The sequence below is a fragment of the Cupressus sempervirens genome, chromosome 7 (genome assembly GCF_028749045.1).
Source record: "Cupressus sempervirens isolate cs-2001-9-10 chromosome 7, ASM2874904v1, whole genome shotgun sequence".
NCBI lineage: Eukaryota > Viridiplantae > Streptophyta > Pinopsida > Cupressales > Cupressaceae > Cupressus > Cupressus sempervirens.
Genome location: NC_143124.1, coordinates 362,850,042 through 362,922,130, shown reverse-complemented (window position 1 = coordinate 362,922,130; position 72,089 = coordinate 362,850,042). Strand labels below are relative to the sequence as shown.

Sequence of the window (72,089 nt, the reverse complement as noted above, 5' to 3'; positions counted from 1 at the left end):
TACTGTTTCTTTTGATTCATCATTCTATTCGGCATTCAGGACGTACTTTCTTCTCATATCTTTGATTCGGCTATTGTGGGAGGTTATGCGCTCATACATGTATTTGTACCTGTCAAAGATGGGAAGAGTTGGGTGCGTAGGAGCTTCTCGCCTTAGTCTTTTTCTCCATACTCTGAGGGTTCGTCCAATCTTCTTAGTCACATATTCGTGGCTATGTAGCTTCGCTGAAATTGGGAGTCTACTTTATAGAGTTTATTTCTGGTTCAGAAATCGTAGCCCATGACATTCTGGATGTCCTCTATTGGACACTATATTGTGAAGGTTCAATTTGTATATGTGCTTATGCAATTGAGTGCTGTGAAAATATTGAAATCAATTATCTTCAATGCAATATCTGAGTAAATTTGGACTTCATACAAAGGAGCAGCTTGGACTTAATTGCATCCACATCTTTTGATAATCTGAAGAATTTTATAAAGGTAACATTTTTGTAACAACTGACATACATAATCTCTTCTCCTATATATAATTAAGATGTGCATCTTCTGTTATATTTTTCACACATTTTTGAAAAACATGAGGCAAAGTATTTGAGTTGATTGCAATACGATCCTTCAGATGGCATTAACTAATAAAATGGTAAATCTATGCTTATATGAGTAATTGTTACAAGTTTTCATGTTGAGTGATTGCATGAATATGAGTAATTGTTACAGGTTTTCATGAATCTTATACGATCTATGTGATGAGATTTAATCATTGACATTTTAGTTGCAATGTTGTGTGATTGTTCGACTAAAGATCTCTCTCTGGCTAAGAGGGAGTGTTGAAGATGGTAGCTACAATAGAGATCTTTATATTTGGAAATATGAACATTATTACCGTTATTATCACCTTCAACTAAAAAGGACACTTATGTTAAATTTGTAATATTAATTTAATGACTTGTCATTCAACATGCGTTGAGGCATTGAAATTTGAAGAGTTGTAATTGTATTGTAATAAAGAGTCACATTTTGGGAAATTGGAGAGACCTTCAGTTGGAATGTGAAGAGTCTCTCCTTAAGTTATATATTGCATCTAGCAATAGGCATTGTACACTTGAACTTTTATGATTAATAAATGATATTTTTGTTGTGTGGCTAGGTTTTTCCCTTCATTCTAGAAGGGTTTTCCTAGGATATTTTTGGTGTTTATTGTTTCAGTTTTGACTCTTTCTTATTGTTTTTTATCTTCATTGATTTTTGGGCTCAAAATGTAACGTTATGAACCAAACAAGGCAAATCAAGTGCCACCAAAAACAAAACAGGAACTGATCCAAAAAAAAAAAACTCTCAAACTTAGTTCTATACAAAACAACTACTCCCCTTGAGGAGTAGTACCAAGCATCAAGTCCAGCAGCAACTAATCCTTGCTAGCGAGGCCATCACCCCAAGCATACCTCTAAGATACTCAAAGGTGTCCTTAGGCAAAGGCTTGGTAAATATATTTGCTATTTACTCCTTAGTGCTTACATATTCCAATCTTACTTCCTTCTCTATCACTTTCTCTCTCAAAAAATGATACTTATAGATATATGCTTCGTCCTAGAATGTAACACTAGATTCTTAGACATATTGATAGTGCTTGTATTATCACAATGAATAACAATAGGGTCATTAATACGTACACCAATATCCTTCAACATTCGCTTCATCCACACCAATTGAGTACAATTATTTATAGCAGCAACATATTTTGCTTTGGCAATAGACTATGATAAACATTTTTGCTTCTCACTTAACCAAGAAACCAATCTCCCACCTAGGAAGAAGGCTCCTCTACTAGTGCTTTTCCTATCATCAAGATTACCTCCCCAATCCACATCAATATGAGTATATAAGGTAAAATCCTTAGATTTGTCATACCATAAACCATAATCCAATGTTCCATTTGAATATCTGAAAAAAAAATATTCAAGTTGCTAAGTGTGTTTCCTTAGGTTTTGCTTGAAATCTTGCAACAATTCCAATTGCATTAGATATGTCTGGCCTAGAAGAGTTAGATACTATAATTCTCCTATCATAGATCTATACCTAGTCTGAAATGTATCAGGTGAAGTCGGCTTACAACCTATCACCATAGGAGTCCCAATTGGTTTACAATTTTCCATTCCAAACTTAACTAAATAAGTCTTTAAGATACTTAGAATGAGGAAGTCTTTAAGTCTTTAAGATACTTAACTAAATAAGTCTTTAAGTCTTTAAGAGTTAGATACTGTAATTCTCCTATCATAGATCTATATGTAGTCTGAAATGTATCAGGTGAAGTCGGCTTACAACCTATCACCATAGGAGTCCCAATTGGTTTACAATTTTCCATTCCAAACTTAACTAAATAAGTCTTTAAGATACTTAGTTTGTGATATGTAAATTCCATCCTCATTCTGAGTTATTTGCAAACCAAGAAAGTATTGCATCTCTCCTATTATAGACATCTCAAATTCACTCTTCATTTATTTAGAAAACTTATTACTCATTTTGTCATTCCCACTAAAGATAATGTCATCAACAAAGACTTCAATAATCAAAACACTTTCAAGTTCAATTCTCAAATACAAGTTACTATCGCCACTACCTTTCCTGAAACCCAAATGTAAAAGATATTGTCTAACCTTGAATACCAAGCTCTTGGAGCTTGCTTCAAGCCATACAATGCTTTCTTCAATCTGCAAACTATGTCTTCTTGATCTGTCAAAGAAAATACATCAAGTTGCTCACTGTACACTTCCTCCTCAAGCTTTTCAAGAAAGCAAATTTGGCATCCATCTAATAAACCTTGAAATTCTTGGTAGCTGCATATGCCATAAATAATTTTACTGCTTCAATTCTTGCCACAAGAGAAAAAGTTTCCTTAAAAACAATACCTTCCTATTATAAATATCCTTTTCATACTAACCTTATTTTGTTCCTCACTACTTCACCTTTTTTTTTTTTTGCATACCCACTTATTTCCTATAAAATTCTTATCTTTAGACCTAGGTACTAGTTCCCATTTATTGATCCTTTCACTCTGTTCTAATGCTTCTTTCATAGCTTTAACCCATGTTTCATCTTTGAATGCTTCATCACTACTTTTAGGCTAAATTTAAGATATCAAACCTAATTGTTTTCTCATTCTAGCTTTAATAATCACACCATTACTAACATTGCCAATAATCTAGGTGCTTCTTGTTGATGTGAGTTTTGTTCCACTACAACATGCAGAATCAAATACTTAATGTTTCAAGGAGAAACACTAAACACTCAATCCTCTCTTAATATAAGGTCATCTCTCATGCTAAGCTTGCAAAGTAAGATCACGAAATGATTTTAAGGTTCCTTCTTAATCGCGGACTTCACTCAATTTTATGATGTGATATTTGGTTATCACAAATGGACTTAGACTATTCATTCAATGGATATCAACCCTTGCACTTCTCAAGATTTGGCTTTACAACATGCAATTAAAATATGATTTTGATCTGCCAATCTTTCAACTTAAACTTCTATTACCACACCTACATCTACTTCTAACTGCAAATGCCCTTCATGGATGACTTGGACTCTACTGTGTGTAATCTCACCAGCAACTCTACCCACCTAGTGCAAGCTTTTAAGGAATACACAAATGATTTTCACATTAATATCCTCTCTCCAATGCCATCATTTGGATGCAAACTAAAGATTGAACATTAATTGAAGTTAAGTGTTTTCATCGGCTTACCATGCAAGGCACCCTTATCATTGGTAAGAGGCTAGTGGCCCAAATTTGTTCTAGTCAAACAAAAAAACATCCACAATAACTTTCATTCAACTAAACTACTCCAACGTGAAAACAAATCTACTCCAAGTGAAAGATTGAGGAAACCATGCAATACTCCAAAACAATCACAAGTAATACACCATGAAGAAGCAACAATGAATTATCAGTTACTTTGACAAGTATTATAGCAACTACTTCATCGAGTCTCTCACTTAGCTATCCCACTCTAATCTCCGACCTCTCTACTACCTCCAATCTATAAGCTAATCTCCTCTCATCTAATGAATTACAAATGAGAAGGCCTTGACCTTTTATAGGTGTCTAATTACAATGAAGGGCCAAGATTGATTCAAGATCAATGGCCGTTGTTTCTTCCCACAAACCCTAATTAGGGTTGCCAAATTTGCAACCAATCACATGAAGGCAATAATTCATGGGCTAATAAGAAAATTACAATAATTTTGATAGCCAATGAGAAAACAGGACAGATGGCATGATTTGATTGATTGTGCTTGAAACTGAAATTTTCTAATTGGAGGAGACACAATTGCCACCTCATCATCTTTTGGAATTTCCCCATGGAATTGACTTGAACCACTTGCATCTTCGTGAATCTACAAACTTGATCTCTCTTGATTTGTAGTTGGATCTTCTATGCATTTCTGAATTTTGCCTTGATATCAGTATGATTTTGTGGTTTGATGGCTTGAACATGAACCTTTCCTTCTCACTTGAGTACTCGGGATTGAGTCATCTCCTTGTAGTATCTCTTTGAAGTCTTGAGGCTTTTGATCATCACCTTGCCCTCTAGCTTCTCCTTCTCGAATTTACCTTGCAAAACAAAGGAGAAAAGCATTAAGCTCGTGGAAAAAATTTGAAAATAAAATCACATCAACAATAAACAAAACTCATCCCACTTTACAACCAACCATTTTGCAAAGTTGAGGTAAATTATAATCTCATCTTAATCCAAAACCATTTTTTATTATTATTATTATTTTTTAATTCTAACTTTCGTCATTGTCTCTCTCCTCAGTTTTATTTTTATTTTTAAGGAGAGGTGGAATGGTTTTGGCAATTACTGAAATTTTTCCAAGAGGGAGATTTCAAAAGATGGGAAATTTTCCCAAGAGAGAGATTTCAAAACATGCAAAATTTCCCCAGGAGAGGGTATCCTTAAAATTTCCTCATTTGAATGTTCCTTGGTGATTCCTTGCTCTATTCTTATTCATGGTGTTACCCTCATGCCATAAATCAATCTTCTAATGCCTTAGAGGGTGGAAAAACTTGGGAGACTCAATGTGGGAAAACTTTAGAAGATGTGAAATTTCCCCAAGAGGAGATTTCAAAAGATGTGAAATTGCCATGAGAGGAAAATCCCTTGGAAAATTATCAATTTTTTCCCCTCATTGTTATTAAATTGCAATGCGTAAGTTACTATCAATTAAAGGCCTAAGTTTTGAGATTTTTTTGAGATTTTTGGGAGAAATGAGGAGGTACGAAAATTTTGGAAGACGTGAAATTTCCCCAAGAGGGAAAATCCCAAAGTTGCAAAATTTCCCCAAGAGGAAAAATTTGTAAGTTGCGAAATTTCTAGCAAAGGGAAAATTCCGAAGCTATGAAATTTCCATCAAAGGGAAAATTCCAAAGTTGCGAAATTTCTACCAAAGGGAAAATTTTGAAGTGGCGAAATTTCCTCCTGATATGGCTTCCTCACAAACTTTGCTCCAACTCTCTCGGTCTAAAAATTCCACTCTACACTTGAACTTAGGCTACGCAAATTTCTCTAAGTGGCATCAAAATGCCCACACAAACTTGAGACCAAATTTCTCTCAAACTCACCCTAGACTTGGACTTGAAAAATGTTTCCAACCAAAATTGCCTAAAAGACTTCTACTTGCTAAAACGAAGAGGGTCCCCATTTTTGCAATGGGGCGATGGTGTGAAAACCACACAACACATCTCCAAGTTCTTCAATTTTTACCTGTATCCCATTATCAATCTCAAAGAATTGCCTTCGCTCATGGTTTTGATTCTGATTTTGACTTGTAGATGCCTGATTTACTTCATTATCCAAGTCATACTCAAATGTTCTTTCCTGAATTTGAAATCTTTCATCAATCTTCACATTAGCACTTTCAATTATTTTTCTCAACCTTAGATTATAACACCTATATGCTTTTCTCTTAGCAGAATATCCAAGAAATATTCCTCCATCACTTCTAGGATCAAACTTTGAATTTGAAATCTTTCACCAATCTTTACATTAGCACTTTCAATTATTTTTCTCAACCTTAGATTATAACACCTGTATGCTTTTCTCTTAGCCGAATATCCAAGAAATATTCCTCCATCACTTCTAGGATCAAACTTTCCTTTTTCATCATCTCTTTTGATATAGCAGTTACTACCAAAATTTTTGAAGTACATAACTAAAGGTACATGACCAAACCAAAGCTCATATGAAGTTTTACCTATACAATGTATGATTTGAGCTCTATTCAATGTGTAAATTGTTGTAGCGACTACTTCTCTCTAATGAACGTGAGATACCTTGCCCTCAAGCATCATAGTCTTCGCTATATCAAGTATGGTTTGATTCTTTCTTTCAGCTACTCCATTTTGCTATGGAGTTTTAGGAGGTGATGTTTGTCTAAATATACCATGCTCTTTGCAATAAGCATTGAATTTGTCTTATGTAAATTCTCCTCTTTTGTCTAACCTTAAGCATTTGATCTTCAAACCTGATTTGTTCTCTACCTTCGCTTTGTAAATCTTGAATTTATAAAGGTTTCTGATATCTTCCCGAGAAATGCAACCCACATCATCCTAGAATAATCATCAACAAAAAAAAGCATCTTTCAAATATGATCTAGTTTTTGTAGGATCACACAAATCTGTATGTACTAGATCCAACTTTCCCTTTGTAGAATGAGTCTTGCTCTAAAAGTTATTCTTTATTTGTTTACCCATCATGCATTCCTTGCACAACATGTTAGTAGGCTTTATAATCTTAGGCAAATCCTTGACTGGGCCTTACCATATTATCAAAGTTCACATGACAAAATCTTTTATGCCATAACCAACTGTCATCAATCGTAGCAACAAAACAATTTACTCTAGAAGGATTTAGGTGAAATACATTACCTTTGGTCTCTGTACCGGATGCATTCAAATTCTTTGACTGATCTAAAATTGTGCAACTTTCATCCTTGAACTGCAAATTATAACCCTTATCCTCAAGCTAACCAACACTCAACAAGTTATGCTCCAATCCATCAACAAAAAGACATCATCAGTGTTATTTTTCCCATCAAGAGTAATATATCCTTTTCCTTTAATCAAACAAGGGGTATTATCACTAATCTAACAACTCCATTATATTTCTTCAATTCCACAAACTTATCTTTATGACTTGTCATATGATGTGAACATCCACTGTTTATGATCCATTCAAACCTCTTTTTAATATGTGACTCTAATGCTTTTTCTTCATTTACAAGACATTATTCTTTTATAGGAACAAAACGAATTTCATCATCTTCACTATAATCAAAATCTATATCTAATTCTCCCTCACCAACAAAATAACATTCTTTAAAGTATTTAGACTTGTAAGGCTTAGGCTTATACTTAGGCACTCTAGTAGGACATCTAGATGCAAAGTGGCCAATCTTATTACATGAAAGATATATCAAAGGTAACTTGCCTCCATATTTCCCTTTACCTCTGTGTTCTCTCATAGCGACCATTGCTTCAAGTTCATCAAGCTTCCTTTCCTCTTCCTCTATCTCTGCCCATTCCTAAGCATATTCACCAAGATTTCTATAAGCTCTACTTGTGCTTGGACTCTTTGTTAGCATCCTCTTATCTTTATGAACAATAGCCTGAAAAGTTGTTTCTACTTTAGGTAAAGCATCCTTTAATTTAGAAGTTTAAAAAACTTGTAACCTACCAATCAATGTCTCCCTGTTGAATCTTGGAATGAGAGGTATCACTTTCTCAATGGCCACAATCTTCGTATCATAAGCTAGTGTTAAAGAACTCAGAATCTTTTGCACGATTTCATCTTTTGTTATAGATACACCAATATTCCTTATCCCTATAACAATCTCTGTTATTTTTTGAACATAAGCTCTGATAGGTTCGTCCTCTTGCATTCTTGCAATTTCTAGCTTTGCTTTCAAATGCAACTTCGCTTGCTTTGTATACATGTCTCCTTCATACAGTGTCTCTAACTTTGTCCAAATCACATATGCTGAATCCAATTCCTTGACCTCTGTAATTCTGCTTGAAATAGGGCGCTAATCAAGGCTTCACTTGCAATCATTACTCTGATTTTTTTTCTTTCCTCATATGTATATGAAGGCAAATCATTTTTTGACTTTATAGCTACTTGTTTCTTTGTAATCATCCAAAAATCAATACCGATGTAGATCAGATGTGTTCTAATCTTGTTCTTTTGGCTATCATAGTTATCACCGTCAAATTTCAGACTTTCCTTCCAAGCCATCTTGGATCTCCTCCAACTGTTAAGCTTCCTTCTCAAAGAGGACCGCAAGCTCTGATACCAATTTTTAATAACCAAAGTCCATACCTCACAAGTAGGGGTTGTGAATAATAACTACGAATTTCAAACTTATTAAATTGATCACCAATCGACAATTTAACAATGCACAACAAGAATAAAGCCAACACCATAAACACAAGGATTTTTATTCTTGAGGAAAATTGTTACATCCCAAAATTTTGACCTATTTAAAATTATTATAGCCATTGAGTTGATTAGATAACAACTATTATTTTTTCCCTGATCATGTGAAAAGGGTAGTTATATGTAACCGTTGTTTCATATGAAATTGGTTGTTATCAATTATTATGTATAACCATTTAATGATGATGGTAGTTAACCATTACTTGTCATATGTTGATGATGGTAGTTAACAATTGCTTGGTTTTAGAATGATGGTTATTAACTAATTTCTTTACTATTATCTATGTTATATGTTGATTTGGATTTATCATGGGAACTTGTTATTATTGTGGAAAATGTTACACGGGTGGTTGCAGGAGTAGACGAAGGCGAGAAACATTGCTTAACGGGATCTACGAAATGGGGCACTACCTTAGTCCGTTTGTCCAATCGACAGGTATGACCTTTAGCTATCATGGTAAGGACCCAGGGACTGCATAACAAGGTACATTCATTGGACACGCATGAGCTATTGGACAATAATAAAATATTTTAACATAATCAAAATACGTACCTTTAATGGTTTATGCTGACATTCTCATCACTTCAAAATAATACATATATATGTATGTGCACATAAGTATAAAAGTATGTTGCCACCATAATATAAAATTATACAAGCTCATCTCTATTAATATACATATGCATAAATATGTGTATACCTTGAGAGGATATGAAGATAAAATAATCTCCCAAGTATACACGTATTTAGATATGTGTATCCTAATAGTTATAACCTTGGACAAAATAATAATATGATGTCACCATTTGAAATAACATACATATATATATATAAAGTTATAAATTATCCTTTTGATTGAGAGACCTTCGAATTCTTTCCTCATAATTACAAGTCTCTATAAGAGACGAGGAACACACTTGGCATCTTCTTTTAAAACCGGTGAACCAAGAAGCCGATTATCTTTCTTATAACTACTACCAAGAGCCGTGGCTCCCTTTAAGCCTTCTATATCATTTCCATATGTTTTTTTGTTCGAGTACATGTTGGAGAGCAAACACCCGACTTTGGATTTTTACCTTTGTTCCCTCTTTATTTCTTTTCCTTTTTCTTGCGGTAGATATTGATTAAATTTTGAGCTTTTGTTCTTGTTATTTGTATGGTTTTCGAACCTAAATCTGCATTTGAGAAGCCGACTTCGAGAGCTGGCCATTCAGAGGTAAGCAGAGATCCATTTCTTTCATTGATTAGGTTATGTGATCAGTTCTTCTAATCTTATTTTGGTATATGTATTGCATTCGAAGAGTATAGATGCAAGAATTGTTTCAAGGCTTTCCAAATAATGATGCTCGACCTTGATGTAATTTAAGTCTATCGAATAGTATATTTGATCAAGCTCACCAAATTATTTCATCATGTTAAGTCTGAACCAAATACACGTGTTATGGTTTCCTCTTTGCTTCAGTTGGTCTTTTCAGATTTGAGTTATATCCTCTGAAGTTTCTTTAGTCTTAAGGACTCTATTGTACCAATACCAAAATATATATCATTTTCCATCAGTGGAGTTTCAACAAATGAATTGATATCCTCTATGATTAGACACCCAAGACTCACCCAACTAGTTGACCTAGAAAGAGGGTGAAGAGGTGGAAGAATGTTCTGTAAGAAGAAGCAAACAAAATTAGATTTGATATAATAATTTTATTACTTTTAACGAACCATTTAATAGCTCATGCATGTCCATTTAATTTACCTTGTTGTCAAGTCGAGCAATGGTGATTGGGTATCAGAACCCATCCAAAAACCTTGGCCAAGGTTGTTGAAGGCATGCTTGCCTTCTATAGATCACATGATGTCGATGGCGTCAGTTAATTAGACATGTTCGTCTTTAACTGAGCAGACATTCTAAACACCGGTATTGCTCAGATGGCTAGAGTAATAGTGCTAGGGAGGGCCTTTCTTATCAAAAGATTGTGTGGGGATTGATATGGTCCGTGGTTGGGAGGTTAAGGCTAAGCTAATACTTCTCCTCTTATCCGAAAGTTGAGGCTTGCACAACCATTTCGAGACTCTCTAGTTAGATTTGTATGTTCTTTCTCCATCCTTTGCTATGCATTTACTTTCTCTTGTGAATATCAAATATCATAGAATTAGAGATAATGATGTAAGTTCTTTCTGTAAATATGATAGAAAACAGTTATTCTAGTTGGTAGTTATTTTAGTTGAATGTTAATTTAGTTAACTTCCCATGAAATGGAATTAAAGATGTTTATTTCGGTAATTTAGTTAAAGTATTGTTTTCATACCTACTTTAATTCAGATTATAGCTCTATTATTTTTAGTTAAGAAAATTCGTTTGTTACAAAGACCTTGGTGGGGATGATATTCACTAGATCATTTACTAATAAATAAATATCCTTTTTAAAGGATCTAACCCTATTAGGAGTTTGTACTATGTATTTAGTACATTTGTCCCTATTAAAGAACTGAACCCTTGTTAAAAGGTTCACAACCCTATAAGAAGTTGATGAGAACAAAAGATTTATTGCTCAAGCATACTACCCAAAGCATGAAGGTTAAGCCCACCTTCAAGAAACTCAATGTTTGATAGATTAAAGGTCAAATCCACATTTGTTGAACTGACTGATTGACAACTCAATCACCTTTATAGTTCCTTGAAGTCCACTAGGAATGATAATAGATTCCACACATACCTCTTCTCAAAGAATTTGACAGTCCTTGAACTTTGCTCTAATATCCAACATCAAGGCTCGTACAAATAACAATCATTCCATCACAATCTTGCACCATACAAAAATTGAGTCTGTCTTGCAACCATAGAACATATGTTGACATCATTGATGAACATGTCATCATGTCAACAACAATTCCAACTCAACAATCATCCACAATCTCCCTTAATTCTAACAATTCCTTCTTCACCAAAACCACAAAGAAATCAAAGGGACTTGACTTGGGCCTGTTGTGCTCCATTTCCAATAGGTAATAACGACAACAAGCATAATGCCCTCCAACTTAATGATCTTCTCAAAGCTTGTATCTAGTTGTCTCCTTGGAGTAATGCTACTGAATCCCTTTTTTGGCTTATTGAAAATGCTCTACACATTCACATGATATGCCTCCTTTGGAAGGTTATGTAACTATCATCAAACACTAAGCTGCCCAGGGCTTCCTTGCAATGGAAAATCTGCTCCATTCTTTCAGTTGATGCATTCTTGGTGCCTTATTTTTCATTCCTCATAGTATCATTTCTTTTCCCTCCGATTTAAACTTTTGTTCCATGGTCTAATATCTTTGTGTGATCTCTCCTAGTGAGTGCAACCATTGGATCCCTAAAGCCATATTTGTGTCTCCTATGCTAACATCACAGAAGTTATATCACATCATCCTAGATTAAGATTCAACTAGCTCTTTCTAGTGTATTGGATGGTGAAACTATTAAGTACCATAACACCAAGTCCTTCAAAGTTGTTTGTCTCGAGGCTATGCTTGGCCACTAGTTCCCCATTAATGAAGTCATGAGTGTCATTGATGTAGTACAATCACTCTTTGACTTTGTACGTCCCCACAGATGCTACAGGATTGTACTTTTAGTTTAGAGTACTAGAGAGAGTGGCAATAGTGTTCTTGAGGTGATCTCTTCCTCTTTTGGTTGATCTTTTTTTCTCCAGTCTCTTGTTCAAGTTCCTTTTCACTCTATGTTTTGCATTCTTTAGATCTCGATTCACCGTCAAGCCTTATGTCAATGCAATGTACATGCCCTTGCGCATGTCATCTATATGTCTAACTATGGTTTCTTGCAACTAAAACATAGCTTCTTCATTTACTATTCATTACTTGCCTCAATGTCTAGTCTTGACGAATACTTGTGATTTTTGTGAAAGAGCTTTATTAGAATGAAGGCTTTGATCCGGACCATATTCTTTGGCATGCAAGTCTCCAATGCCAAAGCTCACTTGATGACCTCTTATAGGGTAGGCAGTTCAAAAAGTCTTGACTAACCCCTTGGGAGATTCAATTAACCTTTCGATGAAGAACCAATCTTCTATATGTGATGTCTGACACCATTAGTGACAACTTTTGAAACTCTGTTACATAGTTCTTGACTAGATCACATCATTTTAGGTAAGTCAAATCTTTGAAATGACCTTCAAGATCCTTCAAATCAAACCTGTCGATCAAAAGTTTGTAGAACTCATCATACGTTGTGATGAATTTGTAACCTTGAGTGATGAGATTGTGGTACCACTATGCATGTGCAGTACTCTAAAAATGCAAGATGGCAAACTTGATTTCTTCATCTTTGTTCATCAATCTAAGGGACAATTATATGTCTAGCTTCGATATACACATGTTAGTAGAGGATTTGTTAGATCCATTATAGGGAGACAATGACAATTTTCCCAAATCTTGTTGCACATCTCTCTAAATGACTTGTGGTCTAGGCTCAGGTTTGTAACTATTGTAAGACTTAAAACAAAGTTCATATAACTGGTGAGTGACATTCAACTTCAAAGTCTTAATAGGAATAATTCTATAATTTGCATGGCAAGCCCTAATATTATCGAACAATGAGTTTTGGGCTTCAGGCTTTGGAGCCTCCACTTGCTTATTCAGAAAAGTAGGTTGTGTTGGTTTTGTAGACGAAACAAGAATAGTCCTTTGTGTGTGGCTTTGAGTGAAATCTAGATTATTACCTTTAGATGCACTGTTTTGACTCATCATTGTCTAGGCCAATTCATATTATTGCCCATATTGTGAAGCGATTCTGCCACCATATCAATCATTAGATCAAACGTTCCTTCAGGCCAACCATCCAAGTTGTTGTTTGTTTTCCCTCCCCTCTCTCTTGTTGCCATACTCTTATCCTCTGCAAATGGGTTCCTGTAGGAGGTGATATTTGATTGCTTTTTCTCTGTACATACAAAAGCTCATAAAACTATTAAATAGGAGATGATATGTCCATCATCTTTGTTTCATAGTCTTCCTTAAATGATGTTTGGTTAATTTGTCATTCTACCTCATAAAACTAAAAGATGCAAAGTTGAACTTTGAACACATAAGGCTAGAAAGATCGCTAACTTTGATACAGCAAAAATGTGTTGAACCAAAACAATAATACTAATCCAATTCTTTACCTGGACAAATATTTATTATTTGGATAAAAACACTATCAAATAGATGTTTGGACAAACCAAACTTAATTTATTGTATATGCATCAGCAGTATTCTTATATTCCAGAATCCATACAACAATGACATACATAACTCTCAAATTTCTTATTTTAGTGAAAAGAACAACAGGTACAATTCTTGATCTCTTTCTTGCTACATCAAATGACTGTATTGCATTCAAATAGTTCCGCAATATCAGCAATTAAAACAAGAATTTGTACCAGTGATGATAACAAATATAACCAATACCGTGCAGCTCGATTCTACACCTAATAAAGCTCACTCCTGAACTCTATATGCGACCACCCTTCAAAATCACTAGGGGTTTTGTCCCATGATTCCCGCGCTTAAATTCAAGCGCTCAAATGAATTTTAGATGCTGATTTCAAATGAAAATACACACTCTTTTATGTCCACCACAATCAGAATATGCTGGCCACCTTGCACATTGGCAACTTCAAATTTGAACAGCGATCATGGGCAAGAAAGCTTTCACTTTAAAAATTATGGCACCAAAATAAGTTGTTTGTTTCCATATGAAATGCAGTAGGATGTTAGGAGGGGAACAGAAACATAAGTGGAAATATCACTTGATGGGAAGACGGAAAGCCCAACTAACATAATGGCAAGGTAAGTGATAGATGGAAGGCATGATGACATAATGGGGAAGTCTGAGTCTCCAGCAAGGAGGAAAGAGCAAGATGGAAGAAAAGGCATGCTCAGGAAGGAAAAATCCATAGCGAGAAAACAAGAAGACACAAGTATGGACTTGGATTGACTAGAAATGCACCTGATATATACTTTGCACCAACACAAGTTTTTAACCTTTTCAAAGATTGGCAGTAGCATATCTAGCATGATACACTCTCCACTTTGAGCTGTGCATTTGAGACCCTTTCTGGTTTTCAACACTAATCTTAAAAAAATATTCAAGATTAGTTTAAAGATTGAATATCTAGTGGAATTGTTTCTTTTCTTCTACCAAATGGCTTAAGCAGGAGTAATGTAATTTGGATGTCAAAGACTACCATCCAAACTCAATTCTTATTCTGGGAACTTCTCCACTGCTGACTGCCTACTGGTGTCAGTCCTGCTTTCTTCATTCACAATCCAATACACTGCCCATTCTAAATGAGAAAAGAATCTGCCAAATACGTGTTTTGGTTTTGTGCACATGCCCAAGGTCTGCAGCAAGGTATCCTTCGTTATATACCTGCTGCCAGTCTGATGATCCCTAAATGGAAATCAGCTTTATTATGGACCAGGAGGTCCTGCCATGTCATTGCAGCGTCCAGCTGCAGACCGTGGGGTGGCATTGGAAGACGTTTCCTCTCATTTTTCTTGCGGTAAACTTGACAGAACTCATGCACGAGTCCTTGAAGTTTAATAAGGAGCTCAATAATCAGTTATATGACATGCTGAAGCAATGGGAACTGGTTGCAGAACAAGGCAATTACTTGGCTACTTTTCATATCCCTTCAACATGGTCTGGCAGGGTTGTTTACAGTTGACAGGCTGGATGGTTTTGGATGGCTACTAACTTTGTGACTGGCCTCTTTACTTGATCTGCTAGTGAGAGCGTTCTGGTTTTTTCGCTGTGCAATTGCTTGTGTGTTTTAGGCCTTTTCACAATTCTGGCTACTAACTTCGTGACTGGTCTCTTTACTTGATCTGCTAGTGAGAGCGTTCTAGTTTTTTCGCTGTGCAATTGCTTGTGTGTTTTAGGCCTTTTCACAATTCTTCCATCTAACTTGCAGATGTTTTTTTAAAAGACATTAGGCTCCCCCGTGGGCAAGGATTGCTATTTGAAGATCTCTTCTCTTGGCAATCAGATGCACCTTTGTTACATCTATAGTTCTGCTGTTGATGGATAGGTTTTAGTTAGAAAATCTCCAGTTCAGATTTTTGCTAAAAAGAGTAGTTTTATGTAAAAATTCTCTGGACGACATTGTGGAATCTGGTTACACAGTGTTGAACTCACATCTTTCCTTTTTTTCCGTCTCTATATAATTGGTTGTGTAATCTTCAATAACTTGACATTTATGGCACGTTGCTGAAGTCTCAATATCCTCTGGTAAAACCCATAAAGCACACGGTAGATGTTACAACGATTTAGGAAGAAAGCCATTCTTCAAGCTTTGTGTTTGTTACTTTAGCAGGAGGCTTGTTTGGGGGTTGTTTCTTAAGCTGTCAAATTGGTCATTTTTGCTCGCCACTGATGGTTGCACAAGAATTTCAACTTTATGTTTTAGTGATTTTAGATGCACATTACAAACTTTACCCCTCTAAGTTGGTCTTTTGTTGGTTGGCCTGTTTACTGTTGAGTTAGGGTAGGTCCCCATGCGGCTGCTAGGCTTATTTTGGCTATCAGCCATTGCTCAACAGTTTTAGCAGCAATCTGTGGAGCTGATGACCCCATGATTGTTGAGCTTTGCTGCTTATTTCTTAGCAGCCATCCAAAATAGAATGTTTAAAGGAAATTTTAATAATAAATATTATATTATATAGATAAATATTTTGAGAAAAAATAGGAGGCAATAAAGGAGAGGGAAAATATTGTGGAGCTACATGTCATATTTTGGAATAAGCAGCAGCTGCTTATTCCAACCCCCCCATTTTTTTCAATGCTCAATTTAATAGTTTAAGTGGTGGCAGCTCCACAAAAGTAGGGATAGATTCCAAATCCCATCCCACTATTGAAAAATAGCATGGGAACACTCAACTTGCTTAAATTTAGGCACAAATTGCACTTAAGCAGCCGCATGGAGACGTGGGGTTAAAGGCTCTTGTAGAGCCATGACTTTTGTAGTTTGTTGCTTCTTTCTTAATAAAGCTTTTTATATTAGAAAGAAATTACCACAATCAATTTGAATTTTGTACTTGAAGCTTTTGATGGTTGTATGTTTTTATATCTATACTCTAAGTTGATGTTTCTGGAATGGAAATGGTTACAGGTACAAGGTTTTGATATGTTGGTACAGTTGTTTTTCTAAGATCGTTTCTACAAATGTAATAATATTGCCAATGTGATTGATGTCTTCCAAATGCAGATTTGAAGACTCCTTAATATGAGAGGAGACATGTCTCATGAAGAGACACTTCTCTATAGTTAATCATCATTAGTTAATAAATAACTATATGTATAACTCATCTTTAAGCGTATATGTAATATTAATATATATTATATTACATATATAATATATATTATATATATAAGATACTTATCTTAAAGATGATTTACCATCAACAAGGTATCTCACGATAAAATCAATCCGAAAGAAGCTACAACCTTAACACTCCCTCGTAGTTAGGGAGGATTTATAGAACATATTATGCTCTCAAGAATAAAAAGAGATATCATCTCAGTATGATTATTCAATTCACTATGAGACTAAATTTCTCACCTTTCATAGCACACAATTGAAGTAATTTCCATTACTTTTTAAAAAAAACACCACCTTAAGTGTGGTCTATAGTAGCAACTATGGTGTTCGGCAAGATCCGGCCCAAAGAACCATAACAAGTTCGTTATGATGGTGTCTGGCAAAATCCGGCCCAAAGAACCATGATAACAGGGCTACCATTTGTAAGATCGCCACCTTACAATGGTTACCTTCTGACTGTTCGTTATCATGGTGTCTGGCAAAATTTGACCCAAAGAACCATGATAACAGGTATACCATTTATAAGATTGTCATCTTATAATAGTTACCTTTTGATTGTTCGTTATCATGGTGTCCGAAAAAATCTGGCCCAAAGAACCATGATAACAGGTCAACCATTTATAAGATCATCATCTTATAATGGTTATTTTCTGTCAACCATTTATAAGATCATCTTATAATGGTTACCTTCTGGTTATATATGTCAATGAAAGATTGTCACCTTTCATTACATATCATATGTGAAATAGAAACTGCCATGAACCCAGTCAAAGGGTGTTACAAAGGGTTTCACCTCATTCTCTCATAGAAAAATGCATTACAAGGAATTTCACTTAGAACTTCTGCTGATAGAGAAGATACCGTTAACAAAGGATTGCACCTTAAAATTCTCCCTCTGAACAATGATCTTGGGAAGTCAAGTCCTCTAGTTACTCCAATAGAAACTCTCTTCACCCAAGGATGCCTTTCAAACTCCCTCTAAATTTGATATCAATCCTTTGACTTTTTGGTGCTAAGTCATTACTTCCTCATGATATACTTCCTCATAATATACATATGAGTAGGCCCATCAAAATCATGCAGTCACACACATGTATTTCTAGGCTCCCTCTGAGTATTAATCTTGTAAGCTCCTGCGTTTCCTTCAAAGAAGAATCATACTCCCTCTTAATGTAGAAGGATACTCATAATCTCAATCATTAAAGATATTCACTTCAAGATCCTCACTTTATCCTGATCATCAAATGACTAATGAATTCTCATCTACACAATATTTGATAGCATGTGTAAGGTACCAACCTTCTTTTCCCACAAGAACATCCTCAGATGAGTACTTATCTGCCCATAAGGGTCACGAAACATCTCCTTACTAAAGATGGGTCAAGTGGGAATGAAATATTGGTTATTATTCCCCCCACAATGTTTAATTCCCACTCTTATATCTTTGAACACTTTTGCATCACATCAAATTTGATGACTTCTTTCTAAGTTAAAACTTGCTTTTTTTATCCATAGAAGCTCCAAACATTCGTTAAGCTTAATAGTAGAAGCAAACATGTCCTTCCATTTCCTTAAACTCATCCATGATTCTTAATCTCCCTCTTTTTCCTACGAGAACATTCTCGGAAGAAAGATCAAGGGAAAATATCTCTTATAGGACCTAATGGAATAAAAATAAGAGAGACAACTATAATACTTAAGGATAATAATAATCAGATATTCATCATAATAGTGTAATATTGATTCTTGCCTCGAAACAATAAATTTTTTCTATTCTTTAATGTCAAAGTGACATTCTAATAGATTGATCTCAAAAATAAAAATCAACCATTTCTTTAATAAACATAATTTATCTATATATATAAACTTTGTTACAGAATGGTCTTTCAATTTACAATATCCATATCATATCAAACATATAAATGAATATTTTCAGAATGATCATTATCAATGAAACATAACAATGATTATGAAATTCTTATTCAAAAAATAATGAATAACCCCTACATGTTTAGAAATCTATTCTTTATCAATACCAAATATATTTAACAATTAATTGTACCTTGATCCCTAATCTTTAATTATCATATTCACAAAAGAATCTAATAATAAAGAGATAAATACTTACCTCTACGTCACTCCTTTCCTATTTATTTCCTGCACAAGGTCCTGGAACAACTTGGGTTTGTCTTGGACAACCTCAAATCTCTACGGATGCACCTTGTCAGAATCTGTAGGGGAACTAGACTGTACCATTGATTCAGTTTGAACTAGACTTTGATCTGGCTATTCACTTGGGTAACATAGCATATATGTGAATAGACAATATGAGTAATATTTCGTTACATGCACCAAGACAAGAAAATCTGGTGCCTGCAACACATAAAGGGTCTGTATGACTCTGCTCTAGATAATTGTCGTGTTTGGTCAGATCAGTTTAACATGACAATGATTCCTCTTGATAGAGTAGGTGGTTTTGGTGCAGAGACATTGATATTGATCCCAAAAGAGTGCTCTGGTCTCAAATAAGAACATATAGGTTACAAACATTGGGTGCATTGTTCTGTATATCTGGGAATGAGAAATTGCTTCAGACAATGAACTCGCAAGGCATGTAAAAAACTTAAAAAGTCATGCAGAAATTTCTCCTATTTGATAGATTGGATAGACTGCCTTCTTGCTATAGAGATAACTAAGATCTGCAATTTTCTTTCAATTGATTCTGTATTCATTATTGTAGCATTCATGTATTCTACAGGAGAATGTTTTTATGCATATATATTATATACAATGAAAATTCTTCATTAATGAGGAATTTTGTGCAGTAAGCCTGTAAGTAAGAACCTCCTTCATCGCATTCCTGATGGCCTTGCGGATCTTTACTGGATGAAGCTCTACATAAAAATGGAACAAGGTTTCTATTGTTGTCGTCGTTGAAAATCACCGTAACAGGATCTGACTGCCATAATTCTGTCCATATTATTTTCGTACTCCTTGAGCAGTGAAGTTCAATTATTTTCCTATGGATCTCGGAGTTGTGCTGATCTAGACCAGGATGGCACATTGTTATCCATACATATCCTGACTTCAAGGTTTGAAGTTTTCTCCAAACGATATTTGAAGCCTCTAAACTTGAATGCATTTGATTACTTCTGTACATTTGTAGTTGGCTCTAATACCATGTTGTTTTTCTAAGATTGTTTCTGCAAATGTAATAACATTGCCAATGTGATTGATGTCTTCCAAATGCAGATTTGAAGACTCCTAAATATGAGACGAGGAGACATGTCTCATGAATGTCTCATGAAGAGACTTGTCTCTATAGCTAATCATCATTAGTTAATAAATAACTATAACTCATCTTTAAGCATATATGTAATATTAATATATATTATATTACATATATAATATATACTATATATATAAGATATTTATCTTAAAGATGATTTACCATCAACAAGGTATCTCATGATAAAATCAATCCGACAGAAGCTAAAACCTTAACAGGTACTGCTATTTTTTCTTTTGATATGGTATGGATGTTGAAGATGGTAGCTGTGATAGAGATATTTATCTTGGTCTTATGAAATAGAAATATTTTTGTTATGACCATTATGGTCATCTTCAGCTGAAAGAGACATTTGTGATCATATTTAAGTTAATACTTATAAAAAAACAAGTGTCATACATCATGCAAAGAGGCATGTGTATGGAAATATGAAGTTTTGAGTATTTGAAAATTGAAGAGATCTTCGTGTGTAAGATGAATAGTCTAAATTCAATCTATTTATATGACTGCCTACTATATTGTAAGGCAATCAAGTGAAAGCTTTGTACTTGAACATTTTATTATTAATAAAAGAGATATTTTGTTGGTGTGGTAGGGTTTTTCCTTTCAAGTGGAAAGGTTTTCCCAGGATAATCTCTTGTTTCTCTTGTACTTGTTTTATTCTTTTATTGCGGTTTATCTTTATTTCTAGGAAAACTTAACATGGTATCAGAGCCTCGTTTGGTTAACATCAAGAAGGGAGGTTCTCTAGTTTTCTAATTTTTTTTGGGCAATAAGGGAGCTTCTGTATGCAATGAAGAACTCTCTATTCTCAGCATATTTTGTTAGCCTCAAACTTTGTCAAATTTTTGAAATTCTCTTGCTTTCAATCTTTGGTAGTAATCAGGATTGGACACCATACATATACATAGTCATTTATTTAAGAGGGGGAGTCACTTCTACATGGAGGAGGAAAAAACTTGTTGCATTATGGGGTTTGTTGTGATGCTCTCTTGGTTAGTTAAGCTTCAAGCTTTTCTCTATTACCGTTTGTGAATTGCATGTCACCATAGCTGATGCTATCGAGTATTCACCCCTCAAATTTAGTGCATGGTGATATATTTTTTGTCCCTCTCTTGAAGCGGGCTACCGTTTTATCAAGGAAATTAAGATCACAAGTTTGTTCTCCTTCTGCATTGTAGCTTTTGAATTTATCGTGTTGTACATACACTCTTATATTCAATTGTTTTATACCATCGATGATTATGTGGCATCAACATTCATCTTCCTATATGACATGGCATTTAAAGTGTGTCCTGTCCTTTATCGAGCTTCTATTGTTTTTAGGATTTCTTACCCATCACTTACTCTCGCATGTCTTCATTTCTTCACGTGGAAATGCATGTCATAATTTCAAAATGCTCACGGCGAAATTAGAAGTCAGAAGATTCTTCTGTAGGCGATGAAATTTTTTCTACCGATAATGGAAAAGTTATATTTGTTGGTAATGGAAAATTTACATAAGAGACTTTTTGGAATATGTTCTAGTTTGAGAAAATCTATCTAGAAGAACAAAGGCTCATCGCAGTGATGTTGATGAAGAGTGATTGAGAATTGTGCTTCAAAAATTTAGTTTTCGATAGTTAAGGAGATGTTCAAGTATGTTCTCAAATGCCTTAGCTATATGTCTTATCAAATTCTCACATAAGAGACTTTTTGGAATATGTTCTAGTTTGAGAAAATCTATCTAGAAGAACAAAGGCTCATCGCAGTGATGTTGATGAAGAGTGATTGAGAATTGTGATTCAAAAATTTAGTTTTCGATAGTTAAGGAGATGTTCAAGTATGTTCTCAAATGCCTTAGCTATATGTCTTATCAAATTCTCAGTAGCGAAGGCTAGAATAGAATTTCAAAGTGAAACAACATTCAAGAGAGTTATATGTTAATCCTTGGTAACATGTGTTACGTCTTCACGGGTTCTGTCTCTTGTAGTCACCGTGAGTTATTTGTCATATATGGTCAGTATCTTGTAACTATCAAAGTCATGTTAGTCTCGTCTTTAGCAAAGAATGAAGAACGCTAGAAGATGACTTATTTTTGATACTTTGGGTAGAACTCCTGATGTGCAATAAATAAAAGATTTCCAAAGGATGTAGTTTGGCAGCTCGAAGGATGTAGTTTGGGAGTGACTTCTGAAGTTCTCACTTCTGTTGTCAAGGAGTTGCACAAGGAAGTCTTTGTCATCGAACAACATCCTCCATCCTTTTAATCAAGGTGTCAAAAGGCGATGGTCATCAAAGGCCCTTCAATCTACCACAATAGGAGTCGAGCGATATCGTGGATAACCATACCCCTTTGGTCAAGAAGAGAAGTATCAATAATAAGGGACTTTGGTATGTTTTATGAGATATTCTTTAGGTAGTTATTTTATTTTTTAAAATTTTTTTTTGTATATATATATATATATATATAAGTGACAATATTTGATTGTTTCAAATTGACTGATATTCTTCAGTCAATGTGATCATGCATAGTCTAGTATATTTGAGTGATTTATTTAAGTGGTTTATCTTTAGTGTTCTTTGTGTCTTCATTTCTATTGGGTACTCTTGATGGGTTATTATTATTAGTCTATGCATGGGAAAAAGTTATGTACAGAGAATGTCTTTGAGTCTTCAGGTTGGCCGCCATTTTTTATTTGATTTGGTTTATTCACCATCTCTGAAGCTTTGCAGACTCAATGGGCGATCGACATAGATACTCATACTTGGCTTATTGTTCCTTAGTCATTGTCGCTGAGTCTAATCTGACCTCCCATGCCCGTTGTTGGTTTGCACTGGCTTCTTATTACTGGGTTCAATCAGGATTGATATTGACCGCCACCCTCCTTTTCAGTTCTCACTGGATGCACCTATACACCTCCCCTCACGGCAAGAGTTGAATGGGCTTGTCAGACTTGACATTTATAGACTGTACATCAGCACGTTGTCCAACTGGTGGGTTACGTCCGATGATGGCCTTTTATGCTGAGTAGTTCCTTGATATTCAAGACGGTATTATTGTGTGCCCTAGCTACCTTTCTTGGCGTTGGTGTCATGCCTTATGCATCTCCCTTGGGTCCTTTAGAGTTGGTTCCCATCGGCTTCGGATCCAGACTGACCACCACATTGATAGAGAGGATCGGACTTGTCATCTGTGCACCATGGCTACTCCTGATGTGCAATAAATAAAAGATTTCCAAAGGATGTAGTTTGGCAGCCCGAAGGATGTAGTTTGTGAGTGACTTATGAAGTTCTCACTTCTGTTGTCAAGGAGTTGCACAGGGAAGTCACTGCCATCGAACAACAGCCTCCTTCCTTTTAACCAAGGTGTCAAAAGGCGATGGTCATCAAAGGCCCTTCAATCTACCACAATATGAGTCGAGCGATATCGTGGATAACCATACCCCTTTGGTCAAGAAGAGAAGTATCAATAATAAGGGACTTTGGTATGTTTTATGAGATATTCTTTAGGTAATTATTTTATTTTATTTTATTTGTTTTTGTATATATATATATATATATATATAAGTGACAATATTTGATTGTTTCAAATTAACTGATATTCTTCAGTCAATGTGTTCATGCATAGTCTAATATATTTGAGTGATTTATTTAAGTGGTTTATTTTTAGTGTTCTTTGTGTCTTCATTTCTAGTGGGTACTCTTGATGGGTTATTATTATTAGTCTATGCATGGGAAAAAATTATGTACAGAGAATGTTTTTGAGTCTTCCGGTTGGCCACCATTTTTTATTTGATTTGGTTTATTCACCGTCTTTGAGGCTTTGCGGACTCAATGGGTGATCGACATAGATACTCATACTTGGCTTATTGTTCCTTAGTCATTGTTGCTGACTCTAATCCGACCTCCCGTGCCCGTTGTTGGTTTGCACAGGCTTCTTATTACTGGGTTCAATCAGGATTGATATTGACCGCCACCCTCCTTTTCAGTTCTCACTAGATGCACCTGTACACCTCCCCTCACAGCAAGAGTTGAATGGGCTTGTTAGACTTGACATTTATAGATGGTACATCACCACCTTGTGGTATAACCCAACTAGTGGGTTACGTCCGAAGATGGCCTTTTATGTTGAGCACTTCCTTGATATTCAAGACGGTATTATTGTGTGCCCTAGCTACCTTTCTTGGCATTGGTGTCATGCCTTATGCATCTCCCTTGGGTCCTTTAGAGTTGGTTCCCATCGGCTTCGGATCCAGACTGACCACCACATTGATAGAGAGGATCGGACTTGTCATATGCCCACCATGGCTACAGCTAAGATGGAGATCCATTTCATTTTTCACTGCCCCACCTACTACGAGATTAGAGGGAGATTCTATTGCTTATTTAGAGAGTGTAGTTCCCTCACAAACTTTTTCATCTACACGGATTAGAGGTGCCTTGTTTTGTATCTCAAAGAGACTATGCAATTTTGTAACCACAATGTGCAACTCTTATTCCCTAGAGAGGCCCTGATTCATCTCATCACCGATTTCTTCTCTCCCTCGTCTCTTGTTCGTGGTATGAAGCGACCATCCAACACCGTCACCACCAGTCATTCCAGATCTATGAGGCCTCACAATGGTTACAGTCGTTAGCAACACCCCCTAGCAACTCTCGATAGCGGCTTGGGGCCCTTGCTCACCCTAGTCTGTAACCTTTGGTGCTTGACTTCTTTCGGCTGAGGAAGGACCCCTAGTCCTTGCCTCACCGTATTTTGGCTCCTTGCTTCTTCTTTTATTTCTTGTTTGCTCTTTCCCTTGCACTGTTTGGTGCTTTTGTAGCTAGTTGTCTTTCTTCTTGTATGTTTTTCAGTCCCATAAACCCGTGGATGGTCTTTTCTTGGACATTAATAAACTTATCTTATCTTAGCTTAGCTTGCTCAATATTTTAGAAATATTGTCATCATAAGCATATCATATTTTGAGCAAATCTTTATATGGTATCGATTGCAAGATGTTGATGATTAGTTGAATGAACAACTGTGCATAAGATGTTTTTATTTTTAGTGTCGTTTTATCATAACATGACATTTCGTACATTTTGAAGGATGATGTGGCATCATGGATGCACGTTCAACTATGCCATCAATTTTGTATTGTTTGTATGTTTTGATCATTTCCCATCGACATCAGTTTCCTATTCGTCTGTTCATTTGTTTATGGTGCTGAAATGTCATTTTTTTGTAACCGCTATTTGATATGTATCTCTCATGTCTCTTTATTTGTGTTGGTTGTGTTATCTTTTGGCAAACTCCTTTCATGTATCATGACTTGAATTGACTTCTATTCATGTCAACTCTTTGGAATCATATTTTACCTTTCAGTAATCAGCTATATCGTAGTTGAAATCTATTGCAGCTACGTTTTGCTCATTCCTATTCCTTATGCGTGTTTACTTGGCTGCAAAAAAATTCCCGCAGTTGTGTTGAGGACTTTATATTCATGCCACTTTGTAATTTCTTGGCAACCTTTGTGATGACGCGTTTTATCTTGCATGGAGCATTTTGGCATTGTTCCATGGTGCAATCTTGCTTCCATTGTTCATTACCTCTGTTCAAGATTAATGGTCTCCTCAATGCTTTGACATTTTTTTTGTCTGCCCAAGTTCCTCTTTTGGATGCGTTGATTCACATCCAATGATACTAGGCGTTTTTCTATATCATTCGCCAATTTCTAGTTCTCTTCATCCAACTACGTAAGAGGCTGTCAATTTAAATTAGTATTTACTGTTAATTCTAGAGAGATGTGGTCAGTGCTTGTATCTGTCACCTCTTGGTTTTAAGGTAGTTTCTTCAGTTTTTGTACGGTCTCTTGGTCGCTTTCATTTAGCAAGAGACTATTATTGTATTTGTTTAGAGTATGGTCATCTGTTATGTGCCTCCATATCTCTTGACGATGTTACAACAATCTATTGCAATTTTCATGACGGTAAATTTTTCTTAGTCTCGTGTGAGTAGTCTATGCACATACACTCAAGTTCGTATTATAGAATAGAGGTGTTTGGATGTTAGCAGGATTTTAGAGTATTGTTGATGCTAATGTGACACCTGTAGTTTGTGTGCTTGTTTGGATTTGTTTTCATTTGCATAAGTAAGCTCTTGGACTTGTTGTTGGGCGAAAGACATTGGTTAATTTGCATGGATATGAGTATGTGAGGAAGAGAGAGGCATTCTTTGGTTATATCTTGAACATTGAATTTCTATTAGAGCATTGAGAATAGTGATTTTTATTTTCTGAGCAATTAATCTCTATATATCACTTGATGATAGATTAATTTTATGAATTATTATTAATCTGTTCCCTACAGGCGGCATCAATGAGACAATGAGAGATTCATGAACATGAGTATCTTGCATGTAGCCATGGGACTAGACTAATGATATAGAAAAAATTAGAAGAAGTATATTCAACTTCAAAGGGAGAGTACATAACAAAGGGAGATGTCTACCCCTTTGCAAGCTTATGTGAAAGTAGAACAACTTGAACTAGCTATCCTATTGTGGTGATCAAAGCTATCCATGCTGAGAGGGAGGCATTCTTATACATGTTCCTATAATGCATTCTTCCTTGGGAGAAGTTTGAGGTGAAAGCCCTCGTTCCACCCTCCGTGAGTAGGTATGGTGTACCACCCTCTATGAGTAGGCATGGTGGAAATGCATTCTCTAAGAGAAGTTTGAGGTGAAAAGCCCTCCTTCCACCCTTTGCGAGTAGGTATGGTGAAAGTCACGTGTATGTGCTCATAAAGTAACTATGATGAATTATGCTATGCTGAGATAACATGTATTTATATGAGAATCTATGTGATGAGAATTTATCATTAACATTTTTGGTTGCAGCTATGTGTGTCTGCCTTACTAAAGCTAAGAGGGAGTCTTGAAGATGGTAGCTGCGATAGTGATCTTTATCTCTGGTCTTATTAAATGGAAATATGTTTGTTATGACCGTTATGGTCGTCTTTAACTGAAGAGTCGTTTGTTATAATATTTAAGTTAATAATATATAAAAAGATGTGTCATATATCATGCGAAAAGGCATGCACATGGAATTATGAAGGGTCCTGTATTTGGTAATTGAAGAGACTTTTTTGTGTAAGATAAAGAGTCTAAATTCAATCTATTTATATGATTACCTAGTGTATTGTAAAGCAATCAAGTGAAAGCTTTGTACTGTACTAAGTAGTGTTCAATGGGGATGTCACTCCCCCCTCCCCATATTGAAAACATGAAGTTTCTAAGGCAGATGTCTCATGGGTGGGGTAATGTCTCTAAAACTTTTCTCCACCAAATGTCCATCACCGCACCATTTCTTAGCTGGCTTGGAGATGTTTCCCACAAAAAAGTCACATTAAAAAAAGAGAGAAAAAAACTAAAGACGCATAAAGCTGATAAAATTATGAAAGTGACATTTAGCTTCATTTGCTGTATTTTATCTTTTTAAGTTTGAAGTTTGAACAATGTTGAATATTGATAACTTCATCAGTTGGTTGTAATTTTGGTGAACATTGAATCATGACTAATATGATTATGAAATGAAAAATCTAAAATTCTGAAAAATCTCATTGCAATATCTATATTTGATATTTTCACATGAATACTGCTACTAGACTCTAGTTATTATGTTATACATCTTTAACTTTTTAAAACTAGTTTTCAAAGTACTTCCCTACCGCCATCACCCCAACGTTCCCACTTAGACCCCAAGTACCCGTCCTCGTACACCAAGGAGACTTCACCAAACCCGGTGGAACACTTGAATTAAGTCCAATGTAATCCAAATTCGTACCTGTTGTGGATGTCAGGGTCATGTTTCCAGTAATTACTTTGATCTGCACCTTGTACATCATGTGGTTTGCATGCTCATTCTGCCAAACATTGTTATCTTTTAAATACACCTTCAATGTCTATGCAGCATATGAAATTTGGTCAGATCGATCATTGCACACAGAGGTCTAAGGCTGATTTGATAAACAAATCTTGTATGAGAGGTCATTCTAATACTGATGATGAAAATGTGTATCCTCATAATGGTAATGTCATTCCTCCTAATTCTTCTAATAATGATTTAGATCTTATTAATCCTACATCGACTACTATTTATGACATTGATATTATTGATAAGCCACCAACTGTTGAGAAGATTGAAAAATTGAATGTGTCCTAGGAAGAATGATTATACCAAGCAGTGTGATTGTGTTGACTTTATAGGATACTCAATTTATGATGGTGTTAACCCTTACTAGTGTACTCCAATTATTTGAGACTATGGAGATTACAATGTGCAAGTGGACCAAGTTGTTGGCATTTTCCTCTTTCATCTGCAAGGGGGAATCTTGCGTACATGTCAAATTCCAATGGAGACTTCAGAGACTGTTGACACCTTGTAATTGTTGTGATACATACATTTGATATTGTGTGCATTTGATGATGTCTAGAAACATGTTGATTGCAAATCTTATTGGGTGATCAATTGATATGCATATGTTCCTCTACAATGTAATAATTACACCTAATGAGTGTCATTTCAAATGCTGATTTTAGTGGTAATGCAGAGTTGTCCTAGATTGATGGTTGTTGGCTACTCATATTTGTTTTTTAAATTATAGCATTGCAAATACAAGTACTGCATTTGTCATTGCAAAATACAGATTCAATATGTATAAACCATGTCAAAATTTGAGACCTGTTAAAGCAAAGGGTTCAATATCAAAACTTGAAACCAGTCAAGGTAAGAGGATTGGTTCAAGCAATTTTAATACCTGTCAAAGCAGCTTGCTCATTATCAAAATTTGAGATCCATCAAGGCAAAAGGCTTAGTATCAAAATTGAATTTTATCAAGGTCACAGGGCTAGTTCAAACAAATTAATACCTGTTTAATCAATCAGCTAGTTATCAAAATCTAAGATCTGTCAAGGCAACAAGCTTGATATCAAACTTTGAACCCTGAGAAGTTAATATGATCAGTTCAAACAAATTTAAGACCTGTCACAGTAACAATCTTTTTTTTGAAGAAGCTCCAGATCAGCCAACAGTTATTCTCACCAAACTGCTTGGCTAGGAAATGTTGGAGCACTTCAAAATACTGCTTTGTTTCTTGAAGGGGTGGGGGGGAATATTAATGTGCTAATCATTAGGGTTTAACACATCCTTAATTAATTTTAAGTTTCGATGGTTATGACAGTTAAACCCTTTTCCTTGCCTATAAATCATCCTTTGAAATGTAAAATTTATATGCAATGATAAAATGTATTCTGCTCCTTGATATAACAGTCAAAAGCGCAAACTTCCTTCCATGGTGAAAAGAAAATGTACAGATGGAACGCAAGTCATTAGCAAAATGCAATGTACACTAAAGGAATCAGCAAGGCAATGATGATGTGGGTTAATTCAAAAACCTCAAACAAAACTGATGATAAGCAATAAACTTGCATATGAAGCAAGTTTATTAGCAAGTCTCCACTTAATAGGTTTACAGTAAATCATCTAAAAGTAAAGGAAATGAGCCAAACTAATATACTGCATTGTGGGTAAATATTAAACAATAGCCTTATTTTGTTCTACAAGCTTTTGTCATCAGGAAATCTGGGAAGTTGGACAAGTGAGTTAACTCTTGTAACACCTTCAAGTCCAGACCAGTTCTGATCAATGGTGTCAAGAGGTTCAACAGGATCTAAAACATTTTCTTCACAGCTCTCTTTTAGTTCTTTTGAAGGTTCCAATACAACTATTGATTGAAGGCAAGATTGAGATTCATCAGTAGCACGTATGGTAAAAAGACGCTGCAACAATGGACCCTCCTCTTCTCTCTGGTCTTTTTGCTGCCCAGTAAATGCATCTTTTCGTCCATTACCAACAATGCCAAGGGGTTCCATCTGATCAATACCGTTTGAAGAGGTTGATATGTTCTCCTGTCCTAGCAGGTCATCCATTTTAGAATCTAAATACAAACACACTACAGCACAATCATCCATCTTTGATGTTGGATACTTAAATCTCCATTCACGGACAGCAGATTCTACTAGCATTCTTGCAGCCAAGGATCTTGTAGGTGCAGATGAGACAATCTGAACCACCTCTTCATTGCTCAAGACATCCCAAACCTGTTGAATATATGATAAAAACATTAATCTTTACTTGAACAATTATTCAAAATGAAGGAACTAAGTAACCTGCAGAATTGCTAAATGTATTAGAAAGTTTGATAAAGAAATTGCAACAGCATGGTAGAAAAAGCTATAAAATGAACTCCTTCAAAGATGCATAAAGTGGGGAACATCTCATTCAAATTAGAATTTGTTATCATGAGTAGTTGCCAGGAAAACACAAAGTTGGCTTGATTTCGAGAGCAACAACATTCACTTAATTTAATGATGTCTTCCTACATTTTCAAGTGTCAACTGGTAAAGTGGTTCCTTAGCCCATTTACAGAAAATAATTTTCTTATTATTTTTACGTAGTTGGTAATAAAGGAACATAACTATCTTTATACATTTTTACCTCAACAAGTATAGACACATCAGTCCTAAAACCTGTTAAGGGAATAGTTCCTAAAGAAGGAAGATTTCAGTCGCTACTGAAGCAATCTAAGGTAATCATTTTATCACATGTATCCTTGAACAAGAACCCAAACGTATGGCAAGATCATAAATAATTAGATAGTAATACTATTTCTCCTAATAATTTAAACACTTTTGAAATGCAAAAATTTGCTCTCTAATAAATGTTTGTTGGTTTCACTTAAGACAGAATCTAGAAATGTGTGGCACAGTCGAGGCAATTTGAAGTTCATGCATATTAAGAATTTAAAGGTGGGTTCTGATTTCTAAATTTCATCTAAAAGAACCTTCGCATTTCTGGCATACGTTCACTTAAAGAAACTCTCAAAACCTTACTAAAATGACGGCAAAGTACCAAGCTCAGAATAATAACTTGCAATTTCACATGTTTGATTTCAGAGAAAGAATGGAATATTTAAAGCAAATTGAAGTACAAAAATTAGTGATTATAAATGTACAAAATATCCCAAACATTATATGCCAAAATGCCCCTAACAGGCTACAAACTTAAGACAATAGTCAGAACGAAAATTTCTCAACTCTGGGGATGGTAGGGGGATGGAATGTCGAGGGTTACTAAATAACTTTGAACAAATAATCCTGCCCCTTTGAGGTTGTTAATATTACTTTCCTTAAAAAGTTATTTTTTCTTTTTATGCACCAAACGGAACAGGTTGTCCAGTCCTCGAAAATGGCAATGCCACCTCCATGATCCTAAGTCTTCAGGATCTCTCTCCATGTTCCCAAGTTATAGATGCCAGGACGTCACTTGTGCTGATAATTCCACATAGCTTACCATTACTGGCAATTACCATGACATTGTTCATAAATTTCAAATTAGCACACATGTTATTCCCTAAGTGATCCATTGAATTGAAAGAAAAGATAAACATCTGCAAATAAGCCAAGAATGCAGTTCTTCCCAATGTCTTGTAATAAAATTGATAATTTACCAGCTCCATTGTGATAATTATAAAAATTACCCTTTCAGTTTTGATTTTCAATGTCCGTATTGGGTGCATCTCCTGCCCTCAATACTCTGTTCTAGATGTCATGGAAGTTTTGGGAACTTGGGGGAGTATTCCAATTTTCCAATACCTTGAGGCTCAAATTCTTGCTAAATTCACACACATGAGAATATTAGGAGATTTGCTTGTTTATTGACAGTATGGTTCCTACGAAGGGTTTCCATCAGTCATAAGTTTGCTGTGACATTTTCTATTTTACATGGTGTGTCCTCGCGACTTAGCCCAGCGATGAACCAGCTGATGTGAGCTAGGGTGAGACTAGTTCCCCACAGGTGAGATCAGCCACCTGCAAGATGTCTCAAGTTTGCTGTGACATTGTAGTAGCTAAACAGAGGAATAAAAACAAGAACTGTGAAAATAAAATCATGAAATCATGAGACTAAGTGCAATGACAATTTACTAAATATGAGAAATTAGAAATGTGATTACAGAAAATTTAGAGTGATCTATGTATATCTACAGGTAGACACATGGACATGTTTACACACATTTGCATATATATATATATTTAGGTTTGGTAAGTTCTCATTTATTTCACTTGTTTCATTATTTTTATTTGCTCGCAGTTTTTTCAGATTTTCTTTGGATTCTCTTATTTATATTTGTATGTTCATTTTTCTCAGTTTTTTTTGTTCTAGTATTTTTTAGGTATGCATTGGGTCGCTTTATTTATTTATTATTTAGATTTTTTCTTTCTTTGTATAAATATAAATACGCACACAATTTTTAGTTTTTTTTTTTTTTTTTTTTTGTTACTTTGGTGTCTTATTTCAATTAATTTATTCTCTTGTTTTCACTTTTGTGATATATATATTTTCACACATTCAAGTTCATATTTAAACAACCCCATATATATTCACACATTCAAGTTTATATTTAAACACCCCCTCTCTCTCTCTCTCCCTCCTCCTCCCTCTCTCTCCCCTCGTTTGATATTTTTTTTCTTATTTTTATATTTCATTAAGTTAGGGTTGCTTTTCGAGTTTCTTTATTTGGGTTTGCCAATTATTTGCCCCCTTTCTATTCTTTGTTATGTCTATTTTTGAATTTTTGAGGTTCCTTATTTTCTTAATTTGTTGTTTTTCTTGTGTTTAGGTATGGTTACACATATATACAATTTTGTTTTCTATGTTGTTCCTTATTTTCTTAATTTTGTTTTATATGTTTTGTATGTTGTTGTTTTATATATACAATTTTATTTTCTTAATTTGTTGTTTTTCTTGTGTTTAGGTATGGTTATACATATATACAATTTAATAAATATGAGAAATTAGAAATGTGATTACAGCAAATTTAGAGTGATCTATGTATGTCTATAGGTAGACACATGTATGTGTTTACACACATTTGCACACACACACACACACACACACACACACACACACACATACATATTTGGGTTCAGTAAGTTCTCATTTGTCACTTTTTCATTATCTATATTTGCTCGTAGTTTTTTCAGATTTTCTTTGGATTCTCTTATTTATATTTGTATGTTCATTTTTCTCAGTTTTTTTTGTTCTAGTATTTTTTAGGTATGCATTGGGTCGCTTATTTAGATTTTTTCTTTCTTTGTATAAATATAAATATGCACACAATTTTTAGTTTTACTTTGGTGTCTTATTTCAATTAATTTATTCTTTTGTTTTCACTTTTGTGATATATATATATATATATATATATATATATATTCACACATTCAAGTTCATATTTAAACACCCTCTCTCTCTCTCCCTGCCCCTCCCCCTCCCCCTCTCCCTCTCCCCTTGTTTGATATTTTTTTTTTCTTATTTTTATATTTCATTAAGTTAGGGTTGCTTTTTGAGTTTCTTTATTTGGGTTTGCCAATTATTTGCTCCCTTTCTATTCTTTGTTATGTTTATTTTTGAATTTTTGAGGTTCCTTATTTTCTTAATTTGTTGTTTTTCTTGTATTTAGGTATGGTTATACATATATACAATTTTGTTTTCTATGTGGTTGGCTTGAGTCTTGGCTTGTTTAGGTTCACCATTTTCATTGTTTTCAAATTTTCTTCTTGGTTGATATTTTTATTCTCTTTTGTTTCTCACCCTCCCTCCACACTTTGCATGATCCCCCCTTCTCCCCTCATATATCTTCAGTGGCTCTTACTCAACATCTTTCATTTTTCATCTTTTGCACTCTCATTCATTCTAATGATGGATAACCGAGTGTGATCCATGTTGATGTTAAAAATCTAAGTCACAAGATTCCAATTTGAATTTGAGTGCGTCAATCATAAAATTTAGCTGAAATTCTGTGAGGGTAAAAAATTCAAAAAACTATCGACATTGAAATTAACTTATAAGATAAGATAAGATACGATAAAATTATTAATGTCTACGAAAAACGAAAACGGTTTATGGGACTAAGCATACAAACAAAAGAGCCAACCAAGCAAAGGCACCAAACGGTGATTGAAAATGAAACAAAACAACAAGAAGAAAGAAAGACAAGGTAAGGACTAAGGGTCCTTCAATGTCACAAAGAAATCCGTAATAGAGAGGCACATCCGTGGACAATCCATAGTCTTCGGATGTCGTGAAGAACCCCTATAGGACTGATGCTGCCTGTAGAGACTGGTACAATGTCTGACAGATTTGGAATGTGAAGTAGTGGAAGGCCTTTTCAAACCCTGCGGAGGAGACAAGGGAGAGAAAAAGGTGGTAATGAGCTGATCAGAAGTTCGTCTATGATGAAAGGACTGTAGGGTATTCTCTCGAAGATGGGTGGCCTCCTGAAGATAAAGTGTTAAACACCGCTGATCAATATAACTGAAGAACATTGAGAGAGAAGAACAGTCTCTGAAAAGACAATAGAATCTCCCTCTGATTTCATAGTAATGAGGACAACGAAATATGAAGTGAGTCTCGGTCTCAGCTTCCATCAAAGTGCATAACTGGCATAATGGATCAACCTGATCCATTATGGTGATCAGTCTGAGCCCTGAGACAATGAGAACCAACCCTAAAAGAGCCCAAAGAGAACCGTAATGCATGATTCCAATGCCGGTAAAGATAAGCAGGGCGAACAACAATACCATCCTGAATAACAAGAAAATGCTTAGCATAGAAGGCCATCTTAGGTTGCAAACCACCCAGGGGATGACACCAAGTAGTGGTAATATATTGCCTATAGATATCCTATTTGACATGCTCATTCAACTCCTGACGAGAGGGAAGAAGATGAGCTAGGGCATCCAACGAAAATTGATAGGGATGAAGACGATCAATCTCAATCTCGATCGAACCCAACAAAGAGGTGGCCTGAGCGTACCATCATCTTGATCTAACAGAAGTGTTAGACCTCATAATCTCCACCGAAGAACAATATGCCAAAAAAGAGTATCTATGTCGGTCAGCACCTGTCTCCATAAAACCACAAAGCCGATGAAGAAACCAAATCAAGTCAAAAATAACGGCAAGTTTGAGAGGATGAGCACCAAACTTTGCTAAAACAATGCTGTGAGGGGTGAATCTGTGACACCTAATGATATGACGCAACAACAGTGTCTGGACCCGCTCAATAGAAGCCCAATCAAAAGCAATAAGAGAAGGTCCCCAAACCACAAAACCATAGAGGACTGTCAGACGAACCAAGGAGTCAAAAAGGGACAACTTGGATGAAATATCCTAAAAATGATGCTTGAAGCATTGTCTCTCTAGCAAAGCCAGGGAGCCCATACCCTTACTAACTCGGGACTGAATAGCAGGTCTTAAACTGAAACGTGGTCCTAAGAACTTCACACCAAGATACATGTAAGAGGGAGTAATCTCAACCTCCTTCCCTTGGAAGAAGAAATGGAGATGAGAGGTCTTTAAACAATTAAAGACCATAACCCGTGTCTTAGATAAACTGACCACAAGCTGTCTTTGAGTACAGAAAGAAGCAAGACTATCAAGGAGTCTCTGTAAGCTATCGGGAGAAGAGGCCAAGAGAACTACATCATCAGCAAAGAGGAGAATAGAGATAAGAACCTGATGTAAATAACACCCATCTCCTGAGAGGATTTCATAAGGAAATCCTCCAACTCATCAATATACAAGCCAAACAGTGTAGGGGAGAGAGGACAACCTTGCTTCACGCCAATGGTGCTCTGAATTGGATCAGAAAAGCCCTCTGGAGTTCTGAGCCTACTAGTAACCTTCTCATAAAGTCTCAAAATAGCAGTCTGTAACATATCTAAAATTTATTTATTTGTAAATATAAGTAATGTATCCACAAAATTATCAAAATAGTTTGACATTGCTAAATAATTAGACTAAATAACTTAATATTATTTTTAAAATAATAATATTATTATAAATAATCATATTATATTAAATATCATAAAATTGGGACGACGTTCGAAAGGGGTAAAAATTCATTGAAATTTGAACTTAATGGATGAAATTCAGTATAGCCTATGACTTAGCTAAAAATTGTGACACTCAAAACTAGAAACATATATTTAGAAATGTATCTTCGGTCGGGCAAGGGAGACTCTAAAACAAAGGGTGTATCGTGAGCTCCCTTGTTGTGCTTAGTTTTGGAGGTAGATCCTTCTGTTTGGATCTTTGCTTCCTAGTTGGTTCTTTGGTTTTAGTTGGTGATATGCTTTTATGTCACCACGATTACCCCTTTTTGTGGGGGTGAACAGCTCCTCTTCGGTTTGTTGTAATTTTGTCTATGTGCTTATTGAATATCTAAAGCTATGTACAAGGTTTCAAGCACGCTTCAAAACCTGTTTTCCTTAATCAAAAACATATATTTATAATTCTAATGGATTGTGGAAATCAGTTTGACATGCAAGAGACAAATAGATAGCAATAGTATTCATGAAAAAATTACATAATGCAAGTCCTAGCAAAATGGTGGAAATGTGTTATAAACAGAAACAAATACAAGAGTGTGTAAATGTTAGTCAAAGTATCACATGGCAAGAGAAATTCATGAACTAGGACAAACTACAAGAACTGTAAACTAAAAGATTGTACATTGCAAAGTCAGTGCAAAATCTGAGAGGTTGGTTCTATGCCACACGCTGACAATCTCCATTATTTTGTGTTTAATTTATAAGGGTTCGTTTGGCTGTGGGAATAGAAATATGGGAATAGGAATAGTTATTTTGGAATAGAAAATGGGGATACATATTCCTATTCTTGTTTGGTTCGGTCAGAATTTGACGAGGAATTCATGGACCCAAAAATTTATGTTTTCTAGAATAAATAAAATTGGAATAAGAATACGTATTCCAATTTCACCTATACATATTCCTATTCGCAATTCCAATTTGGTGCACCCAAACAAAGAATTCAAAATTTTAAGAATTTACATATACCTAATCCACTCATATTCCCGCTGCCAAATAGACCCTAGGCAAAAGATTTTATTTTGCAAAATGTTTGTACAAAATCTTAAGGTTGCATTCATACCACAAGATCTCAATTTATGCTATTACGTATAATAGTTGTAATAGAATAAAATAGAAAAATGGAAGAGGAAAGGATTTCTTTGAAGCTATAAGAAGGATAATTACTTGCAGTCTCTCAGTTTGTGTCTTCTATTTTCTTAGTTTTTTGGAATATTGGATAACAGGTGCTCAAATAGTAATGACACTATTGGAGCTCTGCAACATATAGAAAAATGAGATAAGAGCTATGTAGTATACCCACCTATTGTAGAAGAGTACTATAGCTAGTGGTCAAATAGCATATGGCATAAAGCACCACCATGGATAAGTTGATCATAGTTATATATTTTCCTAGATCAAATTACCCCTTCTAAGAAAAATAGTACCCATCACAGCAAGATGCAATAGAAGACGTGCAAAATTGTTTGTGTCTTGCTTCTATGAATCGTTTTCCTTGGGATGGGCCTTTAACCTGCTATGATGATCTAGTGCAGAAGAATTTCTTGAATTTTGGTGCATTGACTGGTTTATCCAATTTTGCAAGAGGTGCTACAATCAAAACTAATGCTTGCTAGCTTAAGTTCTAATTGTTCATTAATTTGTTGGCTTAGTTTAGCTTTATAAGTTCAGTTGTAGAAGTTCCCAGTGGCTTGTTTAAATTGGTAAGTATTGGCTTCCTTTGTGTCAAACAGTCATAGGCAAGGAATGACTTTGATTTTGGTTTGGTTTCCCTAATCTACATGTATGTACACCAACTCTTTTGAGTCCTTTGCTTGTGTTATATTTTGCTATTCTATTTGGTCAGTTTTCAGTATTATATGAAATGGACACTTCAACAAGATACTAGTAAACATTGGCATCATTGCTTACACAAAGTTACGTCAAATTAATAAATAGCTAGCATTGGTCAACACTATTGATAGTTGCGCTAAACAAAAAAATTATTGTTAGTATGCCTGAACAAACATAGGAGACAATTAGAGTGTCGTCAAAAGGCAGACTTAGGTCGAACGAAACCTTGGATTGGTGGAACAAGAAGAATGGAGGCAGCTATTAGAAGCAATTGAATCCAAATGTTCATTAGTCTAAACTGAAAAGCCAAAGTGTAAGTTGGAGTTGTAGTTAGGTTACAAACATTATAATGTTCAACTAACTATGAATAATGTGGGTCGAGATTACCAAACATTTTCAACTTCTGGAAGTACATGCAGATCTCATAGACCAAGTATGTTTTGAGGAACAAGGAAAGGCTTTTCTATACAAGGGAAGTCTTCTTACTTGAGAATGAAAATTGAGGACTTCTTTGCAAATAGAGAGAGGGAAGCATATGAAGGTAATGTTTAAGGCATGGAAAAGTTGTTGATGAAAAATGGAGCTAGGCAAAAGCATTGGGCAAAGGAGTGGAGAAAAGTAAACCCAAGAGTAATACAAGAGAGTGGAACATGAGTTTTCAAAAGAGTTGAGGATCCTCACATGTTTGGGAATGTCAATAGAGCACTGCTATGCATATCAAAACTTCCATAGGAAAAAGTTTGAGTTGCTAAATTTGCATGAGGACAAACCATGGTGACCCCACTATCGAGCCCTAACGTAGAGAGGCAAAAGTTACCTAAGTACGTAGAAGAAGGAAAAAACTTGTGAAACACTTTGGGGTTGAATGATAATTTCCAACCAACCTTAGAGGGGAATTAGAAAATAGAGATTTAAAGAATCGATCAAAATACATGGAAGAAATTATGAAAGGCAATTGAAGAATAAGTCAAATCTGTCTAGGATGAGAGTGAAATCATTGCTGAAATTACAACTCTTGGCAGGTGAAACAAGAGAATGAAAAAGAATCAACCAATGGTACATTGAAGATGATTCATCAATGGTATTCTTTATTCATTGTGAAAAAAAATGAATATAGGGTCATTTTCATTGCAACCAAAAGTGCACGACAAGGCCAATCTCAGAGAGCACTCAGGGCAGAAAGAATATGCATTTCCTGCTTGGTACATGTAAAGTCTTTAACTTGGTAAATAGACTCTGGTGCTTCTTGAAACTTCAGTTATTGGCGTGATTGGTTCACAAACTTCTCACCTTTCATTAATTCAGTCATTTTTGGAGGTAGTGAAGATTATATAGTTGTTGGCAAAAGGACAATGTGTAGATATAGTCTAGTGGGAAGAATCTCATATTCCTCAATGTATACTATGTTCTTAGTATGGAACTAAATCTTCTCTCAATGAGCATGATTATGTCTCCTCAACTTGATTGGATATTCAGTTTACACAATTATTTAATCGTTAATTGTATGACACTGTCCTGTGGCATCATCAGTTTGATCACCTAACATTCACTATCTTGCTCAACTTGTTCAAGAAAATCTAGTTCTTGGCTTACCGGAGATTTAGACTCGACATTTCTGAGTTTGTGGAGCTTGTCGAGTTGAGAAGTAGCAAGGTTGGATAAGTAGAAAGGATGGTGACTTATGGTTGAGAAGTTGCTTATTTTACTGCTTTCTCTAACTTTTGTGATACTCACGGCATCAAACGCTAGATAACCACACCTTACACTCCTTAGGTAGAATGACATTGTTGAACATCAAAACTGCACTATTACTAAAATGACTAGGTCAATGATGGAACACATAAGTGTTCTTAAGAAAATTTTGGTACAAGTAATATTCATTGCAATCTATCTCCTTACGCGGTCTCAACATCTGAAAGCCTTTGCGTCTTTAGCATATGCTTGAACTCCAAATGCACAATGCTCCAAGTCGGATTCCAAAAGTCAGAAACTTATGTTCACAATGTATAGTGACAACCATAAGGTTACCAACTAATTGATGTAGAGACTAATCATCTTATCTTTAGTCATGATGTTGTCTTTGATGAAGAGTGAGTTTTTCAACTATCCTCGTCTGTGCAGAATATTGAGGATCGACCTTTGAATGCTATTTGATTTGGGTGTTTGTCTTCCATTTGGCTCACCTAATGGGAGGGATTTATAGAAACACTAGTTTTTTAATCTTTTAAATGTTGTAATTTAACAAAACAATAGTTGGGTACAACCATTGTTTATTATGATCATGTCATATGTTATTTGATTTATAAACCTATCAAGGAATGTAAGATTTGGCTATTAAGGTAGCCACCCAAGATCCAAAAGACAAATGGAGAGCACACCAACAAGACAGCATGAATATGATAAGAATAAATTGTTTTCCTATCAATAATTCAATACAATGGATGATAGTACATAGGAGAGCCCTTGGTTATATAGCCAATGTGAAAATGTAGCAGTGAATCAGACAAGGAGAAATGTTATTGTCTCGTTACATGATAATCAAGAGACAACTTATCACCCACCCAAGTTTGAATCACATGTCCACCAAAGGTGGATCATGCTCCCATGTGTAATAAAATTTGCGCAACATGTGCAACAAAGGTGGGGAGTGATAAGTCCACATAAAATAGAGTTGCTCCAAACTATTCCTATGTAATTCCCAAAGTAAGTTTAAGTAGGTGTAATTATGTCTTAGGTGACTAAACAATGTAAAATACCTTCGTTACACCAATATTTCCCCTTAAGTGCAACATAGGGAGGATGTACTAAAACTAACAATTCAAGATGGGTTCCAACTATCAGGCCATGTCAGGTACCCATGTACAAATGCAATGCAATTTCTCACAAACAGAGAGAAAGAGAAAACCTACTGGGACAAAATTCCTTTAAAAAGGGAGATAAAAATACAAAATAACTCTCAAAGAATAATGAGTTGGACAAAAGCCTATTTGAGGAAAAAGTCCCTCCCCTATAACAGACAAAAAGAGACCAAGTAACTCCCCCTCAATGTAGAATAAACACCAATGGTGGATGCTCCAACCTAGATGTAGATGCTTCCTAATCGTTGAACAATGTTCCTTCCCTTAGGAATAAATAAAATTGAAGGTTTATGTTTGAAGTCTCTCCATTCCTAAAATGAATATGTAGGAAAAATACCTTGACATATATGCAATTTTTGTAGGAAAAAACCTCATGTTGATGATGAAGGTTGCCCCTTTCAAATTAAGTGTCCTGGTACACACTACTGAAAAAGACAAGTCAAAATATAATGAGGATGAATGTAGAACATGGTCCAAAAACCCAAATATCTAAAGATAAAGAAACCTCCAACTGTTGTACATAAAGATCCACAATCATATTAAAATTGAATATGAATGATCATGTAGAGAATGAACAAGAGGGTCAAAGTGTTCCCTAACAGAAACTAAAGAAGGATCATCTTCATCAAAGAGAAGATGAATATTGTCAATGATGTCTCTCAAATATGCAACAAGACTCCACAAGAAAACTTGCAATGTCTGTCAAGTAGTTATCCCATAAAGCTATCTGGAAGATGAAGTGTCTCCCGCTACACCAAATCACAAGGACACATGTATTATTTAGTACAACAATTGACAAAGGAGATGACATATCAACACATGTCTCAAGAAGCTTAGGAGATGAAAGCACTAAAAGATTCAAATGAACATGCTCAAACTTCTCAAATGTTTACACACTTGATGTCATTGTGTGCACATTAGCTGAAATCACCAATAAGAGAAAAGTGTGAAAAGGTTTAGCATCAAGAATGACAATCAACCTCCCCAATGTAACAACATTTATACTCTATGAATCCTGAAGGATGACAAAATCAGGTGTGAACTCAACACTCTTTATTGTTCTACCACTCGTGACTTGATAAATAGAAAGGATATTTGTTGGCAATGCAGGTACACATAGAACATCATTGAATGCTCCACCATCTATGTCAATTAATGTCTTCCCACAAATACTCATTTATGTGTTGTTATCCATCTCAATGTATGGCAATGAATAAGCCTCAAATCAAGAGAACCTACTCTTTGAAAAAGCCATATGATGTGAAGCACCATAATCAAGAATACACTAATCTAAATTAGAATTGCAATCACAACAAGTGCTTGCCCCTTATATTTCTCAACTTGAGATGATGATGAAGAACACTATGATGAATGCCTTGGAAAATTGATTTGATTCTTCTTAAGAAGATGCTTCAACTCATTAATTTGTTTGAGATAACATTTGTTCTTATCATGCCTTGATGTCTTGCAATATGCACAAATTGGTAACTCTTTGGATAATTTCCCCATAGGATAAGATAATGATATTAATGTTTGACAAAAAACCAACGAAGGGTCTAAGGGACTGGAAGATACAATAGGGAAAAAAAACAACCCAGCGGGAGCACCAAACTGTGTTTGAAAAAGGAAGAGCATCAAAACAAAACAAAGAGAGGAAACAGAAATGAACAGGCGAGAGAAGGACTAGATATCCTTTCTTGATAAAAAGAAATCCATCACTAAGGGATAAGATCCAAGGAGACTAGGATCCTGAGCCCGAATTCGTGTAGCCTTGGGAGTAGAATGTCGTTGCCTAATGAATCCATGACATGATCAAATAGCTCTGGTGTGTCCTGATGCAGGTGTATTCGGTGGTTGTTTCCTACCCTTGGAGGGTGACAGGGGGGGGGAGAAGGCGGTGATGAGCTGATCCAAGGCCTAACTCTGAGGAAACATGAGCTGTAAAGTGTGGTAATAGAACTAAGAAGTCTCACGGAGGTAGAGGGCTAAACATCGTTGGTTGGGGTAGCTGAAGAAGGTCGACAGAGATCTGCAGTCTTTGAATAGGTGGTGAAACCTACCTCTGATCCCATAGTAGATGGGACATCTAAAGATGAAATGGATCTCAGTCTCTGTCTCAGATAGAGTGCAAAGGCGACAGATCTAATCATCTCTGACCAAGTGGTATTCGGTCTGGCAATTCAACCTGTGTGTACCCACTCTGAAGGACCTTAGGGAGATACGAAGGGTGTGGCTCTAGTAGAAAGGGTGCACAATAATCCCCTCATGGATCTCAAGAAAATGCTCCAAGCAGAAGGCCGTCCATGGACGCAGACCCTTGTATGGGTTAACCCAGGTTGTGGTGGTGTACTGTCTGTAAATGTCGAGTCTGACATGCCCATTCAACTCACCCTATGAGCGGAGCAGATGAGCAGGAGAATTAAGTGAGAAATGGTAAGGAGGGAGATGATCAATATCAATCCCTATTGAGCTAAGTAAGGCGGTGGCTTGGGATACCAACCACGAGCTTTGGGTCTCAAATCAGAGCTGATGATATCAACAGAGGAGAAGTAGGCGAGGTAGGAGTATCTGTGGTAGCCGTCCATAAAGTCAACAAAGCCCTTGAGGTGGTGGAGAAACCAGATCAAGTCAAAGATAACACTAAGTCTAAAGGGATGGGTCCTGAACTCAGCCAAGATAATACTGTGTGGGGTGTATCGCTGACATCTGATGATCCGACAGAGGAGAAGGGTTTGGACCTGCTCGACCGATGCCCAGTCAGAGTCCAGAAGCAAAGGTCTCCAAACCACTAAGCTGTAAAGAACTGTCAGTTTGGCCAGAGAGTCCAAAAGTGATAACTTGGTGTCCTGAAAGTGATGCCGGAAGCACTGTCTCTCCAATAGAGCAAGGGAGCCCATCCCCTTGGCACACAAGTTGGCCTCATGGTGAACCTGGGGCCAAAGAACTTAACCCCAAGGTAAGTGTATGACGAGACAATCTCAATCTCCTGATCCTGATAGGTGAAGTGAAGATGAGAGGTCTTCACGCCATTGAAGACCATGACCTAAGTCTTGCCCAAGTTCACAATGAGTTGGCGATGGACATAGAAAGGGGCTAATCTGTCAATAAGTCTCTGGAGCCCCTCAGGAGAGAAGGCAAGGAGAACCACATCATCATCAAACAGAATGGAGATAAGAACTTGGTGTAAGTAGCAACTGTCTCCAAGGAGCAAGGTCTCCAGCTCATCAATGTATATACCAAATAAAGTGGGGGAGAGAGGGCAGCCTTGCTTCACCCCAATGGTACTGTGAATCAGATCGGAGAAACCCTCAGGAGTTCAAAATTTGCCTAACACTATCTTATGTAATCTCATGATTGCCGTCAAAAGAATGTCTAAAATACGATTGTCTCCTAGCCTTTGAAAGAGGGCTCCACGAGGAATAGAGTCGAAGGCCTTATGAAAGTCTACAAAACAACAATAGACTTTCACAATACACAACGTCAAGATGTGATCCATAGTTTAATAGTCGGTATAAAACCTAGCCTGTCCTCTAGCATGGTCTCACCCCCTATCGAGGTAACCAGACAAGATAGTATTCAAAATTGTGGCATAGAGCTTGGCAAAGGTATGCCCAATCATGATGGTCCTATAGTTGTTGTGGTTCGAAACCATCCCAAACTTATAGATGGGATAAATCATGTGTCTCGATCAAGAGTCAGGAAACCCAGTGCAAACCAATTTGTTGAAGAGTGTCGAAAGATAAGAATAAAGGATCAGAGTACCAAGCTTGAAGAGCTCTGCCTAAAAACCTTCCTCATCAACGGCCCTGCTACATCTCATGAGTCTAATGGGCTCACTAATGGTGAAGGAGGTGAAAAGATGGCAGTGGGGGGGGGGGGGGGGGGGATGGGAGGGTGGAGGTATGGGAAACCAACGAGTGCCAGTCAAGGGCACAAGGCGGGGCAGAGTGGTAGGGGAACAAGATACGCCAGAAGGTTTGTAGGTCATAAGCAAGAGTGTCACAAAGAGATCTGCATTGCAAAGCCACAAAAACACACTTCTTGAACCGAAGAAGGCAACGTTAGAAGGAATGCAACTGAGTGTAAGAGGGGGAGTGAGCCAAAAGGGAAACACATAGGGAGTGGTGGAAAGATTTGTAGTCCTCGTCGAACCACTAATTCATGGGGCAAGATTTTCGGCTAGTGGGGCTGCAGTGGGAGGGAGTGCAATGGGGGTTGGAGAGGAGGGTGGATTCCCATAAAGCAAAGGTAATGAGGTCGAAAAGAGAAGGAGCATAGGAGATAACCAACAAGTGGTCGAAGGGGGGGAGAAGCTATATGAGGTGGAGGGTGAAGAGGTAGCAGTTGCAATCTGAGAAGCGAAAAGTGGTATGGGGGCCTGAGGATAAAGATTGGGGGTGAAGTGGGGGGTGGGGTGGTAGAGGTGAGGGGGCGAAGCGGACTAGGAGACTGAGTACGAAGTGGTCGACCAAAGGGAGGTGGGTGACAATGAAGTTGCTAATCGAGGGGACCAAGGAAGCTGATGCGAGAGAGTGTAATTGACCACACTCGCACCCCAACAATGAGGCCAAATGGTGAAGAGCTCAGAGTCTGAGAAGCACGAGAGGCCATTTAGGATCAGCAAATCAGTTGACTCACAAAGCTAGTTGAGATGGCGACAATTGCATGAGAGAGGCCCAAGCGAGTCCTGAGAGCATCTTTGAAGACCAATGGTGACTAGATTAGTCTCTCGGGTATAAGTCAAGTCTGAGGAATGGTCATGGAGAGGGGTCTAGAGATCTCTAGTCCATGCATTCAAGTCTCCTAGGATAAGGATGTCATCGAGGCCCGAAAACTTGGTGATATACTTGTGCAGATAAGAGAAGGGGTCTTCATCAATCGAGTTGTGTATGGCATAAGGAGAGGTGCCCGAAGGGACATAGCAAACGACAATAAACATGTCTCTAAGATGGTGACCAATATGACCAATATGGTTGATTTGGATCCACATAAACCTAGCTGCAGTGTCAGAATGGAGTAATGTTAGTAAGGTCATCTCTAATTAGACAGGCAACACCCCTAGAGCCTCATAAACCACCCAATGTATGAACTTCCTTTCTCCAAGTAGATAGCCACTAATAGCCCAAGAACCTAGGGAGAGGGTAGACCAGGCTCTCATGAGTCTCCATAACCACCAAAATATTCGCCGAACCAACCACATCTGAGAGCAGGCCAAGTAATGACCAAAGCGTACCATTACCATTCCAACAACTAGCATGGAGAGAAGTGGGGGGAGGTTCTCTCCCATGTGATTGCTAGCATGACCATCATTTGGCTAGAGGAGCCTGTCTATGTTCCCATCCGCTTGGGGGAAATCCCGAACGATAGCCCTACGGTTTCAAATCATCGCCCACTTCTTAGCTCATCTAGCCTTTATAACTAACTCCCTAGAATGTCTTAGCTCTGCCATCTGCACTCTAGTAGATTCTCATCCAAAAAGATCTTTGAAGAGAGAGGAAAAAGCTTCCTTTTCGATTGAAGAGCCCATAATTGATTTGAGACTGAGAGGAATCACAGGCAAAGAGACCCACCTGGTCCCACCCAACAACTGTCTAGGGTGATATCTATGATGCTTAGTTACTCCATGAGAAAAGATTGCTCGACTGTTAATGGATCAATGGTAAAGCTAGGGAGACCACGAACCCTAAGGTTAAGTTCGCGAACTCGTCTCTAGCGCTACTCGGTGAGCTACCCCTTGACAATCTTTTCCACCCCTGCAAGAGGGGTAGAATCGGGAGTGGTGCACACTAACGCCCATGACTTGGCCTTCTGCTCAATCTTAGATAGAAGAGAAGTGTGTTTGGCTACTAGTTCGCTTCGTTGTTCCCTAAAGGTGTCTAGGTCCCCAAGTTGTGCTATGACTGTGTTGAACTGAGTCTTGATGATAGCAATGTCCAAAATGAGAGTGTTTGAGTACGAGTCAACTTGGGTTTTTAAAGAAACAACAATTTCAGTGAGTGTGAGCAATGTGTTAGTGGATTCAAGCTTAAACACCCGATCGATTAATTTTTGAGGTTGGATGGAGAAACAACTGTATCTTTTAGTGCTATATTATCCTTCTCCACTTTTGCTAAATGGTCACCACTCTACTGAAATACGACCGGATCAAGTGGGGGATTCATTTCGTTAAACAATTGATAAGAAAACCCAAGCAACCTGTATGTTCACAAAATTCTTTCACCTGAAGCTTGAGACGCTATCGAGAACCTGATGCAATGCCCCTTCCAAGTCACAGAGAATTATCTAGTCAGTGACACGATAATTGTTGTGGATTGTTACCCCAAGTCACCTCAACCCACAACACTCCCCATTCTATCAAACAGTTGTCGAGCGAACCTCAGACCAACAATTCTGAAGGAGTGATACCTTGTATTTGCTCAACATGGACGGAGCAGAGATAATTCGACCTATAAGCAAACATTTGGAACTGTCATGTGAGCAACATTCTGCAATATACAAATAGCGGCAAGGGAAAGAACGACGAATCATCAATGGCTGGGGAAAAAGGGGAAATTTTCTATTTGTAAGATGTTTATTTGAATCCCCACGACACACAGTTCTCTACAACTCATGGCACACAACTCTCGCAACATATAGTGGCAAGGGCAACAACGATGAAGAATACTCTATTTGAATCACAACACTGTCAGTCCTACACTGCATCAAACCACGACTCACTTAAGAAGAGGATATAAAATCTTAATTGTGAGGTGAAGAAGATTGCATGGGGGCTTCACTTAGTTTATTTGAACCATAGCATGCACGATCATGACATTATAAAGAATCCCCCTAATTTCAAAAATATTACTCCAAACTTCTTTTTTGTCACCTCCATCTAATACCCACTACACTCATTTTCCTATTTAAACCCCTACCCCCCACCAACCCAGAAAACCCTCTTCCCTCAATTTAGTCAATATATTTAAACCCCCAATATGAATGCACATGATATGGTATTATATTGCCCCTTTTTAAAACCCAATTTAAACCCCCAATATGAATGCACATGATATGGTATTATATTGACCCTTTAGTAAAACATGTTACCTAGATGACTTGAGAACCTCCATTTATCATTTGAGCATCAACATTTTAGTGAGTGCATAAAAAATGTAGTATATGGACTACTAGTCAATCGTTGGGTTTTGATAAAAGCTTGTCTAACAAATTAAAAACTAGTTGTGCATCATTTTTTTCAATGCAACAATCCTTTAGTCGTGCTTTAAGTTACATTTGCTTTAGTTACATAGCCTTGGATAGTCTTAATATTCTTAGCATCTAAGCTTATGAGATCATTGTTCAACTTGTAGCCCTTGACCCCATCAACCTTTCCATACAACTTAGCAAGTGTTCCCTAAGCCTCCTTAATTGCCTTGCACTTATCAACATGAAGATGAGATCGTCTAAAGTATACTTTCTCAATGTTTTAAAAGCCATTGCATTTTTGGTGAACAACAATGCCACAACCCTATATTTGTGCTTTAAGTTACATAGTCTTGGATAGTGTTAACGTCCTTATCATCTAAGCTTATGAGATCATTGTCTAACTTGTAGCCCTTGACCCCATCAACCTTTCCATACAACTTAGCAAATGTTCCTTGAGCCTCCTTAATTGTCTTGCACTTATCAATATGAAAAATGAGATCATCTAAGTATACTTTCTCAATGTTTCAAAAGCCATTGCATTTTTAGTGAGCCATTCTACTTGAGCATTTGGATCAACTAGTACTTCAATAATTCCATCAATGTAATGAGTTCATCTTTTACAATTTAATTACTCCAAGAACTTATTTCCACAATGCATAATTATTTGGACAATTGAAAATGTAAAGAGCACCAAAGAGAAAGAGACTTGGCATTGTTTTGCAACACCCTATTTGGCAACTATTTATCTTTGCTTATTCTTCTTCATGTCCCCAAGTAGCAAAATATTTAATAATTCCACTATGAATACTCTAACAACCATGCAACACATTTGACAAGTAATCATCAACCTTGTTAGCATTGCATTTGCATAGACATGGCACCCGCATATTGAGGTCCATCTATCTTGTGTCGATGTCACGGTTCACCCCCAATATGATGTTGATATCTTTCTTGTCGCTATATGCAAGTCTAACAAAGAATTTATTTCTTTCTCCACTGTCAGACAACCCCAAATGTCTTATAATTTCACATGTAGACTTGCCCTAATTGCCTCTGCATGACTTTTAGCATTATGCTTGCCCAAAGCCATTTGAAATGGCTTATGGGCACCTTTTCCTCATTGAAATTATATTGTGAATGCCAGTACATGAAGATATGCATGGACATACCTTCTTTGAATTGGAGCAAGTCCTTTGACTTTCTGACTCAACCAAATTGCTACTTATTATTGCCTTAAGCCTTTCACAATAAAAAATGCTATAATAGCCTTTATTTGATCTACATGGAATAATAACCATGACTGTACCATTGTTTTGAAATTGACACCAGCCATTTTCCTTGATATAACTGACATGTATAGTTGGTCTTACACTTCTACTCTCATTTTGTTTCTCTCATTCTAAATGATTTTCCTAATTTGAGTGGGGATGTTTTCCTCATTTCTCCAACATTTAAGCCTATCGGTTTCCAGGCCCAATGTCGCCTAAGCATCAATAGCGTTGTTCGCTTCTCTATATACATGCCTAATCTAAAAAAGTTCAAGGCCAAGGATGTGCATATAGATATCATGAAGGATAGCTATCGAAGACCGACAACAATTGGTTGAACCTCAAAAAACATTTCTTATGAATTTGGTATTCCCTTCAATGTTTAGGGCTTTAATGCCAATTGACAAGGCAAATTTAACCCCGAACAACAGAGTCATGCCTTTAGCTAGATTGTTGGTAAGATCATCAAGATTACCAACAAAGGCCAAGGATTGGTTCTTATGATTCCACTTGCAATAGCTTTTGGTCCCGTAGTAGAGCCATCAAAGTTGAGCTTAAACCATCTCCTATTGGGGGGGTGCCCACTTTGTCCCTTTCCTTGCTATCCTCTTAGAGTTATCAAACATGGCATAATTCTATGGGAGATCCCAATTTTTAGCAACTCCATTTTCATAATTAATCAAGGGGAAATGGCTAAAGCCCTGAAAGATGGCTACATTATCCAAAAGCAACTTATAGAATGGATTACAAACTGAATCTACAGAATTTTCAGATTCTCTGAAGATTTTGTTGTTTCTCTTCTTCCATATGCACAATGCCATATGAAGACGGATTTGTTTCCTTAATTGTTTGATCTAGGGGTTCCTACAATGCCCTCTCCCTTCTATGAAAAATATTTGGGGTATATTATTCATCACCCAAGTGATTTCCAATTTGCTAAGTATTGTGCTCCATAATTCCCAAATGAATTCACATTGAGTGAAAATATGGGCAACAAACTTTTCTTCTTGCTCACACACAATGCATCAATTTGGGAGTTAGAAACCCTTTTTTGATTAAAATGTGTTGAGTATCTTATTGTGAATTATGGGCTTAACTTTGGGAACAAGATGTGGGTTCCATACTCCCAAGGCCGATGAAGGGGGGTTAGTCTTTTTGAGGAGCATGAAGTGCATAAATTTAATAGAGAAGTTTCTAATCAAATCCATACTCCAAAAACATTTGTCCTCTTTGTTAGAAAGAGGAATCTTAACTTTGTTCAGTGCCTCCTGCAAAACTTTGGCCTTTCCCAATAAATTTGGACAAGTTTTCACATCAGGTTGAGATGTCCTTCCATGACCTCCTAGGTGTGATGAAATCACAAACCCAGGTGTCGAAGTGAGCATCAACAATATTAATTAGAGTACTAAAATTGGTAATAATACCTAAAGGTTCTCACCAATACAAACAACATCCCAAAGCTAATAGACTTGCCATCACCAACTTGCCTCTTAAGCCCCTTTTTAATTAGTTTTCTACTTTTCGCAGTGTTCTCCAAATTTTGGACTTTGAAGGTTAGGAGTCATTGAAGAGCATTTTGCTAAGCTTTTTAGAGTCTAGATTTTTGGGACACGTTTTTGCAATATTTATCCTTATTATCTATCAACTTCCATCTTGATTTTGTGATTATTGCCTTGATCATTATGGTTGTTGAGTCCAAATAATGGTTTATTTTTGCTGAGGTGTCTCGTATATTTGTTGTTATTGTAGGATTTAGGACACGATTATTGATACTTTCTATGTTATTTTTTTCTAAACCTATGAACTATGTGTTGGAACGTGAAGTAATCAAACGGGGTTGAGTCATCATAGATGCTTATAGTTTGTACGAGTCTACTTACTATGAATAGTAAGTCATTTGGTGATTTACCAAAAATAGTGATTTTGACACCCCCACAAGTTAGGTGAGTTGGTCTGAGGTTTTGGGTAGTTTACCATGGTCTTGGGTTTGACTTCCTGGCTCGTCATTACCCCATCAAAGACACTTAAGGGGAGTTTTGGTTATCCCGTTGGCCGAAGGGATTAGTCTTGCCTCAAGCTTGCCCCATAAAGGGAATCTGTTGGGCTTGAATCGTGGGGATACCCTCCAAGAACAAAAAAAATATTGATTTTGACAAGTGTTGTACACATAATTGTTTGTAATAAGGACTTTGCAACCCGATTGTTGTATGCAACTCGAACTCATGATTGTTCATATGTTTTGAACATTGTTGTAACTATGAAAGTTCCTAAGAAACAATTTTTAGAGATACTTGCCCATGGTTTTTTACAAGTATATTTTTACTGGATTTTTCCATGTAAATTTATGTTATGCATTTTGCCCTTCTCTAGAATTTTCTACACTTAATTTCTTTACGCCATGGGCATGAACTTATTGTTGAATTTGCATTCTTGTTTACCAAAGGCAATGGTTTGCCCTCCCAACCATAAACAATCCACAACTATCTCCCTCAAGCACTGCATCTGTTTCATAATCGAATCATATATTTTCCATTTTTCTATATTCAACAAAGGATGATTAATCTTCTTTTATACCAATCAAATTTGAATCCCAAAGGGACGCACCCTTCAAAAGTTTGTGCCCCCAATATAATATATTAATTATTATATTATAAATTATAATAATCATTATAACTGCAACATTTATGTTAACTATGTCGTTGACATGAAGGAATCCGACCATAGTTACAATAAAATTAATACTCCCTCTTGGGTTGGGATGAATCCTTTAGGATAACCTCAAAGTTATAATGTCCATCATGGCTACTCCCATGAATTGAAAAGCAAATGAGTAAAATGCTCATCACATATTCATTCAACGTGATATTATCATGATGTTCACCATGGCTATTCCTAGAGGGTGAATAAGCACAATCATGGAATTTCTTCCATGACATCCATCATACGTACTCGTAGAGAGTAGCTTCATCAATCCTACTTGGAAAGGGTTGAGAAGAGTTTACACCTCAAACTTCTCCCAAAGAAGATTCCATTACCACCTTGCCTACTCGTAAAGGGTGCTTCCATCGTACCCTACTTGCTAAGGGTGGACAATGAATGCTAGCACCTCAAACTTCTTGGAGAGAAGAATACATTACCACCTTGCCTACTCACAAAGGGTGGTTCCACCATACCTACTCGCAAAGAGTGGACAATGAGGGCATGCACCTCAAACTTATCCCAACGAAGAATTCATAACCACCATGCCTACCTGTAAAGGGTGAAAGATATATCTCAATGTATCATTGATGTTGAGTATCCCTCTCAGCTAGAGCTTCATTCTCCACAATCCCACACTTATCTCGAAAAAATGCACAAACTTCACTTTGGCAAGAGGCTTGGTGAGAATATCAACCATTTGATCATTAGTGCTAATGTACTTCAACTAATAAGCATTCCTTTGCACCACATTTCCAATGTAGTGATGAAATACCAAGTATCCATCTATCAAGAATCCCTAGGTGTTTGCATAAAGGTTATTTAGCCTATACATATAGGACCCCATGAATAATTAGTCCTCTGCTACAATTTCTTGATCACTTGAGAAGCCATCTTGACATGATCTAGTCCCTCAGGATCAATATGACCAAGATCCTCAAAAATCAAATGAAGCAGATCCTCTAGCTGCTCCCTCTGAAGCTCAAGTTTTGACCTCTTTGCTTGTTGATTTGTAGAAGAAACGTGTGTTTCTTTCACCTTTTAGTTATTGTATTTGTGACCTATATTTCCAATATATTTCTTCTCTATTGAGGATTGTTTTACATCTACTTTGTAGATCTTCCTCCTCTCTATATGTCTCTGTCAAGTCACCTACCAATGCCATTCTATCCTAGATTTCCTTGAAGCTAAGCTCAATGTCTATCTTGCCATTTGACATTCCTTCTTATAAAGTCCAACTTTTGGGTAATTTTGAACATTATAGTACCCTCCTGTGTGGATGTATTCCACCAAGTCTCCACACACTTCTTTAAATTAGGATGTGAAGTCCACATAATTTTATATCTAGATAAGAAAAGGGTTGTGGTTAGAAATTGTCCTTGGGAGATCCTTAGAGATATGTTGGTACTCATATTCCAATACACATAAATTATAACCCTGTCCAATCTAACTTGAATGAGACATCCATTTTTTTGTTATTCAACAAGGTGAAAGCATTACAGTACCCTCCCTTGTGGGTGTATTCCTCCAAGTCTCCACACACTTCTTGACATTACGATGTGAAGTCCACATAATTTTGTATTTAAATAAGCAAAGGGTTGTAGTTAGAAATTGTCCTTGGGAGATCCTTAGTGATCTGTTGGTACCCATATTGCAATTCACATAAATTATAACCCTGTCCAATCTAACTTGAATGAGACATCCATTTTTTGTTATTCAACTAAGTGAAGGCATGACTAGCAAGGTCAATATCAAGAAGAGCAGTAACATTCATGAAGCTAGCTAAATCAGACATGTTAGTGTATTCATTTGTGCCACCCTTTATTTTAAGAGGGGAAGAATGGAGTATTAAAATTTCCCTACCTTTTGCCTACTAGAATGGGAATTTGGGGCATACAAATTGACCAAGGTCCAAGTCTTGGCACCAAAGTCAAGGTTGACGATTAAGTAATTTGTTTTTGAAGCCATTATTCTACCTTTAATCCTACTAGGGTCCTACATAGTGACAATTCCTCTACAGGCTCCACTAGCATCACAAATAACATAATCACTATCAAACTACATATTGTTGGCTATGCCATTAAAAGTGTAAGCCTGCATAAGCAAAATATTTATTTTATTGTCTTCGATGCAACCCTTCAAATCATGTTGCTTATGAAGGTTATTCTGACCTATATTCCACGAAAGGATTTTCATTCCTTGTTCATGTTGATTATCTCAGGGGCAATTCATTCATCCCTATCAGAGCCTCTAGCAAATTCCTTATGGTTTGAAGATTCATCAAATAGCGACCTCTCTCCCTAATACGGGTCCCTTCCGTCATGCTCCTTGTTTTCGTCACTTGTATTATTTTCTCATCCCTATTGTGTAACCAATTGGCCTCCATGGTGTTGAGGGTCCCCATAGCACCACCATTATGCTAGGTTGGTTTGCAAACAAAACCTTTGTCACAAGCATCTGCAACAAGAAGATGGATAGTCTTAGGCACATCCCCATTACCCGTAATGTTTCTTTTGTAGTTCTACCATCTCTCATTATTGGGTCACCATTCCAAGTTTAGGTGTATATTTGTTTGTGGTCCTAGACTATAAGAATCTTGCATTAGGATGTCCAAGTTCCTTGAAGACAAAGGTCATCTTCTATTAGAATCTAGCATCAAGATGTTTAGGTTCCTTAAAGGCGCATGATATCTGATTTTTTGTTCTAAAGATCAAGGAGCTGGTGAGTCCAGATCCTCGTGTCCAAGATAGGGTTGTGGTTCTTCCAACTCCTTGATACCCACTTCAAAATGTTTTGCACTAGGAAAATAGTCCAAGACTTGAGAAAGTTCCTCCTTTTTGCCATCAGTTCTCATCATTCTTCATCCCATGAGATCTAAAGACAAAAGAACCAAGGTCTTCCATCATGATGCCCAAATTGTATAAAGCCAATGGATGTGTTCTTTTCAACTCTGACGTGGATTCTAAAACCTCAGATCTAGGATTGGAACTCTATATTTTTGGGTTTCCAACCAACTTCTTGGTAAGTCCCCCACTAATGGGTTGTATTTGATTATAACATTTTTGGCAATATATTGTGGTGTTTTCAAAAATAAGAGCTAAGGTGATTTTACCAAGATTTAACTGAAAAACAATAAAGTTGAGGAGAATTTTGTTAACCACAACTTTAACAAAAAATAGGCAAAAATTAATTTGGATTTTATTTTCGACACCCCATTCATTGATATGTATTGACCAAAGGTATCTTCAATCCATTGAAGATATGTTTGTCCCATAGCTCCAAGGGTAGCCCAAACAAACAAACCTAGGCATGGATTGCTTTGTTTAAGTCTGCCTCTAGGTCAAAATTTGGTTTCCATTTGCACATGGATAGATAGTGTCTGCCAAATGCTCATTTGCCAACAAGATTCTCCCGTAGATCCTCTAAGGTGAACTGGAAGAGAAAAAGTCCTCTAAGTAAAGCACTTGGGGTTGCACTACCCCCTTAACTTCCATTATTTGGCCACCCATTTTTGAACCACTTTTATGGAGGACCCGAAGGGAGAAAAAATTTCCCACCAGGGCTCCATCCTAAGAAGCGACCACACTATTGACCAGAGAATCTAGGAGTGTAACTTCCTCTCCAAAGCACTTAATGTTTGGGTCAAGCACTACTCTAGTTGATACATCCTCCAGCAATGGACTATCAACAATGTGATAAGAGACCTACCCATTGTCAACCATAATCACCACGAACAAGCAATAGAGCAAAATGTTCTATCTTTTTTAGTAAAATATTAATGACAATATTACTAGAGAGAATCAAGAACAAGAAGTGGCATTCTAGAATTATAAATTACAATATGCTAAATGTAAAAGTTAAATGTTTGATCTACAAGATTGAATGCATGCTATCATATATTTATAAATGGTACTCTATGTAACCTATGATCAATTTATCAAAGAATATTAATAGTACAATAATATGGAAGAATGTAAGAGAAAGAAATGTCTTTTCTAGACAAAATAGGCATGTAACAAATTTTCTTGGCCCAAACACAACATTTTCATGTGGCTCATAGTTCAAAGTCACCATCCTACTTTGGATAATTTGTGTAAGCGAGGCTTCCTTGGTCCTACTCTTTGGTTGAGTTTTGGGCCCATTGGGATAAGCGTCCAATAAACACTTATTTTCTTCAGGTTGCTTGGTTTCCTGGATCGACTTTCACAATCTAGAATATTTGGTTGGAGAGGAATTGTAGGATTTTTCGTGATGCAAAGATGGTTGTTCAATACTTGTAGTGGAAAACTATACATCCCCTTTATGAGATTGTCTTGGAAAAGTGCGACTTTGTTGGAGGTGTGGATTGTGGAGATGTTGACATCTGCAATCTGTTTAACCTTCCTCTTCACAGAGATGCTCCTTCTCTTAGGATGAGGAGTGGCAAGCAGGTCATGAGGAATTGATGTAGACATCCTTTGCAAGAGATAAATGAAGAGGGTCGGTGGATCAACACTCAAGTAGTTCCAAAAATTCACACTAGTGGCTTTTCTTGGGGGAATCCTAGTCATGTTGGTATTAGTGGAGTGGGGCACGATACTGTGGGGCATTTTAATTGATTTCTTCCATTTATAAGGGCACTCGTACGAATAGTTACATGGAGGCTCTTGCTATTTTGCATGTTGTGGAGTGATGTCGTATTCTAAGTTGGAAAAGGATTATTTGTGAGTTTGATTCTCAAGTGGTTAACTATATTAAATGAGCATTGGTTAGATGATGTTAATTGGCACCTAGCTTTGGTTATTAGACAAATTCTCAGGTTGTGTGGCTCTTTGGAATTTGTTACTTTTACTCACAATTCTAAGGAGCGAAATGCAATAACAGATTGTCTAGCCAAATGAGCTTCTAATCAAATGCAAAGTTAGAATGTTGTGGATAAGGGACAATTGTCTTTGGAATTGTCTTAATTATCAGTTAGTGGAAAAAGATAAAGTTGTCTAGTGCTCTCTTCTTTGCTAGATAGTTGGTTGTTCTTTCTTTGTATTTCTCTTTGTTTTGAATAATACTTTCGCCCTCTTCTAGCTTTATCCCAAGTCTATTGTGTTTTGGAAATGCTACATAATAGTTAGAACAAAGTTTATTAGCATTGAACTACAAAATTGGAGTTAAGAGCTCTTTAATATGTCTACATTTTCTACAAGGGGAATTGAATCCATTGGTGAAGATGACATGTCAAAAAAAGTATCACTATCATGTACCACAACTTGATCAAGATTATTGATACTACTAAATCAATAAGGATTCATAATTTAAGCAAAACCCTTTTCAACTCAAATAAGTTTCCTTAAAATGACCATGTAAATTTACAAGAAACTATTCACTTCACAACACTCCAAAATATTCTGAATGCAATGACTTGAATGATAATGGAAGAAAATAAGTGTTAAGGAAACACGCTTTTCATGGCAGCGAAAGTACAACAATAACAAACAATGGATACTAAACCTTGAGGCATTAGTATGCCCAACAAGGGCATTTCCTCTATAAATGTTACAAAGGGGTCCTTGAGTTTTATGTCACCACACCCACAAAGAAAATGAACAATGCTAGTTCCTCAGGGCTCCAACACTTGAATAGGGAAATACTGATGTTGAAGCCTATATTGGACAGCCATTAAGGAGTAGGAATTTGAGCCTGGTGTTGACACTGACCATGGAATTTGTGTGGCCTCTTGGGTTAGAAATTTTGGGGCACCGGCTACGGTGCAACTTATTTGCACTGAGCCTGCCATGCCGTATTTTGCTGGCTGACTCCGTTTTGACACAGCTACCGTAAATTTTAACCAAAAGTTTTAAAAAATTATATAATAAAAATGAGATGCAGCATCTTAGTAGAATAATTTTGGCAAGGAAAAAATTCACTCTTAAATAATTTTTTTAATAGAATTTTGTTATATGACATTAATAAATATTATAATATCATTTTTTCATTATAGAATTTTGTTATATAATATTAAAAAATATTATAATGTTTTTTATTGCAAAAAGAAAATGTTATAAGTACTTTCATAAAGAAAATTATAAATTATTTTTTGCACTAAAAAACATTATAATATTTTTTAATATTATATAAAAAAATTCTATAATGAAAAAACGATATTATAATATTTATTAATGTTATATAACAAAATTCTATTAAAAAAATTATTTAAGAGTGATTTTTTTCCTTGCCAAAATTATTCTTCTAAGATGTTGCATCTCATTTTTATTATATATTTTTAAAACTTTTGGTTAAAAGTTACGGCAGCTGTGTCATAACGGAGTCAGCTGCAAGCAAAATACAACAAAATACGACATTTAAATACGGCATGGCAGGCTTGGAGCCGGTGCCCAATGTGACAAGGTGATGAGTTAAATTGAGCTGGCATATGGTGGGGATTTCATTGGCCAAACCTCTGACATGGTCAATTTGGTGGACCCCCATTTTCTTCAAGTCATGAAAGGGTGTTGCGATCTTATGGTATATGGTTGTTGTAAGGTCATAGGTGCAACTACAGAGGTCTTCTGAGAGTATGAAGACAAAGGTTTGTCATATCATCGCGTTGATTGTAAGATCGTAAAAAAACTTTAAAGGGAGCCTGATGTTACAATAAACTGGTGATTGTAAGATCATAAAGAATATTAAGAGTGTCCCCGGCCATAAGATAGGTTGATGATCAAATGATCGTAGAACTTCAAGTTGACCACGATAATTTAAATTCTAAACATATATATTTTAAAGTTGGATATAACTTTAAGATTTAATTTTGTTTTTATAATTTAATAATTGCTTTTAATATTTTATATTATAAAATATTTATAACAAATTCTTAATGAGAATTTTAAAATAATATGATATGATATGTATAACTAAGGAAAACAATATTTATTAGCATGATTTGTATTATTAGAAAATAATTAAAATCACACATTTAAATTATGTGAGATTTTGTAAGTTTACAAAATATTTAACTATATAAGGAAAAAAATAACTATGATAAAGTTATATATTTTATTATTTTATTGTTTGAATTTTATTTTGTTGGAAATGAAAAAATTATAAAATATAAATAAAGTGAAAAATTTACCAATCTAATATTTAATTTATTTAAAATAGATATTAACATTAATTTTTTAGAAAGATTTTTAAATATTAGATAAAAATAATTTATTGAGAAATAAAAGTTACATAAATAAATTTAAACTAAAATTAACAAATTAGTTTTTTCATATCACTTTAATCTATTTTTACAACTAAATAAATTTTTACATATCAATTTAACTATTCAATAAAATATGATATTATCAATATTTTATAATTTTCTTTATGAAAGTAGATCTATATTTTTTGCATTAAAAACATTATAATATTTTTTAATATTATATAACAAAATTCTATAATGAAAAAACGATATTATAATATTTATTAATGTTATATAACAAAATTCTATTAAAAAAATTATTTAAGAGTGAATTTTTTCTTTGCCAAAATTATTCTTCTAAGATGTTGCATCTCATTTTTATTATATATTTTTAAAACTTTTGGTTAAAAGCTACGGCAGCTGTGTCATCACGGAGTCAGCTGCAAGCAAAATACGGCATGGCAGGCTCGGTGCAAATAAGTTGCACCGTAGCCGGTGCCAAATTTTGGTGGTATCTAAAACTTTTAATGTTATTTATGAATCCAAATATAATACATAAAAATCTCCAACTGGATAGCAAGCAAAGGATTACCTTTCAAGGTTTTGAAGGGCATTATCAAGATAACTCAATCTTTTCCTCTATAGCAGATTTTTTTTCCTATTTAGTAAAGCCTGTCACTTCAATGGTATGAAGGAATGCTAGAAAGTGGAAATATATATCATTTGATTTAAGCCTGTCCTTGAGCAATCATGGAATTGGGCAGCATCCACATTCAAGCATATGCTCAAATTATGAGGAAAGATCACTAATTGAGTAGCACGATTATTTTTCACTTATGTCATATAATGCCATGACATCAAAAGAAAGCAGGATTTTGTTGCATGCAAAGATGGCTGTAATCAGGTCATTTCCTCCATCATCAAACATGAGTTAGTACTTGCTATCTTGGAAGAATAGGTCTGCATAATTTTTCCCTACAGGTAAGACATCACACTCGACCTAAGGCTAATAAAGTTACAAATGTTTGAGAGTTTTTTTTAAATTTTTTATGATGAAACTCTCAACTTTGCAAAGTCAACAAGTGTAAAATCCTCCAAAGTGAAGACATTTGTGGAGAATCTAGTGCACTTTTAAGATATTTGCATCATAGGATAGTCTAGGGAAAAGGATGCTTAAAGCTGAAATTGAGGATCTGTTCACATGCATCGCTAGTAGTAAGAGATGGAATTCATTACTATCAAAAGAAACAGTAAGCATGCGACAAATAGGGACTCAAATTAATGGAATATAGGGATAGAGACAATTTTAAAGTTGTAAACATGTGAAATCAGAACTATTTACAAAGAAAACCATGAGTTATGAACTGTAAAGCAATCCACAATGAATGTAGGCATACCATGATTGTTTAGAGAAAAGAATGAACCATCAATAAGGTAGAAATCAAACTAAAGTGCCTAGCTCCTACATCCAACAAACTATCCTTCTAAATTATGATAGTGCGAACATAATGCATATCTGACAGTGAAAAGACGAAGAAAGATTGCACACAGTTCTATCCATATAACTTACCCCATCCGAAGCAAGCACAACAAATTGGTCCCTCTCTGTGAGCAGCCTATAAGAAACTTCAGGAATGGCAATCACACCATATTCTTTCAAACAGAAATCACCAAATGCCCTTGCCATTGCTAAACCTGGGGCATCATCATATGGTAACCATACTCTGTGCACTTCAGGTTCGTCTTGCAAAGCAAACACCCGGCCCCTACATTGTTTGATTCGTTCTGCTTCCCCTGCCAATGCATGCAATTCCAGAGTTTTATTTCTCAGTAAGAAATCAAATCTTAGAGGCTGCAAACAAAAAAAACACATACGGATGAAAACTCTATTGCAGTTCTTCACACATTGCACTCCTTATACCAGCAACAGGATTTGGGTTTTAAAGACCTACTTGGCAAGTTAGGCTTCAGATCAACAGTCAGTTGAGTAGCAACAATAGAATCATCAGCTGCTTTTGTTCCAAGAACAGCACGAGAATCTCCAATGTTCCCAATAAAGAGGTATTGTCCCTGAGATCCGAAACAAATAACAATGCTCAAAAAAATGAACAGTAAAATAGATGCACTAAACACTAACCACATTACTGAAATTATTCAGCACTAATGAACGACTGTCTTACAAACATTAAATCTTCACTAATAAGGAATATTTATTTCAGATATGTTTTAATCTATCTCCAGATTACACTTCCAAGTGAAATTCACTTATAAGCCTGCATCTATAACTGTATTTGTTTGTTGATCAATGCATCAGTTGCCATAAAATGTGATAGCTTGGAGTATTCAGAAAGTAAACACTCAGTAGAGTTTCATATCATAAAGAAACTTCTATACCTTATTACATTTTGAACAGAACAAAGTAGTAAGTTCCAGTAGCAGAGAACCTCTACATCCATAGCCAGTGACTTTTAGTTTTACATGAACTAAAAATGCATTACCTGCTTAATAACAGAAACAGCAGTGCTTCCACTGCAAAAGCAGTCTACAGTTGAATTAGACCTCAATTCTTTGTCCATTACTTTATATGCTTTCAGATATGTTTCTTTCCAAGCAGAAAAAAGTGTTGATTCTTTTTGTGAATTAATCTCTCCATCCACATCATCAGGAGCATTTTTTGCCTTCTTTCTGTTATTGTATCTATCCGAACCATTATTTTCATTTGCTTTATCCTTGAAAGATTGCCAAGAGGATTGCAGCTTCATTGGCAGTGAATCCCTAACCCTACGAGCAACAAGATGACCATAAGGACCATGGCCATCAAAGATCCCACAGAAGATGGTATTATCTGAAAGAAAATCCTGTGGAGGACAAAAGGAAAATCAAAATATCAATAGCCTAGTTCAGAATGGAAACAAAACAAATAAATGCGAATCTCTCAAATACATGAAAATTCAGAAAGCATTTTTTGAACTTCGAACCAAGTTGTTTAGAGTCCAGACAACACAGCTGAAGACAGTTGAAGTACATAAAATGCATTATTTCAATCAAGGAAGATATAAATTATTGTTGTGGGTATCTACTCTGAGTTGATTATTGCATGTTTGTCTGCAAAAATTATGAGGTATGATATCGTAACTGCCTTTGCCACCATTTCTGATATGGGGCTTAAAATGACTTTCCAAGAGCTCTTTGTAAGAGACTTGCTAATTGATGAAACCAGCATATGTACGATTCATAAATTCAGAACTAAATCAGAGATGAGAATCATTTTTAAAATATTGGAAAATTACTTTTTAATAGATTTATAACACAAACTAGGACGCTCGTACTATGTGAGAAGGAACTTGCCGATTGTCACGCTTGTGTAAATATCATACCTATGGCAGGGGTTACCATAAAGGAGGTTAAAATTATGAATGCTTTGCCCCAGATTCTGTTCAGTTTAGAAAACTGTAGAAAAACAATATCATTGCCTTCAAGCATAGAGCTGTGACTGTTTAGGAAGGCAATTACTGAGGGTTACGGTGGGCTGAATGCTTTTATCATTGACTTGAGAGATTTTAGGAAACAGCAGTGTAACACTGGCACTCGGGTACATCAGGATGCTGGGACAAGGGGGCAAAGGACCTCAATTTTGGTACGGCAGGAGAACAATGGTGGGTGGGGTATATAGAACTTGAAATGCTTGTTATGGAATGAAATTTCATTATAACATACCAAATCGAAATACTTGAACATAGCAAAATTGCAACACAAACCAGAACCATTGAACAATCAACTTAGTAGCATAGTACATACCCAATGGGCCAATAGTAACATTCAAAAATCAAAATGCAAATAAAGCTTCAAGTACCCATCCCAGCGGCGACGAGGTTGCAAAATGGTGGAGCTACTCGGTCACTCCAAGAACCCCATGCGAGGACGTCCTGGGGATGGGTACTTTGAGATCTGAGGGGGCAGTGCAAGTCCCCGCTTTTCACTAGAAAAACCATCAGAAAATTGATAGCAGCATTGACTTGAGAAATTTTAGGGGGAAAAACACTGAATTGTAGATTTGTCCCACTTAAATGAAAATTATTATTTCTGCTTGGAATTTCAGCTCATCTGTCATTTCACCAGAAAATTTAATTTGAGGTGTTAAGGTATACTTAGAAAATGTTGTAGCTGGTCAAAAACCTGCTATACCATAAGACTATTTCCCCCACCCCACCCCAAATAAAAACTTGACATTTTCTTTCTAGCATACTTAAGAACTGGCACCATCCGTGGCATAAGCAGGTGATTAGCCATTTTGGGTTTTGAGCATATGCATCACGAGACAACTAAACAAACCATGATATTTCCGACAGTTGTAATTAGTTATTAATGTCGTATTAGGAATTGACTGTGTGATCACTACTTAATCCTGATAGGGGTTATAAAACAGCTGCATGGATTGGATGGGCATGTACATGGAGACTAACTTCCAGCCTCTTATTACAATGTAATTTGACATTGGAGCTTTTAAAATAAAAGTAACCCAGTAACCATGAACCCAAATTTATTAAGGAACTAGACCATTCGTTACTTTAGGCAGAAATGTGATCTGCAATTGATCTCATGACAATTAGAGTATAAAGTCATTTGTGCATTTAACCTTAAGATTGCGTGTTCCCCTCAAGTAGTCATTAAGCATTCATCTACCTTCAGTTCTCTCCCTAAAGATGCTCCAGTTCATAATCTGAAACCACAAACAATAGGATACTTTAAACAGGCCTCTCTAAAGGTGATCAAACTCTTAACTATATAGTATAAGTCCCAATGAATACGATAGTGAAGAGAAAGTTCCCTATTGATAGTAAAGGTTCATAAATTATCTGCTTAGAAATTTACCGCAGAACAACATCAACACAAAAACACAACAACAATAAGCAACCCCAATTCACAATATACATTTATCAATAAATGCTCTCAAAAATTGGACTTTTTCCAAAAACTGATTAACATCCACGATAACCACAAATTCCAATCTACAAGATGGATACTAAATAGGAAAACCCCTCTTGATGGTAAAAACGCACAAATGACCTTAATGGAAATTTATTTAGGACCAACATCAACAAATGTATCACATCAATAATGAGACTGAAAATCCAATTCATGATATGCATTCATCAGCCAAATGCTACAAATCAATTGTTATTTCTCCAAAAACTAATTTAAAGCTCATGTAAAAGGTCATCAAGCTCATAACTGGAAATCGCAATCACTAGGATACTGCAGATTAAGTTCCCTGCTGATAGTAAGAGTGGACAAATGACTTAACCCTAGTACAAGTATCAACAAGAATCACCAACAGTTAGGGCTGAAAGCCCAATTCATATAATGAACTCATCTGCCAGATCCTTAACTCGGTTGGCATTTTCCAAATATTAGTTCACACCCATATGAAAGTCAGGCGATCTCATAATCAGAATTCCCAAATCTCAATCAGCAAGATGATAAAGTGAAAGAGCTTAATTGATTATAACAGTTCATAAATAATCTTTTGGAAATTGATCTTAGAGCTAACATAAAAAAAGCAACACACCAACAACATAGACAGAAACGTCAATTCAAGATAAGTATTCATCCCCGAATTCTCCTAAAAAATTCGACCTTTCCCGCAATCTAAATCATTCCCATATCATTTCAGACATGTCAAGGATAAACTTGCTGATAAACATCATTCCCAGTGCTTTCATGAGTCATTCAACCAATGCAAAAGGTGTCTCTCGTATAAAACCCAAATCCCATTTCCCTGCGTACCCAGCAGTCCAGGTACACTGCAATATTATGAGAGTGAACATCAGGTTGTACAGGTAATCCAAATGCTGGTCAGACGAATTCCCTGATACTCGTAGAAAACACATGGATGCATAAACATGATAAATAGTGTCTGGGGGCAAATCGACAATTAGATTCAGGCGGGGCACTATATTGCGAGTGGATTTAAGCTGCATTGATGAAAAAACCTAAGATGATCCAGTAGTCTATCATTCTAATCCCCAATTCCTTGCAAATTCTCCCTCCAAAATTGAAGACACGCGGATGCATAAGCATGTTAATTGTTACCTATAGGCGAATTTATGATTAGGAGGGGCACTAGATAGCGACTGGATTTGAGCTGCATCGACGAAAAAACCTAAGATGATACAGTAGTCTTATCATTCTAGCCCCCAATTCCCTGAAAGAATTCTCCCTCCAAAATTGAAAATAGAAGATTTGAAAGAACAAAAGAAATCCGAAAAGCAACCCACCTCCCAAACCACCATGGCATCCTGGTTAACGCCCTTCCGCCCTTGCTGAGTGAAAACACAAGCAACCTTGCTGGCTCCATTAGAAAACATCCTCTTTGAAAAATCTCGATCCTCGTCATCTGCAGGATAATAATTCAGAGCCTCCAGATGCCTCTTCCTCCATCTCAGCTTAGGCATACAGGAAGAGTCTCGCTCCTCGTCAACCCTCCTATTCACTGATGCACAGGATCCCATTCTCAACCTCCCAAAAAGAAAGAAGAGAAAATCCCCAAATCCAAACTTTTCCAATCAAAATACCCAGCTCATAACACCATCATAATTCAATCCACCATACCAAGGAACCACAGAAAGATTCTACTTCACTCATCAGTTATCTACTTTCCCAGATCCAGATAAATTAAAACGACCCATAATTCATTCAATCACTCCACTCTTCAAAAGCATTCAAACTTGGGGGACATGGACAAGGCTGCTGCCTGTATAGTATACATTTTCTATACCACCGTAGGCTGTAAAATTAACAACTTTCAAAGAAATATCTGTACAAGACCAAAACAGTGTAATCAGAACTCGATTCATGATAGCTTCTGTTGCCTTTTCTCTTTTCTTCCTTTTTAACCTTCAACAGAAAAATATGCTGCAAGTTATTTATATTCCTTTTCTCTGTTACAATCGTTATACAGGCGATACGAATCAAAAAATTTAAAACGACCCACATGATCGACCTCCTAGAAATTCAAATTCAATTGCAGTGGGTCCCATCAATGGCAGGTCTATCCGACGTGGCCATTTTTGTCGCTCTCAGTCTGCATTGACACCGAACAATGGGACCCACCATTTTCCCGCGATTGGTTATCAGTAAAGTGTATTATATGCTGACACGTGTTATCACTATGATTCAGGCATTATATTTTAGCTTTTAATGCCCTACGGACAGTTTTTCTTTCTCCTTTTCGAAATACTTTGACTTTTCTTGTGAGTTGTTTAATTGGAGTGGGGATGGCTTCCCACTTTGTTCGTGCTTTTTGATGAACTGAAAATCAATTTCTCGTGGGCTGGGACCCATTGCAATATTGAGCATGTGAATTTGCCTTTAGAAATCTACTCATGGAGAAGACACCATTAATGAAGTTTTAACTTTGTCTTCAAAGTTTCTCCAAAGTTTCTCTTCTGGTCATCCCAAGGTTAGAATTTGGGGAAAACAAAGAAGAATATTTTAATGGTTTCTTTAATATTGAGTTTAAGGGATATTATTATTGTTTCTTCATTTTAATAAGTTTTTGGGTTTGATTTTTCAATGTTTGATATAATCTAATTTTATGAAATTTCATTATGTTTTTGCAACTCTGACATTTCTAAAGCTGATAGATTAGTTTGATAGTTTATCAATTTGACTTTGTAAACATTTTTTCTATCAATGCTATGATCTATTATGAATTTCAGTTTGTTAGAGAAAACAATTTTATTTTATTTTTTTTAACAATTTTTTTTTAACCCTTTATTTATGGACTTGGTAGGGTTGATGGTCTAAACATGAGACTAGGTGTTCAATGGTTGTCGTCTCCTTATGATTGGATCAAACTTTGATGTATGTCATGAGTATATAGTAGAATTTTTGGTGTTGGATGTTTCCTAAGAGATAATAATGGTAACTGATTAGAGTAGCTTCCACAACTCAATGAACACACAAATAATGAGGTTGAGGCCTAAACCTTCATTTGTGGTTAGAACCATGTGAATTATATGGTGTAGAGGATGAGATTTGTGAACACAAGCGATGCCCCTAATGTTCAACAAAAAACTACAATCTTTGACATGGAAGTTCAAGTATTGCATTTAATTAAAATTTATTAGTGCCAAAATTGTAAGAAACTACTTAAGTGAGAAGAACTCTTTAAAGATGAAGTGTCAATGTATGCCTACTCGTGCTTTTACCCCCTGTTACGAGGGAAAAAAAGAGACGAAAGACCATCTAGAACCACCACAAAAAATTCAAAGTTTAGGAAAAATTTCACTATAACTATCTACCTCCAACATTTCGTGTTATTTTTATAGAGTTACAACAAAAATACATCTATGACAAGAGTTCTAAACACCCCAATTTGTGGAGCTATGTTTTGTTGTGGGGTATGATGATCAACTGGTGAGGCAATTGTAAGAATTTGCCTTAGGGAAAAATTCACCCAAGAACAAAGAACTCAAACATAAGCACAACAATAGACCGGAAAGAGTATGATTAGAGTATCGACATGTATTCGATTCAATGCGAATGAAAGTACACTAGGAGTGCTTGTATATAAAAGCCTTTGAGATGCATCTAGAATGCCTAGGAATCAACAGCATGATAAGTCATACAACCAGGCACATGTCCATTAGATATGGGGTATCCTCCATTAAGCACGGAAGTAAGTGCGATGATGAGAGGATAAGCCTACAAGGGTGAAACACACAAATTTATGTTGTAGACAACATGTGCTAAAAAGGGAGTGTGAATAATTGTGTTGTCTACATGACAACTTAGTGAATGATGCAAACTCTAGTGTTGTAGACACAATGTGTTGAATTAGAGGTGCGTACTTCTATGTTGTCAAAATGACAACTCATAAAGGTACACAAACTCCTAAGTGTCTCACAAAATAAATAATAAAATAATGCAATATAATAAAATAATGCATTAACCTAAGTAAACTTAAGTAAAGTGTAAATAGTAAATACGTATTTACACCAACACCCCCCCTTAAGTGCAACTTAGGGGAACGCCCTTAAGCTTATGAAAACTAGGATGAAAAGCATAATGGGTCCTGGCTACTAGGCCATGTTAGGTACCCATGTACATAATGAAAATGCAATCTCTCATAAAGTGGAGAAAGAGGGAAAACCTCATGGGAAAAACCCTCCCCCAAAAACAAAGATAAAAAGCAAGATGCATGGAGTAATCAAGACCCCCCCATTACAACATACATCAAGTATATACAATAGTGAAGAATGAGAAGAACAAAACCTCATAAGAGGAAAAAGTCCCCCACATAAGAAAGAAGAGGAAGAGAGACAAGGTAGTCCTCCCCCAATGAAGAATGTCGACCAGTGATTGCTGCTCCAAGGAAGAAGTTGGTCCATGAGTGCAAAATGATGTTCCTCCTCTTTGGAAGAAACAATGGCAAAGGTCCTTGTGTTGATACTGATGGTCGTCCCTTCCAACAATGCTAAAAAGAATGAATGCAGATCTAGTAAGGATGTCTATAGAACATGTCTCAATGAACCATCTGTCTCCTCAACTGATAAAGAGACCTCAGACAACTATTGTACATAAGGATCCATAATCATGCCAACTTGTGAAGATCGATCATGTAGAGAATGGACATGAGGGTTAGAGTGAGCCCTCGCAACAACTATAGAAGGATCATCTTCATCAAAGAGAAGATGTAAATCATCAAGGCTATCTCCCAAATCTGCAGTGTGTGACTCCATGAACAAACCTGAAATGTCTGCCATGTAGTCATCATCTATTGTTGGAGCTGGAAGACAAAGTGCACCGTACTGTGTTGGACCTATCATTGTGGCAGTATATGCATGTGGACTATGATTTGACCCCTCGCTGCAACTATCGATAGAACCCCACGTGTTTGAATCTGTTGAAGCACTATCGGTAGTGTCACTATCAGTTTCCACAGTATATGAAGTGCAGAGAGGATTAGAGGATAAGCTGGGTGAACTTTCCTCAAAATGAACATCCTTCTCCACAAAGATCTCATGTGTCTCAAGATTCATTAGTCTATATGCCTTAGCACCATCTTTGTACCCAATGAAAGTACAAGGCCTAGTTGCTAGTGCCTTGTATCCTCTGGAAGATAGGTTTGCCCATGCTGGACAATTGAAGACTCTGAAGTGACTCACAAATGGTTTATTGTCACACCATGCCTCAAAAGGAGTCTTCCCATCTAAGGCATTATGAGGAGACCTATTAAGTATGTCAGTGGCACTACTAATGGCTTCAACTTCTAATGTAGGATCAAGAGACTTGGCTTTAATCATGCAACTTGCCATCGAATTAAGAGTTCTAATCCTCAATGTTGCAACATCTATCTTGTGCAGACTGAATGTTGCTGGATTTTGAAGATCAATTCCATCAAGTTTGCAAAAGTCTTTAAGTCTTCTGTCCACATATCTACTTTCATTGTACATCTGAAGAACCTTGATGGCTTTCCTTGATTTCTATTTAACATGACTCTTGAAGGCTTGAAGCTTATCAACCACTTCATTCTTATGATGAAGGAAGTAGACCCATGTGAAGCGAGAAAAGTCATCAACAAAAGTAAGGATGTAGCAGCCTTGGCTGACTGAGGTCACTGCAAAATGACCTGCTTAAACCATGTGAACCAACTGAAGAACAATTAGTGCTCTTGAAGACTTCCCTTTATCATACTTCTCCTCGAGATGCATATCCATTGAACATGATGAACACTCACCCTTAGAAAAGTTGATGTTAGTTAGACCTTTGACCATGTGTTTTGAGAAAAGTTATTGAAGATAGATGAAGGCAAGATGACCGAACCGCTCATGCCATAGTTTGATTTTTGAATTAGATTGAGTTAACAAGGCATGTGAAAGAGATGTAGGCACAAAGTGGGAGAAGGAATAAAGCCTCTTGTCATGATTGACTTTCCCCACTGCAACCAATAAATCATCATTTAGACTTTGCACCATTACTGAATCTCAAAGGAACTCAACTTTGTTGCCATCTCCAAGGTGAGTGATTTAGTAAATTGAGAGGAGATTAGAGCTAAGGTTAGGAACATAGAGAACATCTTTGAATTCCCCATTTTTCATCTCCACATGTCCTTTTCCTTCAACTTCCATTTTGGTGTCATCTCCCACAAAGATGAGTGGTACCTATGACTGCTTCAATGAAGAAACATCTCCCTTTGAAGAACCCATATGATAGGAGGTACCTGAGTCAAGAATCCATTTTGAAGAACTTGTATTTGCTATAAGTGCTTGCCCTTTTCCCTTTGAAGAGGTTGGAGTTGAATCCTTGGAAGTACCTAGTACTTGAATTTTGTTCTTCTTGAGTAGGTTTTCCAACTCATCGATTCTTTTAGTCTTGCAATGATGCTCATCATGATTCGACTTTTTGCAATATGCACAAAAAAATTTGTCCTTTTCATTACTTCCCTTCTTGTTGGAAGAAGAATTGCCTTGCTGTGAGGAGGATTGTTGTGTCTCAGATTGTGATTTTTCCTTCCACTGCTTCTTCTTCTTCTTGTTAGAACTTCTTCCTTCTTGACTTGATTGGTGCTCATCACTAGCCACCAATGCTTTGGTCTTTGACGTCGTGAGAAGTCCCAAATCTATCAAGTGAGATTGTTCAACAATCAACATTTCTACAAAAGCATCAAATATAGGATTCTGGAAAGCACTTCCCATGGTCAACCTGTGATTATTATAACTTGAAACAAAGGAAGCATACTCTGAAGGTAGCCTTTTCAAGATGTGATGAATCAACTTGTCATCCTTCATGGGATTTTCACAATCTTTAAATAGTGCCCTATACTCGTTGGCTTTGTTGATGTAATCCTGAATTGTGTCAAAGTTCTTTGGATCCAAGAGAAGTAGACCATCCTCAATCTAAAATCCCTTTTCCTCATCCACCTTACCATACAATGATTCAAGTTTGTCCCAAGCAGGTTTGGCTTCCATGAAAATGGCAATGTGGAAGAAGAGATCTCTATGTACACAACTCCTGATAATTCCTAATTCTTGATTGTCTATAATTTTCCAATCAATGAGTTCTTTAGCATCAGTGGGTTTTGGAATTGCACCATCAACATAAAGATTTAGACCTTTTGTCATTAATCTACTCCATACAATATCTTTCCATGCAGAATAATTGTGTGAAGTTAGAAGTGGACCTTTAGGTGAACCCATGATGTAGAAAATGAAAAGAGCACACAAGAGAGACACAAAAAACACACTACACACCCCTTTTTCACTCAATTAAAAGACCCCCACAAAAAAGATGATTTTGGCACTTTATATGTAGTGCGTGTAGAATAGGCCACTTGTCAAAATGAATAAAGCAGACTTCTAATTTTGCTTTTTACAACTACCTTTTGAGGCCCAAATCTATCACTAAGCACTGTAGCTCAAATGTACAACAATTCTGAAAAGTAATCAAAGCATTACAATGCAGAAAAAACCCTAATTATGAAAGTGAGATTTTTGTCCACACAACCCTACAATCTAATTGCAGATTTGAAAAGTAGATGAAAAATAACACACTTTCAAAAAAAATAGAACTTGAAAATGTGTCTAGATGAGCCCGTACAGAGTGTTTGAAGTTGCAAAATGCAGGATTGAATAGATATAGTCGCCAAAAAATGCAATTTCTAAAAAATCCTTGCACCAAAACCAGAAAAGAACACCACCACTAAAATTTTTAGGAATTTTTACCCAAAATTAAAAAAAATGCACCTGATTTGGAGTTCGGATGACTGAGTAATGGCCTCACAAAGTCAGGCTACCAATTCAAAAAGCAATCTGAAGAAGGGTCTAGGCAGAGAATTGCGTGTTTAAAATGCTGGTTAAATGGCCATCACAGCAATTAGAAAATTATAGGTTTTGATGGTCAGATGGTCATCAAATTTAACATAGTGAAATGCTGAAGCAAGCAAAAAATAGCCTCCCTTGCTGATGTGGC

The 72,089-nt window shown here is 36.2% G+C and overlaps 1 protein-coding gene across 1 annotated transcript; it reads right to left on the bottom strand.

Moving 5' to 3' along the window:
- Nucleotides 1-29,428: 29,428 nt before the first annotated feature.
- LOC149546993 (putative protein phosphatase 2C 52) lies at nucleotides 29,429-66,087 on the bottom strand. Its single transcript, XM_089791461.1, has 5 exons — nucleotides 65,393-66,087; nucleotides 61,613-61,972; nucleotides 61,067-61,184; nucleotides 60,685-60,908; nucleotides 29,429-30,264 (listed from the first exon to the last, which is right to left on the bottom strand). The coding sequence occupies exons 1-5, from the start codon at nucleotides 65,624-65,626 to the stop codon at nucleotides 29,722-29,724; spliced, it is 1,479 nt and encodes a 492-aa protein (XP_089647587.1). The 5' UTR covers nucleotides 65,627-66,087; the 3' UTR covers nucleotides 29,429-29,721.
- Between the last annotated feature and the right edge of the window lie 6,002 nt (nucleotides 66,088-72,089).

Excerpts from the sequence above, each read along its gene's own strand:
- LOC149546993 (XM_089791461.1), bottom strand. The coding sequence starts at position 65,626 with ATGGGATCCTGTGCATCAGTGAATAGGAGGGTTGACGAGGAGCGAGAC. Across the intron at positions 60,909-61,066 it reads TCTGAAGCCTAACTTGCCAA|GGGAAGCAGAACGAATCAAA; the intron begins GTAGGTCTTTAA and ends ATGCATTGGCAG. Across the intron at positions 30,265-60,684 it reads TTGTGCTTGCTTCGGATGGG|GTTTGGGATGTCTTGAGCAA; the intron begins GTAAGTTATATG and ends TATATTCAACAG.